The 72,089-nt window shown below is 43.3% G+C and overlaps 1 protein-coding gene across 1 annotated transcript; it reads left to right on the top strand.

Moving 5' to 3' along the window:
- Positions 1-12,762: 12,762 nt before the first annotated feature.
- SPRED1 (sprouty related EVH1 domain containing 1) lies at positions 12,763-56,672 on the top strand. The gene is made up of 6 exons (XM_072115446.1): positions 12,763-13,031; positions 36,358-36,532; positions 44,156-44,324; positions 45,800-45,852; positions 53,709-53,858; positions 54,985-56,672. Exons 1-6 carry the CDS (start codon positions 13,009-13,011, stop codon positions 55,627-55,629), a joined length of 1,215 nt encoding a protein of 404 aa, XP_071971547.1. The 5' UTR covers positions 12,763-13,008; the 3' UTR covers positions 55,630-56,672.
- Positions 56,673-72,089: the final 15,417 nt, after the last annotated feature.

Raw genomic sequence — 72,089 nt, forward strand, 5'->3', positions numbered from 1 at the left:
TTGTGAGGAATTAGCAGGGGGACTTGCTACCGTTGTGTTTAGCTCTTAGTGGCACACATATCCATAGCAAAGACCGAAGTGGGAAAATTCAGTAGGGGTTGGATTTCTATTAGGCAATAACTCAGTGTCATCTCATCTGGCATAGTAGTGTGCTTCCTTTGATACTTGGCTAGAAAATAGCCATAGGAGAATACAAACAGCTTCTTGAAGCCTACAGTAGCGTTCTATATATTTGATTTCTGGTTGATCTGCTGGTGGCTGTAGTTTCTGCAGTGCATGTACTTGCCAATTCTGAGCAATTTGTAGTGAGACTTGCGACCGCTGTGTTCTGCGCTTAGTGGCGCACATATCCATAGCAAAGGCCGAAGTGGCAAAATTCAGTAGGGGTTGGATTTCTATTAGGCAATAACTCAGTGTCATCTCATCTGGCATAGTAGTGTGCTTCCTTTGATACTTGGCTAGAAAATAGCCATAGGAGAATACAAACAGCTTCTTGAAGCCTACAGTAGCGTTCTATATATTTGATTTCTGGTTGATCTGCTGGTGGCTGTAGTTTCTGCAGTGCATGTACTTGCCAATTCTGAGCAATTTGTAGTGAGACTTGCGACCGCTGTGTTCTGCGCTTAGTGGCGCACATATCCATAGCAAAGGCCGAAGTGGCAAAATTCAGTAGGGGTTGGATTTCTATTAGGCAATAACTCAGTGTCATCTCATCTGGCATAGTAGTGTGCTTCCTTTGATACTTGGCTAGAAAATAGCCATAGCAATAGGATAGGATTGTTTGGTTTTAAAAACTCAAAAAAAAACAAAAAACACAAAAAAAAAAAAAAAACACAAAAAAACACCAAAAAAACAAAAAGAAGTAAAAAAAAAAAAAAAGTTATAACTCTCATTTTAAAAATGTTTAACCCGAGGGCTAGGGGTAGAGGACGAGGGCGGGGACGTGGGCGTCCAACTACTGCAGGGGTCAGAGGCCGTGGTCCTGGGCGGGGTGAGACACCACCTGCTGATGAGGGAGCAGGGGAACGCCGCAGAGCTACACTCCCTAGGTTCATGTCTGAAGTTACTGGGACTCGTGGTAGAGCACTGTTGAGGCCAGAACAGTGCGAACAGGTGATGTCGTGGATTGCTGACAATGCTTCGAGCAATTTGTCCACCACCAGTCAGTCTTCCACGCAGTCCACCCATGTCACCGAAATCCCCACTCCTCCAGCTCCTGCACCTCAGCCTCCTCCCCCCCAGTCTGCCCCCTCCCAGGAAAATTTGGCATTTGAACCGGCATACTCTGAGGAACTGTTTTCTGGACCCTTCCCACAGTCACAAACCACTTGTCCGGTTGCTGCTGAGCAATTTTCCGATGCCCAGGTTTTCCACCAGTCACAGTCTGTGGGTGATGATGACCTTCTTGACGTAGTGGAAGTGTGTAAAGAGGTGTCCGACGATGAGGAGACACGGTTGTCAGACAGTGGGGAAGTTGTTGTCAGGGCAGGAAGTCCGAGGGGGGAGCAGACTGAGGGATCGGAGGATGATGAGGTGACAGACCCAAGCTGGGTTGAGAGGCCGGGTGAACACAGTGCTTCTGAGACGGAGGAGAGTCCTCGACCTGAACAGGTTGGAAGAGGCAGTGGTGGGGCCAGACGGAGAGGCAGGGCCAGAGCTGGTGCATCAGCGCCACTGTCAACTAGTGAAGCTCCCGTGGTGAGGGCTCTTGCGGCGAGGGCTAGATCTTCAGAAGTGTGGAGGTTCTTTAAGGAAACACCGGATGACCGACGGACTGTGGTGTGCAACATTTGCCAAACCAGGCTCAGCAGGGGTTCCACCACTACTAGCTTAACTACCACCAGTATGCGCAGGCATATGAATGCTAAGCACCCCACTCAGTGGCAACAAGCCCGTTCACCTCCGGCCGTGCACACCACTGCTCCTTCCCCTGTGTCAGCTGCTAGTCAGCCCCCTGCCCAGGACCCTGGCACAAAAACCCCATCGTCGCCTCCACGATCCTCCACAGCATCCACCAGCGTTCAGCTCTCCATACCCCAGACGCTGGAGCGGAAACGCAAATATAGTGCAACCCACCCGCACGCCCAAGCCCTTAATGTGCACATCTCCAGATTGCTTAGCCTGGAGATGCTGCCCTATAGGCTAGTAGAGACCGAGGCCTTTCGCAACCTCATGGCGGCGGCCGCCCCTCGGTATTCGGTCCCCAGCCGCCACTACTTTTCCCGATGTGCCGTCCCAGCCCTGCACCAGCACGTGTCAGACAACATCATCCGTGCCCTGACCAACGCCGTTTCTGACAAGGTCCACCTGACCACGGACACGTGGACGAGTGCTGCCGGGCAGGGCCACTATATATCGCTGACGGCACATTGGGTTAACTTGGTGGAGGCTGGGACCGAGTCTGACCCTGGGGCTGCTCATATACTGCCGACGCCGAGGATTGCGGGGCCTACCTCGGTCCAGGTGTTTCAGGCCTACTATGCCTCCTCCTCCTCCCACCCCTCCTCCACCTCCTCCTCCGAACTACCATCCGTGGGCACGGCGCCATCAGTCGGTAGCTCTAGGCACAGCAGCAGTGCCGTCGCTAAGCGACAGCAGGCGGTGCTCAAACTGCTGAGCCTAGGCGACAAAAGGCACACCGCCCAAGAGCTATTACAGGGCATCACGGCGCAGACTGATCTGTGGCTGGCACCGCTGAACCTCAAGCCGGGAATGGTTGTGTGTGACAACGGCCGTAACCTGGTGGCGGCTCTGCAACTCGGCAGACTGACACATGTGCCATGCCTGGCCCATGTGTTAAATCTGATAGTGCAGCGTTTCCTCAAGACATACCCCAATCTGTCTGATTTGCTCACGAAGGTGCGCCGCATCTGTGCGCATTTCAGGAAGTCCAGCCCAGATGCTGCCACTCTCAGGGCAGCGCAGCGCCGCCTCCAACTGCCCGCTCACCGACTGTTGTGCGACGTGCCCACGAGGTGGAATTCAACACTGACCATGTTATCCAGAGTTTACCAGCAGCGCAGAGCGATTGTAGACTGCCAGATGTCAACTTCCACCAGAACTGGTAGTCAGGTCAGTCAGCTTCCTCAAGTCTACAATGAGGAGTGGACGTGGATGTCTGATATCTGTCAGGTGCTGAGTAACTTTGAGGAGTCAACACAGATGGTCAGTGGCGATGCCGCCATCATCAGCCTCACCATCCCGCTGCTTGGCCTGTTGAAAAACTCTCTGGTCAGCATGAAGTCGGAAGCTTTGCGCTCGTCACAAGAGACGGGGGAAGAATATTCCCTTGTTGATAGCCAAAGCACCCTGAGGTCTGTTTCTCAGCGCATATCGGAGGAGGTGGAGGTGGAGGAGGATGAGGAGGAAGAGGAGGAGAATGTTGGCGAGACACAAGAGGGGACCATTGTTGAGTCCTTCACTGTTCAGCGTGTATGGGCAGAAGAAGAGGAGTTGGAGGAGTTGGAGGAGGAGGAAATGGACAGTCAGGCCAGTGAGGGGAGTGAATTCTTACGCGTTGGTACTCTGGCGCATATGGCAGATTTCATGCTAGGCTGCCTATCCCGTGACCCTCGCGTTCAAAGAATTTATTCCAGCACCGATTACTGGGTGTTCACTCTCCTGGACCCACGGTACAAGCAAAATCTTTCCACTCTCATCCCTGGAGAGGAAAGGAGTGTGAGAATGCATGAATACCAGCAGGCCCTGGTGCACAAGCTGAAACAGTATTTCCCTTCTGACAGCGCTAGCGGCAGAGTGCGTAGTTCTGCGGGACAAGTAGCGAGGGAGAGTAGGCGAGCAGGCAGCTTGTCCAGCACTGGCAAGGGTACGCTTTACAAGGCTTTTGCCAGCTTTATGTCACCCCAGCAAGACACTGTCACCTGTCCCCAGTCTCGGCAGAGTAGGGCTGATCTTTACAGAAAGATGGTGAGGGAGTACGTAGCTGACCATACCATCGTCCTAAATGATCACACAGCTCCCTACAACTACTGGGTTTCAAAGCTGGACATGTGGCACGAACTGGCGCTGTACGCCTTGGAGGTTCTTGCCTGCCCTGCCGCTAGCGTCTTGTCCGAGCGGGTTTTCAGTGCAGCTGGTGGCATCATCACCGATAAGCGTACACGCCTGTCGACTGACAGCGCTGACAGGCTGACGCTTATTAAAATGAATAAAGGCTGGATTTCTCAGAATTTCCAATCTCCACCAGGTGAAGGAAGCTCAACCTGAATAATTGATCCACTCCTCCTCCTCCTCCTCATTTTCCTCCTTCTCCTCCTCTTTGTACAGTAAAGCAGAGGAAAATGGCTATTTTTTGACAGGGCCCACTGGCTCTTGCTATAGTACTTCATGCATTTAATTTTTCTGGAGGGCCACCTACCCGGTCCTCTGTTTGAAACAATTTTTGTGAGTGCCACATACAGGCACTCAATCTATTCCATTTTTCTGGAGGGCCACCTACCCGGTCCTCTGTTTTAAAAAATTTTTGGGACTGCCACATACAGGCACTCAATCTATTCCATTTTACTGGAGGGCCACCTACCTGCTCCTCTGGTTTGAACAATTTTTGGGACTGCCACATACAGGCACTCAATCTATTCCATTTTACTGCAGGGCCACCTACCTGCTCCTCTGGTTTGAACAATTTTTGGGACTGCCACATACAGGCACTCAATCTATTCCATTTTACTGGAGGGCCACCTACCTGCTCCTCTGGTTTGAAACATTTTTGGGACTGCCACATACAGGCACTCAATCTATTCCATTTTACTGCAGGGCCACCTACCTGCTCCTCTGGTTTGAACAATTTTTGGGACTGCCACATACAGGCACTCAATCTATTCCATTTTACTGCAGGGCCACCTACCTGCTCCTCTGGTTTGAACAATTTTTGGGACTGCCACATACAGGCACTCAATCTATCCCATTTTACTGGAGGGCCACCTACCTGCTCCTCTGGTTTGAAAAATGTTTGGGACTGCCACATACAGGCACTATCCAAATTAAATTGTCTCCATAGCAGCCTCCACACGTTGTCTCCATTGCTACCTCCAAAAGTCGTCCATATAGCTGCCTCCATACATCGTCCCTTTATCAAACGAGGTGTGTCAGGCAGAAATTTGGGTTGTTTTCATGGATTCCACATCAAAGTTGTTAACTTTGTCGCCACCCTGCTGTGTTATCCACAAAATATACTGGCAAACTTTTACCATTTAGGGATATTATTTCAGCGCTTCTTGCGCATCTGTTTACATTCCCCTCACCCGGCATATCCTAAACTTATAAGAACGCTACTACACTTGATCTTATACAAAAGGTTCTTAGAAGTGCTGTTTGGGGAGTAGCCTATAGACAGGGGCTTGGATTGGCGAAAGCTCGCCTGGCAGCGGAGCGCCAGCTCCATGCCAAGATCCAACTAACATAGTTTTAACTGCAGCACCTTTAATCTACTACTAGTTCACTGCCTCCATACATGGTCCCCTTATCAAACGAGCTGTGTCAGGCAGAATTTTGGGTTGTTTTCATGGCTTCCATGTTAACTTTGTCGCCACCCTGCTGTGTAATCCACAAAATATACTGGCAAACTTTTATCATGTACCGATATTATTTGAGCGCTTCTTGCTCACCTCCTTTGGTTCCTCTCTGCCACCCATTGGTTTGAAGCCTGAGTCCATTTAGGGTATGTCGCCATGACACTCTCTAGCCTGCTGCCGCTGCCTCTGCATGCCGTCCCCTATAGTGTCAGGGTCAATTATTGGATGTTTTAGATGCTATCTAGCTTCATTCTGTCACTCTGTCATGGCCATGCTGTTGCCCATAATTTTGGCATAATGGTGCGATTATGCAGCCTCAGAGGCATCCATGCATGCTGCCCCTGCTGTTTCCTGTCCATTTCCGTGGTGTTTCCATCCTTTTCTGAGGTTCCCAGGTGTTTGGCCAAGCTTCCCTGTGCAGAGCCTTGGTCCCCTTGAAAAATGCTCGAGTCTCCCATTGACTTCAATGGGGTTCGTTATTCGAGACGAGCACTCGAGCATCGGGAAAAGTTCGTCTCGAATAACGAGTACCCGAGCATTTTAGTGTTCGCTCATCTCTATTAAGCAGTAATTTATGACTCTGCTCTGTCACAGGTTTAAATTGTATTGGCACCTGAGGACACCAATACAGTAGAAAGAAGGAGAAGAAGTTTCCGATTATCATTGTAGCTTTCTTCCAGGGTCCTGGGACTGCAAGAGGCCTTGAGTCCTGTCTGGCAAACTCTGTGCTTGGGGGATGGCGCAGGTGCCCATAGAGATGGCTCTGAGTGCCACCTCTGGCACCCGTGCCATAGGTTCGCCACCACTGCTCTATTAGAAGACTAGTACTATAAACACATTTTGCACTGGGGCCCGGCAGCTTCAAGTTACGCTACTGGTAGGAGGTTCAACAGCCGAGACCTGTTGCAATCAGACATTGACATAACCCCTTTAAGACATGATAATACTGACATATCATATATAATGTGCTAAATACACTCCAAATATAGTGGGAAAATCAGAAAAATAGCCTAATGCAGGACATATAAAGGCCAGAGTTGTACAGCCACAATACATGTTTCCTGTTGTGGTGCTCTGATGGACCTGAGATAACTTTTTAAAATGGTATTATTAAAATCCACAGCAAAAGGGGTTCTCCTAAAATGAGTTGGAGAACAATTTTAAAGGCACAATATCCATTCTGACCAACTAAAACTATAAATAGGCAGCAACAATCCAAAAATCTTGAACAAGTGATATTATTCCTAAATATTTCTATGTTGTGATCTCTGACAAGTCACTGCACCTGAATTCTCCAAAGCTACCTGCTATTCCTGTGACATGTGACACAACCAAGTTATCTACCTATATGTCATAGGAGAGGAAGGTCAGCAGGTCAGATGGGCATTGTTGTATTCACGTTACCATAGGATTCAGGATGTTATGGAGATGATAAGGCCTTTTTATTGATGTAATACTGATAAGGGTGTCAGAACCGGCTTTGCATTTCACCTGAAGAGACCAAGCCTTATGGCACGAGGTTAAAAAAAAGTCCTCATCATCCTCCTTTCTATGATATGACAATATGGTTTCAGAGTAACACCTCTCTAAACTGCTGACGCACTTCTCACATTACTTTTTATGACTTTGCACTCTTATCTGGATCGCACTGTGAAGATCCTGAGGACTAATGTGTAGTATATTTTACTACAGTGAAAACATTGTATCTGTAATTGGTTTTAAAGGACATCTACCTCCAGGATCAAGGATTGTAAACCCAGCACACTGACATACTGGTGTGTGCCCCCTCTGGCAGGATCTGCTCTTCTTTTGGCTTCTTATGTCCTTATTTTTTAACAAAAGAAGCTTTAAAAATTATCCAAATGAGCCTAAGGGGCTTCAGGCCCCATTAACACCTACCTTCAGGCTCATATGCATAATTCTAAAGGCCTTTATTTTGTAAAAACCAGGGCATAAGAAGCTAAAAGAAGAGCAGATCCTACCAGAGGGGACACACACCAGTATGTCAGTGTGCTTGGTTTACAATCCTTCATCCTGGTGGTAGATTTCCTTTTAGCTAAAGGAAGGGCCAATATAACTAGAAATTATTGTAAAGTAAGAGTTGTATCTGTGATCTATGAAGATGTCTTTCCATTGAGACCCGACATAACACTAGAATTGGCTGTACTATACTTTACACTGATCTACTATAGAGACAATTGGGGAGATTTATCAGGAGTGTCTGAGGTAAAACTGTTGCCCATGGAAACCAATCAGAACTCAGCTTTGATTTTATAAACAGATATGGAAAAATGAAAGTTGAGCTTTGATTGGTTGCCATGGGCAAGTAGAACAGTTCTGTATTCTGGCCTGCGTCCACACGTGGGCAATGCTGGACCTGATCGCATATGGAGAAGGAGTTGGATATCAATACTGTTCTGCATTGATGTGATGCATCAGTAATTAATATAAGCTCGCCTTTGTGCCTTTGTGCAGGAACGCCCTACTCCGCAACTGGCAACAATCCCCTTTACATCCCTCCATGCCCATTTGACCTAGAAGTGGCGTAAAAAGGAAAAATAATTGCAATTGCTGGTGGTTTACAATGACTTTTACTCCAGGAAACTAGTGCACACGTCCTGCTAAAAGAGAATGTACATGTGTCTGGCAACTCCATTCAATACTATGGGAAAGTCGGAAATTGCTGAGCACAGTGTTCAGCTATCTCCAGAAATCCCATTCACTGTCTACAAGAGTCGAACTCTGTGCTTGCCGAGATCAGGCGCTGCTGTAGTATTGAATGGAACAACAGATTGCATAATCCATTGGTCGCTCCATCAATAAATCAGACCCCATTTTCTTGTGATCAGTGGGGATAGAAGCAGTCGGACCACCACCATTCAGATTCTTATTCTTGTGGTTAGTGAATGAAAATCAAAATGTGTACAACTTCTTTAAAGAGAACCTGTCCTCAGAAATTGGCCTAATAAACCACCACTTTGAAGTGAGATGTTAGTTGGTTTTATGAAGTCCAGGAGGCAGGGAGTTTGACACTGAAGTAAAGCTTTCCCTGGCTTAGAACGTCCCCTTCACCGTAATTGATGGTCCTGCATTCAGGGACATCATTGATAGTGATGGGAATTCCAGCTCTTCTTAGTGAGTTGGCTCATTAGACTCCGCTCACTAAGAAGAGTCGTCTCCTCTGGCTCTTGAACGGCTCCCTATTAAATATATAATAGGGAGCCGCAGGCCAGTAAGTCACCCCACACCACTCCACTTTTCACTCGATTATATCGGGTTAAAGGGGTGTGGTGAGCCGTTAATGGGCGGGGTATAATGAGCCATCGGCTCTTTGTGCCAATCGTTCACAAACGACCCATAACTAATCATTGATTAGATCTCCTGAAGTCCGACGCGTGAAGTCAATCACAGGAGAGAAGATGTTCAGAGGCAGAGAGAGATTTACTTCCGTGTTAAACTCTCCATCTCCCTGACTTTTTACATCTCACTTACGTCTCACTTCAAAGTTGATTTTCTGGATGATGCCACCAAGTTGGGCCATGAAAGAAACATGATCTGGAAGGTGAACTGCTTGACATCATACTGGTAGAGGTTTATTAGGCCATTTTCTGATGGCAGGTTCCCTTTAAAGAGAATGAGTATTAATGGTTCCCAGTAGTCATACCCCAACCAATCAGCATTTTATGATAATACGCAGCCCTATTAGGAACAAAGAGTGGACGGCTCAGGACCTCCCCATTGAATGTTGATGTGTGGTGAATGTATTTTGAAGAATAACTTATTTAACATGCTAAATAATGTTACAATGTGGAATTTCCATTCTTATATTTTGCCCTTATATGTATCAGCACACACACACACACAGATATATAGTGCAATAAAATCAAATCAATTACATTGAATGTTTAGGCTACAGCATGTGGGGCCAATTAAAGAGGAAAGGAGAAAAAAGTTCAAGGCCAAGTAATATGATCTCAGGGAGTAGGAAATGGTTGGTTAAATATTTCCAGAACATAAAAAAGAAAGACTATAAAAGTATAAAACAATCCTGTTTGCTTAGATTGATACCAATGGACATTGCATTGTTACTACATTTACAATGTGTGTATACAGTATATTAGGTTGTGGATATATATAGGGATCGAAAATTGGCAGATTACCTAATGCATGTCAATTTGCACTGAAGGGCAATACAGTATGTGACTTATTGCAGGTAAAATGTGGAGTAGGTCTCCCTCGTAACCAGTGAAATAACTTCTAGAATGGAATAACCTGCTACGAGGATGTGAAACAAGAAACTTGCAGATCTACTGCACTGCATTTTTTTATATTGTATCCACCATCTGTTGTTGGCTCACAACTCACTATGAAATGGCGCCACTTGTCAGACTTGGGAAACCTAGGTAGCTATTAACACCTTCAGGATGATGCACAACTTCATTGAGACTTATTTTTAAACTTTTGTTTACATTTCTGGTTGTTTTTGGCTTGTTTTTTTCAGTAAGAGTTGTATTTTCCAATGGCTTTGTCCGTGCAATCACTGTGGGAAACCCGGCAGTATGTGAAAGCCGGTTTCCCGCAGCAACAGCCAGGATCGCGACTATTGCCAGTCCGGCTGTTTATCCCTATAGACACCCTATAAGGCATTACCGGGACAATCAGCACCCTCCGTGCAGGCCAAGTTGCTATGGCAGCCCTGAGGTCTGATGAAGGACCCTAGGGCTGTCGACAGTAAATGCCTGTTAGATTGTGCTGAATGCAAAACATTAAATGAATTAAAAACGGACTAGTTAAAGAGGACCTAACCCCTTAAAAATGGCACTAAGAGCTGTTTAATAAAGTAAGCATCTCATAGTGCTACAACAGTCCCAGCAGTGTTACACTCCGATAACGCTAGCAGACACTGCCGCGATGTACAGTAGAAACATCGGACCGCTCTCAAAGCTCTCAGCCAATTCATGTGGGGGCGGTCCGAGGTGCTCCATAGGCCAGCGTTGAATCCCACCCCCTAGCATTTCTAGTGTACATCGCGGCAGTGTCTCCTAGTGTTATCGGAAGTTTCCAATAACGCTAGCAGTGTAACACTGCTGGCACTGTTGTAGTACTAGGAGCTGCTTACTCTAATAAGCAGCTCCTAGTGCCGTTTTTAAGGGTGACAGGTCCTCTTTAAATGTATCAAGAATTTTTAATCAACCAAATTAATACCGCTCCATAATACGCAAGTGTTCGAAACCATCAAATTGGCTTTTCTCAGGTCTAATAGATCAGCCTGTTCGATACTCACAAAAAGTTAGGGATATGAGGATGAACCTAAAATACACTTATCATGGAACCTGAAAGCAGAAATTGACCAAATAAACCACTACCAGTATGTTGTCAAGCAGCCGAACAACTTACAGATCATGTTTCTTTTTATGACCCAAAATCTACTTTGAAGTAAGTAATTGGTTGTATAAAGTCAAGGAGGCGGAGAGTTTAACACTGAAGTAGAGCTCTCTCTCTTCCTCAGAAAATCCCCTTCATTTTAATTAATGGTTTGCATCAAGAGACATCAATAACCGGATCTCCAGATCTTCAATCACAGCGGAGGAGGCGTTGACTTCAGTGTTAAACTTTCCTCCTCCTTGACTTTACGCGACTTTACACTTCAAAGTTGATTTTCTGGATAATGTCACTACATTGGATCATAAAAGAAGCAATAAGTAAAAGTTGTGCTGCTTGACAATATTCTGGTAGTGGTTTTTTTTAGGTCAATTGCTGATGACAGGTTCTTTTTAACCTTTACAAGTCAACTTAATGTGAACTACTTTAACTTTTGAATGCAAATATCCAACTGTTTCATTACTTTTTGGACAGCTTGGTGGAGCTTAACAGCAAATAAATTCATAAAGACTATTTGACCTATGAATTGCCCAATAAATTTCCTGGATCAATTAGAATTGGTATTCAAACAGTCCTCCTGATCATGCTGTTCACATTTTGACATCACAGAACACATATCTCCCAGGCAACAATGATCAATTCAAGTTAAATAACTGTTAGGTCGATTTGGGGCCCTAAACCTACTACAGGTCTTTATCGACCTTTTTGAAGTCTTTACATGTGAAAAAAAGGAAAATAAACTTTTATACTTACCTAGATGTGAGTCTTATGAGGCACATCGGACTCACATCAGAAGATCCTGCGGCGGCCCTCATCTCGCTGTGCAGGAAGTAAATCCGGGCCAATATCCCCACAGGTGTCAGGAGAATAAGGGACAAGGTGAGTATAACATTTTTTTCCCTAATATCTAAAAATCAAAAAGGACAATTTGGAACACTAAACCCCAGGACCATTAGGACCTGTGGATGGTTTGGTGTCCCAAATTGCCCCGGAAGGTTATTCTGTAATTTAATAATCCTGGAACCTTACTTGTAAAAAACTTTATTTTAGTGATATGTAAATTATATGCAAAGGTTACTGGGGCGTGTACTAGTCTGGCCGGGCTAGTACACGCCCCAGTAGCCTCTAAGGGTAATTTACATATAACTAAAATAAAGTTTTTAACAAGTTAGATTAGGTTCCCGGATTATTAAATTACAGATTAGGGCAGAGGCAGGGGGAGGAATCTACCATCACATCTACTTCTAATGGTAGATTCCTCATGGTTGGTTTCCTGTAAGTAACTCGGGGTACTGCCTGTATCTGTATGTGAAATCATCATCCCCATAGACTTTGCATGGAGGGGATGTGGTTTTCGGATTGTCAGTACATGCAGAGTAGTCATGTGTGGAGCATAGAGCAGGAGCTGCCTCCCCTAGGAGAAGCCGGAACATTTTGGAGAGGGAGTGGCCAAGCCAGAGCAGGAGGAGTGTTGTGGAGAGGGGGAGTGGCCGGCCACAGCGCGGGGAGTATTGCAGAGGGGGAGTGGCCAACCAAAGCAGGAGGAGTGTTGTGGAGAGGGGGAGTGGCCGGCCACAGCGCGGGGAGTATTGTGGAGAGGGAGTGGCCAACCAGAGCAGGAGGAGTGTTGTGGAGAGGGGGAGTGGCCGGTCTCAACGCGAGGAGTGTTGTGGAGGGGGAGTGGCCATCCAGAGCGGGAGGAGGGGGGAGTGACCGCTCCCGAGCAGAGAAGTGGAGGGGGAGTGGCCCGTGCGGTAGGAAGAATGTAGTGGAGACCGGAGCAGGAGGAGTATTGTAGAGGGGGCGTGGCCGCACGGCTCAGGAGGCGTATCGTGGTGGGGGCGTGGCCGGCCGGAGCAGGAGGAGGGGGCGCTCTGGATGCGCACTCACACGGATGCTTGCTGCAGGATTGGCCCGGCGGCTGTGGATCGCTTCCCCGCTGTGTGCTCGGGTGGACGTGCGTTTTCTTTCTCGGATAATTCTTGCATCTGGATCTGAAATCCTAGGCGGGTCAGCATGCGGCTCTCCCGGGAGACTCCCCGCTCCGCGGCCGTGTCCAGGCAGCTTGTGATCGGTTCCCGGTGAGAGGAGGACAATGAGCAGCGAGCAGGAGCCAGAGTGAGTGCCACCTGTGTAGTGCTATGTACACCCCACTATGTATCATGGCTGCTGTGCCTGCATTTCCCAGCATCCCAGCCCATGGTGTGTGCAGAGTTACCTGCAGAACATGTCACCTATAGCACAAATCCCTATAGAATCCTTATAGAATCTATATGGCCATAAATGACCATTTTCCCACCTGTCATGAAATCACATGACGAAACAATTCCGATATCAGATCATAACCAGAAATGCATGAGAACACGCATATTCCCATTTCCCTAAAATATTATTATTTTTTTTTACGAAATAGTTTTATTGTTTGGGCTTGCGTGTCATTTCGCATATGAGATTGGCGTTGGCGAATTATCCGACGTATTTATCCATTACCTGGATCTTACCGTGTTTGCAAAAAAAATAAAAATAAAGCGCATTTTCCAAAACTTGCAGGTGACAATCTGTGGTTAAAATCTGTGGCCATTTCACAAAATTTTTGAGAGTGTGGTGAACGATTTCCTTATGTGGTGTGACCGTGACATTGATTTTGGATGTGGCTCAAATCTCTTGTCTATGGGATGTCACTTGTGTCACATCTTTGACCCCACATTATGCATGATAAAAAAAAAGACACTTTAATGTGGCTACTGCTATAAATATCATTTTATATGCATTGTTTTTATTATGGGAGATTTTTCTTCAAAGTTGTAAGAGTGCACCAGTTGATTATGGCATATGACCCCCTCGAATTCCTTTCTCCATGTATATGTATATTTTTGTGAAATCGTTAAAGGCGCCGAAAGGGCGACCTGATATCGGAAGGCAATTTTTCAAGTGCACAAGTGCATGGCCTGGATGATGTGTGTAGTCTATGCACATAGAAGTCGTCATATTGTGTGTGTGTGTATGTAAAGTATATTTGTGTGCGAGTTTATATTGATATAATGTATGTGAGTTATATAATTACACTTTAAATATAAGTATATCACAAGTTAAAATGTAGGTATATACTAAACGGAATAAACTGTGTGTGGTTGGATATATTGTATATCTATATAATTAGTTTTACACTTGTGAATATTTTTTGATTTGCCTTTCCTAATGCATATATAGTATGTTATATACATGATATGTGTGGTATTGATGTGTGTATATTTGTGTACATACTAATTTTATATATACATTTTGTACCATATCAATATTCATGCAATATATGTGTGTGTCTATATGTATATATATATATATATATATATGTGTGTGTGTGATAGATATATTTCAGTGTTAGTCTCCGAACTTCAGCCTATTACTTGAAACAATAGAATTTCGTCTGTCACAATCTTCCCCCCATCCCTCATCTTCATTCATGTACACGGCTTCATACATGTTCTCTGTGGCGTGTTGCTGGGTGACTCATCCAGTCGTCCTCCATTGCTTTTCTCAGCCAGTTACATTGCAGAGTAGTGATTGGTCCCGGCTAATGCCAGGGGCCCCATCTGCTTCATGTCTTGTTTCTGTGGATATTCTGTTGCCACTGAAGTGTACAGTTATTTTCTACTAAATATGGTATCCTGTCCCATGACCGCCCCTGACAGCCCTGTGTACATGTGCTGCTGGTTATATAATGGTAATGTGTGTTACAATGTGTAGAGCTTTCCTGTTACTATGTAGCCATATAGTTGGATTCCGTGTTCTATACTGGAGACAGCTTTATCGTGTACGGAGCGTCAGTCGTGACTTTCCTATTTTACCTCAGATTTCCACCGTACTAGTGTGCCCTGTACTATAGCAGCCCCCACTATGTATTTCCCCCTCCCTGTAATGATTACTGTGCCCTCTCTTCGGTGCTCTGTCTATTCAGTTGTTTCGTCCGCCATGTTGTGCTACTGTTTTGTGAATTGCCCTCATTTGCATAGCAGGATCCCATTCATAAAATACTGGGTGGCAGAGCTACCTTTTTACACGCTCTGCCAGGGTGAAGGGGGGCGTGAGGAAGGGGGGCGACAATTCTAAGTAAAACCAGGCCTATATATATAAATGAAACAAAAAAAAAAAAGTAAAAAAAAAACAGGGAAGCGTGCAAAGGAGGGGGGCCAGGGGGAAGTGTTAGCTCCGAATAGATGTGGGAAGGACTGACTGACACAACACGTCTACTTTCCCTGCTGCCTTCTGGCTTGTAGTCAATGGTAACTCCCTAGGGGGTGACTCTCCATTGCTGTAAAGACTTGAGGACAGTAGCTTTTTTTTATTACATTTTTTAATTTTTTGATCAATCACTCCTTCCCTCTCCTTGTTTCTTTCTTTTTTTTTTTTTTACTTTTCTCCCCCCTCCTCCTTCTTGCTCTTGTCTCCCCCTTCCTCCTCCGTGTCTTCTCCTCCCTCCATGGCCTCTCCCTCCGCACTTCCCTCCCTTTCTTGTTGACACAGCTATGTGGGAAATATCAGAACAGGGAGGCTCTGGCGTCACGTGATGTCCCCCTCCTCCTCTGCCTCCATTCATAAAATACCTGTGTCCATTCACACTGCAGTAACAGTGTCACATAGGTTGCGCCATAATGAGACACCTGCAGAGGGCTTGTCGTTCATGCGGGCTATACTGGGTGTGTAGGGCTCCTTGGAGATCCTGTAGTGTATTTTTATTCACAAACACATTGGTTGTTCTACAATTTCTCCATGAAAACAATATCCTTCCACTCAGGCTGAGCTCACGGCCTCCATTCTGTAATGATAGGGCTTTTTGTTCTAATTGTAAAATATTTGGTGAATATTTGTGCTGGAATACATATAAAGTTTATTCCGGTCTCCTTCCGCTTGCAGGATCTTCCAGACTGAACCTACAATCACATGTCCTTTCAGTTCACAAGGGTCAAGCTTGTGGGCAACAGGACTAAATCCAATTGAATGGTCGTGGCCGCTCTCGCACAGAAATAATTAAATGCTGTCAGTTGCAAAGCATAAAAGCAAATTATTTTACATGAAATTGTCACTTGGTGTAATCACATTGATTAACGATAACCTCTCCGGTCGATTTAGGGGACCGTTAACTGTATGGACCTTTGGTTTAGGGTCCTAAATCGAACTGTACGAGAGCTGTCCGTGGCCTTTAATTAAAACTAACATTTATACTTTCCTGGATGCGGACCCAATGAGGCCCTTTAAACTCGCTCCGAAAGATCCTGTTTCTCCTCTTGCGTTGCGGTATCTACCGGTGGGTACTACGCTGACTTCACCCGCCAAAACAAGTTCGATTTGGGACACTAAACCACCAGTCCATAAGGAGCTTTGGGTGGTTTAGAGTCCCAAATCACCCTGAGGGTGCATCCACACTTTCAGTCTTTCAGATGCAGGTTTTGATGCCCAAACCAGGTATGAGGTAAAAGTAGGAGGAGAAGGAGGAACACCTTTCAATTATGTGTCTCATCCCATTATCATCCATACCTGGCTTAAAAAACTGCATCTGAAAAACTGAACATGTGAATGCTCCCTGAAAGACACTCTTTAAGCCTCCACCCCCATCTGAAAAAAAAGTCCTCATTTGTTCTTGTCTATTTAGGGGCCATGTATTAGATTAGATTGCAATTATTTCATATTTTTAACCACGTTCTATATTGTTCAATATAAAGTATGTTTTACCAAGTCCTGGAATCTCCATACTCATTGCAGGTTCACTTTTGCACCCAAAATCTGCAACTGTAGAGTGCGAGTGTATGAGCTGATGCCAACCAGCATTCCCCTTCGGGTGTAGAATTTTATGAATGCCTATTTTTCCGTGGATTTAGCAATCCATAGGATGAAATACAGAAGGAGAAGTGAAACACAAAAAATAATTCTTATGTATGCGGCTGGTTTAAAGGGGCTGTTGCCTATCCCCCGCGTCGCCACCAAGCGGGAACGGTGCTGTATTGCAGGCCTATGTGTCATGTCTTTCTGTCACATGGTCTGTATGCAGTTTGGTCTCATTGCAAAGAAAGGGGGCTAAGGTACAGGTACAGGACCAAGCAAAACCGAAATAATGGATGGTAGTGTGCTTTGTAGGAATGCGATACACATGTGCGTGCTGCAGTCTCTTCATTGTACAATTCCACTTTAAGACCATATTCACTATATTACGAACGTTACCATAGTGTTCCACTTATCAGACCTATGCTGAAAAAGTAGAAATTCCATATATAAATATATATGCACCCTAATACAAAGTAGGGTAATTTTATTAGTTAGAAGACCTTTTATTCACTCCGGTTGCAGCTGATGGGAGTTGTAGTTATGCCACAGCTGGAGAGAAGTCTTAGGTTACAGAAGGCCGCTCTACACCTTTGTCACTTTATAACTTATCGTTTTGTATATTAAGGAACACAATGAAATTGCCCGATAAATAATTGACCAACGTTTAAGTGATAATTTAACCTTGTTGTCTGTCACTGTCAAGGGAATTTAAAGAAAAAGGGGGAAAAAGTTGTCGCCTTCCCTTACGTGAACCATACTCGGTAAAAGGCTTAAAATAAATGAAAATACTGATGTGGAAATGTATACTTCTTCGCATTGTATCCAAATTTGGTACAGAAACTGCAGCGTTGTCGTTCCCGCCATCTTTGGTCAATCAAATTGGAACTGTATTTAGGCTGAATTTCAAGGCTCAGCGTGTGCAGCCCATGGAAACTGGCCTGTATGTTGGCCCGATTCTGTAGACTGCACGCATTGCACAGGATGAGAGTCCATGCATCATACTGAAATATGATGTAAGGAATCTCTGTCTGTTGGTCTAATAGCAGAGCTGGTACTATAACTGTACTTAAACATGGAGTCCTTACATCATATTTCTGTATGATACAAGGACTCGCCTGAAGGAATGTGTGCAGTCCATGGGGTCGGACTAAAATAAAGGTCCGTTTTGACGGACCCCAATAGTTTGTCTGAAGCCTGCCGGACGAAGTGCGGGGAGGATACATCTACGATGCTACGACTTCCCATAGGATTACAATGCTCTACTGATAACATGGTTACATTACAAGACATGGTCCCATTGGGAGGTACAGACTCTTGATATTGGTGTTTAGATTTTGGGTCCATGAACAGTTTTAGGACCTGGAAATATGGCCACCATACCAGTTTTCCCATCCAGTTAAGCCGTCTATGCTGTAATGTGTAGTCTTTGTGTGTGTGTGTGGCCCCTTTTTTGTTTGGTTTACATGTTTTTGGGTGCTCGGAACGGTAGAAATCCTAGATGATATGTCTTCAGGTCCTCTACGTTGAAGCTCGTCGCCTTCTCCTGCCTGTAACTTTGGACACGCAAAAAGCTGGAGTCTGTGGCTTTCGGATGCCTGGGCATTTTACGCCAATTGGCAATCCACATGCGTTTCCTGGGCCAAATGTAAAATACTTTTGTTTGACTTGTTTTAAGCCACACAAATGCATAATTACAACTTTTATGAGGAAGAGTGGCTTAGCTTTTAAGAGCAATGAACTTGTAGCCATGTGAGAGTTACTGGCTGGAGGCAGTGCTTGCGTCTCCAGGACCGGATAGTACTAACTGGTTACTGAATCTCCTGGTCCCACAGTTATAGAGAAAAATAAAGTGGTCTTGAAGACCTGGGAAATGAAGCTTGAAGAATTCCAGGAATGGGAGGGAGAGGGCCTGTCTACATCCCTAACCTTTCAAATTACAAAGTGGCTTTTGATTTAGTGTGACTGACTCCTAAACGTGAACATAATTGTTTCCACCCTGTTGTAAAAATGGCGGGTCTCTAATCACCGCTGACCCCATAATGAGTAGAGGTGAGGCAGCGAGATCTGGAGGCTAAGCTAAATATTTGGTCATTTGCTTAAAGATGTCCCCCACATCTAAGAAATCAGAACTCGTGTATCAGAATTGGGCTACATGAAAAGTAATGTTGATTTTATCCCCTTTTTTATCTCTTTATTCTTTCCTTGTCACATTGAGACAATAATTTCAGTGGTCGCATGAACTGATCTGTGTGGAAAACTTCTGCCGGTCTATGCCTTCCCATAGAAGTCTATGGGAAAGTGAAAAATATGGATAATGCACAGGTCTCATCCACATACCGTCCGTATCCGCAGATGAGTAGGTTTTTAAGCGAACATACGTCTCGGACTTATAACACACTCGCACACCGGAACTGTAAAAATGGATCACAGATCCATTGTTTGAGGTACACATCCGTGTGGAGGTAGCCTTGGGCATCGCTCTCGCCCAAAAAGCAATTGTTGGGATGCTGTATTTTTGTAGTTAACTAATCAGGTCCTTTGTTCTTCTTCTTTGTGGTGTTACCTTTTATGACTACTATAAAATGATACCTTCATTCACACTGGGTGTTTTTTTTTTTTTTTTGACTCTCAGTTGCCAGATGTGCAGTGTTCCTGTCCATAGATGGCTGTCTCTCTCTTTCTTTCTTATGGAAACTCTGGTTAATAAGTTCTTTAATTGGTCGGATATTGACATTTTCTTCTGAAGAAGAGAAATTTTGTAAAACTTTGCCCTTTTGCGTATGAAATCATCTATTCTACTGGTGTCTCCACAAGGTATAACCGTACCCCACTTTAGTGTTTATGTAAGACTTACACCCCTTATTTTCTTCGTTGGGTCATCCATGTGAGGGTAAATCTCCATAAATGTGGACTCTCATCCCAATTCCATAAAAATACCCCATACATCTGTACCTGGTTCCGGTTCGGTTTCGACGCAATGAGCCACTGCAATTTCCTGTGGTGGTGGTTCATCTGAGGTATTGGTCATGGTATTGGGAGTCCAGCATGTCCAATCCTGAAAATGTTAGATATGATTGATATTTCAGTATATATAAAGACAAAGTCTGATGAGTCAAATAGTTAGAAGTGGATACATACAGACTAGAAAGTGTAGGCTATATGGTTACCCAAAACCTAGCGGTCACTAATAAATTCTAATGTAACAGATGGTGATTTCAGAATTTTTTTTTTTTTTTTTTTGGAATCACTGGAACCAACGTTTTGTAGAGACCATACCGGATGAATCTATATATGGAAGCATACAACATCTTATTATTAACCTTGGCCCACTGCTTAATGTTCTTTATCATCTACATTCTTTAATAATATGTTAACTTTCCTTCTCTCTGGCTCTTGTTTGTGACCAGACTGGTGTTCCAAGGCCCTAGGGAAATGGGGTATGCTTGTTAGCATTGTTTTGCAGGAAATACTTTTTTTTTTTTCTCCATATTTGGTAATTATTTCGGCTTTGAGTGTCTTTTATAGAAGGCATTGACATGATCAGGAAATGATCCTAAGTGACGCTCCGTTCAAAGTTCCTACACCCACGCTTTTTCCATATATATATCTTAGTATATATGATAGAACTTGTGATGGAGTCTTTGAGTAAAGTCCCTGAATCAGTAACAAGGAAATATCCTTAATAAATCGGTGGAATTTGTTGGGCACCATCCGTTACGTGATGGAACCGGAAATCTTCATTATTTGGTTTCCACTTTGATGGAGTGAAAAACTGTTAATAACAATGTAAATGTGAACTTGACTTTGTCTGTTTTAACGAGTCAGTTGTCACCTATGGGTGATATCACATGGTGCTTTCTTGGTCTGTTCATGTTGTGTTTTTAAGGGTGCAACCACATGTTCAGTTTTTTAAAATGCCCAAACCTAGAATGGAGTAGAAGTTAGGGTGATGCCACACATGGCATTTTGAACCCGTTTTTGGTCCGTTTTTAAGCAGTCTGTTAAAAAACGCATCCGTTTTTGACAGGTTTTACCAATTATCTTAATTAAAACTGGTCAAAAACAGATGCGTTTTCAAAAAGTGCGTGCGTTTTTGGACAGACTGCTTAAAAATGGACCAAAAATGGGTTCAAAATGCCATGTGTGGCATCCCCCTTAGGCCGGCGCCACACAGGGCGCTTTGTCTGCGCTTGCAAACGCAGACAAAGTCGCGCCCACCGGGGCGGGCCTCGGCCCGATCGCATCAGCGTTTCTATGGAAACGCCTGCGATCGGGAACGAGCCGCCGGTGTTTTGCGTTAATTTAAACGCCGATGCGATCGGGCCGAGGCCCGCCCCGGTGGGCGCGACTTTGTCTGCGTTTGCAAGCGTAGACAAAGCGCCCTGTGTGGCGCCGGCCTTAACGCATGTGTTTTTATATGATACCATGCTTTCGGCTGGTTTGAATCCGATTTGCTTCATTTGCGGAAATGTAATCAGCTGGGAAAATGTTATTACAGCTGTTTACACTTCTAAAAACGAAGAAAAACCCATTCAAACGCACAGTAAACATGCAAAAACACGTGTTTTCAGTGTGTTTAAATACGGACCACGAACGCACTGTGTGACTGCACCCTATGCCAGAGATGGACATCTCCTTGACTTAAATATAGACCATGGGAGCAAGTGACTGTCTCTTTTGGAAAACGAACAGGGCTGAATATTTACGTGTGTGTTTTGGTTTTGTAAAAATTGTGGTAAGTTGTCGAGGTGTTATTGTCTATAACATCATTGTCCTTGTTAAGCAGGAGACTTGTTGCTCTTAGTCCACTAAGATCCCTATCCCAAATTATACCACACAATACGGAGTTGTATAGTGGTAGACTACTCAACGCCTCGTATTCACTGGTTATAGCTCTGTAGAAAAGCCCTCGAAGTGCGCAAGGTAAAACCATTGTAAGAATGTAGGCCTGAGCTGGAGTCTGAGGAGATTTTCATTTCCTGTTTTCTTTCCCGTGGGTTTGCTGGTTGCATGACTTCCAGCGTTGGGAAGTGCTGAGGGCTTGGCGGTATGATGGAGACGTGATGATGGTAGATAGAGGAGGCTGTGAGTCAGTATATAGCAGCTGCTGTGAGCGCTGAGCGCGGCCTGGCTGCACGTGTGGGTGGATGTTCTCCCCATCTCATTACTGCTTCATATGTTTCTGCTTGTGGGTCAGTCTTGATTCATCTGGATTTGCTCAGTTAACACTCTCGTGTCTGGATTGCGTTCTCATTACAAAATGTTTTTGCTCGCTAGGCAGAGTTTTATATGGTAAAAAAAAACCTAAATCCATTTGTTCCCTAATAGAAAAGGTAATTTTCCCCTACAGATGCATTTCTGGTGCCAACACCCCATCCCCAGTAGTAGATCATTATATCTGCCGCACCGGGTCAATGATCTGATCCCATTTCTTCTTAGGGTGGTGACATACGTGGCGTTTTTAGGCAGCTTCTGGGCCTTTTTTAGTAGTGCGTTTTCAGATTTTAAAAAACGCATGCGTTTTTGACAGGTTTGACCAATTATCTTAATTCAAACTGGTCTAAAACGCATGCGTTTTTTTCCCGATCTGAAAACGCACTACTAAAAACGGCCCAAAAACGGTCTAAAAACGCCACGTATGTCACCACCCTAAGGATCCCATCAGGGGCTCTACCATATTGAATAGTTTAGTCAACTATTATTCTGGATATAGTGGCAGAACCAGACAGACCACATTACACATCATCAAGGTCTATCATCATCACGACTATCCATAATTTTACTTTTGGTGCTATTTGAAAAAGAAAAACAGAAGACTGAAAATGAGATGGAAGTGTGAATACAGCCTCAAAAAAAAACAGGCACATTAGCATTTTTGTTAATAAGGCTCTTGCCAAATCTGCATCGGATATGTAGGATAAGGGTGATGCCACACATGGCGTTTTTAAACCGTTTTTGGTTCGTTTTTTAAGCAGTCCGTTAAAAAACGCATCCGTTTTTGAGGGTGCTGTCACACGTCGCGTTTACTGCATGCGTTTCAGCTACAGCTGAAGGGATATTTCCCTAATTAAACAGCTGTTAACGCTTGCGTTTACAAAACGCAGGTGTTAACATCGCGGTTAACACATGCGTTAACAACCGCATGCGTTAACCGCGATGTTACCGCATGCGTTAACGCTTGCGTTTTGTAAACGCAAGTGTTAACAGCTGTTTAATTAGGGAAATATCCCTTCAGCTGTAGCAATGCGTTTTTAAACGCATGCAGTAAACGCGACGTGTGACAGCACCCTGACAGGTTTTGCCAATTGACTTAATTAAAACTGATCAAAAACAGATGCGTTTATGGACGGACTGCTTAAAAACGGACCAAAAACGGGTTCAAAACGCCATGTGTGGCATCACCCTAAGTCATCAATATCTGATTGGTGGGGAACGGGGTGTCTCTGATAACGGCAGCGTCCTGCATCGATTTAACAAAGGAGCCCAAAGGCAAACTACATTGTTTTTTCAAGTGACATACTAGCAGATGGGGATGTACGGTATCTTTTTATATGAATGTTCTACATTTTTGTTAAAGAGAACCTGTAACTGTTTTACCCCACTAAACTAGCAACCCCCTCCAGTAGGGTATGGAATGTCCTTTCTAGAATTTTTTTTTTTTGTAAAGTTTCACCCATTTACCTATAATTGAATAAAAAAAGGTTCCCCCAAATTCAGGCAAATATGACTCTTCTCTTCTCAGTTTCATGAGATGAATCAAGTTTTGTGGTTATAGGAGTAGTGTCGTTTCAGAAGCCTCTATCTTCTGTTCTATAGTACCTAGACACATGCAGATTGTGTAATATTAAAGATGATAATCTCCTCTTTCAGATCACAGGCTTATGGCTTTGTGAGCTACAGAACCAGGTGTACATTAAGTTAAAGATATTCTTGGAAATACAAACTGCAAATAAAGATCCATCTCCTGGATTATATTTTAACTGTCTGTATGTCCAGTTCTGTAGCTCTTAGGTGCGATGTGAAAGATGAGATTCTTATCTTTAATATGATACCATAAACATATGTCTAGATACTATAAAACCGAAGATGTGGACTTCTGAAGTGACACTACCCCTTCAACCACTAAACTTGACTCGTCTTATGTGAAAAGCGGATGTGAAGATTCATATTTTCCGGCCTTTGTGGGACATTTTTTTTTATAGTTAAACGAGAGAGATTTCACATAAAAGACCAATTCAGAAAGGACATTTCATACCCTACCTGAGGAGATTTGTAGTTTAGTGGGGTAAAACCTAGCGACCAGTTCCCTTTTAAGAGTCTAGCTTTTTTTGTTGTACTGTAAGGATGAAGCAGGACAATTGAGAGGTTTTTGTTTTTTGTACAGTATGATTTTTTTTTAAATTTTTCTAGTCAGTGCAAAAAAGACTATACAGGCGGTCCCCTACTTAAGAACACTCGACTTACATACGACCCCTAGTTACAAACGGACCTCTGGATGTTGGTAATTTATTGTACTTTAGTCCTGGGCTACAATAATCAGCTATAACAGTTATCACAGGTGTCTGTAATGAAGCTTTATTATTAATCCTGGTTCTTATGACAATCCAACATTTTTAAAATCCAATTGTCACAGAGACCAAAAAAGTTCTGGCTGGGATTACAATGATAAAATATACAGTTCCGACTTACATACAAATTCAACTTAAGAACAAACCTTCAGACCCTATCTTGTATGTAACCCGGGGACTGCCTGTATAGCCTACTCATCAAATTATTACACACTTTGGCCTGCAGAAATTGGGGGTCCTATTGCTCAGTATTTACATTGTAGGACGACCCCAGGAGTTACATAGTTTATCTATTACTTTACATTTGTTGATTATTGTATATAATAATATTATTATTATTATTATATTATAATATTATTGTATGTATGTATGTATGGATACATTCACCGTAGTACGGTGGGCACGCGCCGGGAAGAGGAGGAGGGGATGAGGGCCACTCGCCCCCGCTCCTCTCCATAGAGAAACATGGGGCACGGCGCCGTATTCTGGGGAAAGATCGGACGTGTCCTATCTTTCTCCTGGGTACGGAATGGTATGGTGCCGAACGTGTGCTGCACCGTACCACTCCTGTACACCCCGTGCGCCCATTGCCGTCTATGGGGGAACATATATAGATATACAGGCGGTCCCCTACTTAAGAACACCTGACTTACATACGACCCCTAGTTACAAACGGACCTCTGGATTTTGGTAATTTACTATACTTTAGTCCTAGGCTACAATAAACAGCTTTAACATATATCAATGGTGCCTGTAATTAAGATTTATTGTTAATCCTGGTTCTTATGACAATCCAACATTTTTTAAATCCAATTGTCACAGAGACCAAAAAAATTTTGACTGCGGTTACAATTATAAAATATACAGTTCCGACTTGCATACAAACTCAACTTAAGAACAAACCTACAGAACCTATCTTGTATGTAACCTGGGGACTGCCTTGTATATGAAATTTATCAGAATTGTTTTTGAGGTTTTTGACATAAGTTGTCTCCTGTTATGCTGTTAACGCTTCTTGCGATGTTGTGCTTTGGTGCATAGACTGGCGTTTTCTCAACGCCACATTTGTCTCCGGAGAATGAGCCCTAATTGTGTTTTGAGATCTGCCCATGGGAAATTCCATGGAATACATCCGGAGCAACTGCCTCGGAGGCTCTTTGGATTGGCTTTCCATCCAGGCAGCATACAATGGGTCATTTATAGTGCGGCATACAGTCTTGTTGCAGTGCCATCTCAGATGGCGGTACGTAAAACATTTGTAAAATGTTGCAGGTGGCACAATCTATAATTGGCGAGATATTTTGCATCCTTCATTATCCGGATTTTTCTGATGGTGAATATTCAGAAGTTTGGTGGTGGAGATTATATTCTTGCGCTGTCTTTAGCAGGGATTTCCAGTTTAATGTTTTGACCACATTTGATAAGAGTGGAAAAGATTTGCTGACATGGGTCTACAGGATTTCATGATCTGGTTAGTCCCTCCGTCCAGCCGCCCCCACACAGTCCAGCTCACAGTCTGCTTCCTAACTTGGCAGGGCGTTTGCAAATGTTATCTGCTTGATAAATTTCTGCAAGAAAGGATGAATGATTAACCATTGGATGGAGGGAGCGGCCTGGACAGGAAATGACTGATAAGCGCTTCATTGAGCACTGCTGCACATTAACTCTCTCAGTGCCGGCAATGACCGCACAGTCATTCTTCTTTTTTTTTCCTAACCCACATATTTGATTTAAATGCATAAAAATACATTTTTGCAAAGCTACATCCTCTGCCTCCCTCTAAAATACAGGAGGTATGGAGAAGTACCTGCCTATCCCTAGTGATCCGTTCTGATCAACAGACTTGGTAAATTTGCTGGTATGGTACGTTGTCTGTGGATGTGGTACTTTCCCTAAATACCACGAAACCGTACACAAATTATCATACCATATAGTGTCCATATACCTGAGCTCTATATTGGTTTATAGACATACTGTTCTGTCCCTGGGTGACATGTTATAGAGCAGACTGAAGCTGTCTAAATTGATTTATAAGTGAATCAACTTTAAAGGACACCTACTATCAGGATGAAAAAATGGTATGCAAATAAGCCGGAGGTGCTTCAGGCTTCATTTACACCTATGGAAGCTGCATAAAGTCCTTCATCCTGGTGGTAGATGCCCTTTAAGTGGGCAGTGCTACTCCACGATTGTGAGCTATCTGTATGGAAACCCAGAAACCTATGCACAATCTGTTCAGCTCCTCCTGCTCTATAACATGTTCCATGCAGATAGGACACTATGTCCAATCTCCTCACCTCCTCCTGCTCTATACCATTCTGCCTGCAGGTAGGGCACGATGTACAATCTGCTCAGCTCCTCCTGCTCTATAACATGCTGCCTGCAGATAGGACACTATGTCCAATCTTCTCACCTCCTCCTGCTCTATACCATTCTGCCTGCAGCTAGGGCACGATGTACAATCTGCTCAGCTCCTCCTGCTCTATAACATGCTTGCAGAAAGGTAGAAATCACAGAGATCTAGATCTGACACATGATGTAGATTGCCTCCTAATGATCACAATTCTCTTTTCCTTTTTTTTTATTTTTTTTAAACCTAATAATGTTCTGTCTTTCGTGGACCCGTTAGGGTTTTATTCAGGTGTCTCCAGGTGTTATTCAGAGCAGCTCCTCCTGCTCTATAACATGCTTGCAGAAAACCATAAATCACAGAGGTCTCGATCTGGCACATGATGTAGATTGCCTCCTAATGATCACAATTCTCTTTTTTCCTTTTTTTTTTTTTTTAAACCTAATAATGTTCTGTCTTTCTTGAAAATAGTCCAAAATCCGAGACTGATGCTTCTTAGAGAGCCTATGATGCAAATGTGAATACGGTCTTATCCTATGTAGATGACATGGGAGTTGCAAGTTTCAGCTTTGGGTTTCTGTAAGCTCATTATACATCTATATTGGTAGCTTTAGGTGGTCCATACATGTTACAAATTTTTTTTTTTTCACTTGGAAGTGTGCAGTTCTTATTAATATGTCTCCACCAATAGCCTTGTCTTCATCAATAGCCTTGGTCATTGATGAATGTGGAATCATGATGGGTCTAATATGTGGTGACTGTGGAGTATCCAGATGTAAGGAGAAGTCTTACTCCCTGAGTATCTAGATGGACATATAACTTCAGTAGTCTTTGAACATGACTGACGGCTATTCCTCCTGACCCCCTGGTAGACATGCACTCCTGGTTCATATAAGACAATGCTAGACCCCTCTTACAGTGGCATATTCTCCACTAGAACGTGTATTAAGTGATTACTGTCGCTCGTGGCGTGTACCCCATTGATGGTTGGTTGCCTTCTTTATAACACACTTGTATTGTAGACCATTTTTTACATTTGCTGTTTACACTCCCTGACTGCACATGGTGCAGTACTATTGTTTATCCCGAAACATAATTGTCTGAATTGGATGTTCTCCAGCTCTTTGACGAGGGAAGGCAGCCAAAACCATGTTTGGTGTGTCAGGGGCTTCTCGGGCTGATAGAGGTCATCAAGAATCCCACCACATTCACCACTGTTGCTCAGTAAATCTATGGTTATTATTTGGTATGAAGGCTGTTTTAAAGTGAACCTGACATTTAATTAACCCACCCAAAATAAATACTTCCTAAGAAAAATTATGATTAAAAAGCATTGCCCCTATATCTAAATGGTTTCCATGGGTGCAATGTAAAAAAGTCAGTAAACTCACCTGATATGAGCCCAATGATATTCATGGGGCCCTGCATATTACATTTTACTTGTATTGCCCTGTCTCCTTGTTCCTGATTGACGACAGGTCTCACTGCTGGGATATGCTGCTGTATGGAACTAGTACTTGGGGAGCGTCTGTCAATATTCAACTTTAGACATGTACAGCTCTGTTTTGTTATTGTTGGGGAAAGAAAATGCTGTTAAATGTTTTACCCGGTGCCTTGTTGGCATATTGAGAACGATTTCTCTTGCATTATTGGACATTTCATGTCTTGTGACCAGGGTGATGTCATCTATGGTCCTTTACCATGCAACTTTAAAAATGTACCCATGTTTGTATTTGATCACATGAAATCACAGTATGCCTCCATTGAGGTATGGGAAGGAGTAGGAGGCATGCTGTGATTTCATGTGATCCGATACATACATGGGGTAGAGTTTGAAAACGTTAGTGGGTAAAGGACTATCGATGACATAACCTTGGTCACATGACATGAAGTGCTGAATGGTGAGGAGGTATAGGATATTGGGAGGAGTAGATGGGAGCAGCTGGACAATCAGGACATGCCCTCTCTGATGCCAAGTAAAATAACATAAAGTTGATTTTATAGGGATGGGAGGAAAAACATTTAGTTCATATGGCTTTATGGGAACTTGTCACTAGCTGAATGTGATGACAGATTCCCTTTGAATCCATATTTGCCTTGTATCTGCATATAACATTTATAACAACTAGACTCATTCCATAGATCGCAAGACTGGCCAACCATCTCAAACTGATGGACTCTAGACCATTATCTGTAGAAGCTAATGTTTGGGAGAATAGGTGGGATTTTACCTGCCTGATACAGTCATTCTTGTGTAGATTAGGCATTGTCAGAGAGGAGGTTCGGTGAGATAACTATTAGCGGAATGAACATCGGGCTACATGATGAGGACTTTCAGATGAGGAACCTTTGTGTACAAAAACATAGATTTAAGTAAGAGTGGAAACATGGGTTGAAATATTTTAGGGTAGTACTTAGGATGTTTTCAATTTTTGGAAATGCTGTCAATCGTAAGACAACTGTGGTTAAGAAATCCAGAGTCTATGTTGGTGTGCCATCTTTATTCAATGAGGAATCAAGCATGATAAATTGTAAGGAGCACATTATGAGGGATCAAAAAGGGCAAAAAGTAAAGCATGTTGTAAAGATGTCTTCATATAGGTGAGTGGGTCATAGTCTGCCACCAGTTTTTAGAATAGTGGTGGTTATAGAGCACCATACCTCTTTTGATAGGAAACTGTGGACCATTTTGTTTTGGCTTTCTATGGAGAATAGTATTAATGACACAATTCCTTCATTTTTACTGGTCGGTGGGGTTTTTTGGACCACCACTGATCAAAACTTCTATAAAGGTCCAATAGTTTTTTCCATTTTCACAGTTGAGTTCCATTTTAGGGATGAATGGTGGCATAGAACAACAACTTCATAGTTTATACGGTTGAAAACTTTGCACACTTCCTAGAGGATCTAGCACACTCGAAGGAAACCTAGATAGTAAGATGTTAGAGGTGGTAGTTTTTGACCTCGCCTTACTGTAGTCTGATTTCTGTCTATATTGTAAAGATTCCTTAGAACATGGACATAGTATTGTAGAGTAGATGTTGCTAGATTCTGGTAACTGTTGGATCAACTGTGATTTCCTGATTGTAATATCTGTTCCTGACACTGATTTTCCTTCTTCGCCCTGGATTTCCTATTGTGATGGATTGTTGGCTTCATCCCCTGGTTGTGTCTCTGGGTTGTGTTCTCTGGTACCCTGGATGTTCTTGATTTAAAACCAATTTTCTGCACAAAACACACACCTATGGTGGAGCAGTAGACGTGGCTTTGGAGCTGCCATGATTTGTAGCAGCTAGAGCCCATAAATGATCGCTTCGCCAACAACTATGAGGGTCATCACAGTTAAAGGGTAATCCACCTCACAATAAATAATTCCATTTCTTAGAAAATAACATTTTTAGATCAGCTTTTTTTTATAACCTAGTTTTGTGCAGTTCCATTATTATTCCATGTATTAATAAGTAGACCGCTAGGTGTAACCGCGGTGTGATCGGTTCTGATTGAACAGTATGAGCTTGTACGGAGACAGACCCTAACTGCTAACACTCGGTAGTCAACTTTTCGCATGGGTTTTGTGGAGAAAAGGAGTAACTGCACAAACTTTGCAATTATTTATTATTATTTATTTACCACGAGAGGTCCTCTTTAAAGGAAACCTTCCGTGAGGAATCTACCATCAATAGTAGATCTGATGGTAGATTCCTCCAGCCTCTGCACTAATCTGTAATTTAATAATCCTGGAACGTAATTTGTTAAAGTTTAGTTTATAAATACCGGTATGTAAATTAACTGCAGAGGCTACTGGGGCGTGGAGTAGCCTTAGCTCCCAGTGCCTGGCCAGGCTAGTCCACGCCCCCAGTAGCCTCTGCAGTTAATTTACATATTCATAAACTAAACTTTTAGTTTACATATTCCTAAAATAAAGTTTTTAACTAGTTAGGTTAGGTTCCAGGATTATTAAATTACAGAACCAGAGGGCAGAGGCAGTAGGAATCTACCATCACATCTCCTTCTGATTGGTAGATTCCTCATGGTAGGTTCCCTTTAAGTAAATTTTTGGCTATGGTTGATGCTAAAATACAGAATGGAAAAACTGTCGTCTGAATCACATCTGCCGCTGAATTACAGAACTAGTGTGTAATATAAAGCGATTACAGGAACATTTTGGAAGCAGAAAGTTGGTGTTTGTTCTTCCCGGATGTGTCTCCCGCATGTTACACATTGCTTAGTGTTCATAGTTGGCATATTTTTGACGTGTTATGGCTTCCCAGTGGATTTGCTTGATGGTTGCTCTGTGTTCTCCCTCCCCTTTCTTCTTGCACTGCTCTCGCCCGCTTTTCTCCACCATCCGGTTTGCACCCCCCCTCCCACCCTTGCTTTTACGCTCCTTTGCCATGAAAGAAATCCCTGGTGTTGATAGAAAGCTGGTGGTAGGCGGGAGCTGGTTATGAAGAAATAGGTTAACCATTTGCCTGAGGGGTTTGAAAACAGACTGAAGAAAGTCAATGGGAGAAAAAAAACTTCCTGTTGTTTGTTTTATGTAATGGAGGAGAGACATGCAACTTTGCTCCAGGAGAAAAGACTAGTTTAACCCCTCTGCCTCTGGATATCCTGACAATAAATATTGAGCACTTTCAAGGAGACCAAAACCTTTCTGTCTACTTGTTTTTTTCGTCTTTTATAACCTTCCTGATGAACTGGTCATTTTTGCAACATATGGTTAATCACTAAAATGTCATGGTCCTAGACTCCAAAAATTGTATGAACATGGCCTTAAAGATGTCCTCAGGTCTCCGATGTTACTGACCTATTTACTGGAGAATGTGGGTCCCCTGACTGTTCGTTGCACGTGGTCCACATCTTTATTCAAGTCTAAGGGAATGCCTGAGTAGATGAGGCTGACTAAACCGGGGTCATGGGACCTGTAGATATGTCATAAATATCTGAGTTGGGAGTACCCTTTTCAGCTTGCCATAGACAATACATAGTTGAACTTTTAGCTCATTGTTATTCCTCAAGGACCCAGATACACTTGCACACTGGGCTTGGGCAAGCATGCATGTTTTTTTTCAATAAGGATAAGGAATTACGGCAGCGGTAGACACTTCTTTCAGCAGATAAGAACACAAGGATCAAACACTTCTGCATCTGGAAGCTGAAGGAACCATGAGTAGTTCTCGCTCTAAATGGTGGTTTTGGCCAACGGTTATGCAATGTTTATGGCCACCGTTTATACATTATCGTAAGTCCATGCATTTTTTGGCTGGCTATCTGTAAATGTCTCTGCCTAGTTGAAGAAGATGAAGCAGGCTGATGACCATATATTCAACGTTGGGTAGATGCAACCACCAGAGAATGTAGAAGCAGAACTGAATTTCTAGTCACGATAAGAATATTAGAACATGTTTTCGACACTGCCTTGTCTCTTATTTTACAAGATTGTTGGTTCTTTGAGCATTTTGGACCACCTTGTGCAAACTTCTTAAATAAGTGAGGCCAAACGTCTCCTGTAGAAGCCTAGTGTGGTTCCTGCTTTGTGCAATGGTCAATCTATATAGGGGAGAGGCATTATGTGGATGGTTCCGCTTTCTGCAGTTTCTAAAATGTCATATCATGAAGCGTGCCTCGTGAGCGTCTCATGAGCAGTCACAGCCATACAAACAGACCTCCGCAAATCATTTTATAGTGTGGTTGGAAATCATTTCTTCTATTTTAATGATCTGATGTGGACAAGTATCTTACTCCGTATAACGAAGAAAGATATTTGGTTGTCTTGGGACTAAAACTGTACTTTAGGACTTTTTTAGGCTCTTGCACTACTAGGGTAATAGGTGACCTATTGATGTAGGGTGTACATATGATCCTTGGTGAAACGGATATGTCTTCTGACGCTCAGAGTGTTCTGAATAATTGAATAAAGTAAACCTCTGGATGATCTTTTGGTGGAGGGCATCACTGTCCAATCCTTTCTCCCTGCAGTCAGGAGAATTGGGATGCCCCCTTAGATGGTTGGCTGTTTTCTGTGACATTTACCAACGTATGTGGCCCATATGAAAGCCCTTTAGAGGGTTTGCTGTCCTCTGTGACATGTACCGACGTTTGTTATGGTACCTATCATAGGACACGTTACAAACGTTGGTAGATGTCACAGAGGGCAGCCAACCACCTAAAGGGGCTTCACATAGGACACGTTACAAACGTCGGTAATGTCACAGAGGACCCCCATCCATCTGAAGGGCTTCCTATATGAAACCCCTTCAGATGGTTGGCTGTCCTCTGTGACATCTACCGACGTTTGTGACGTGTCCTATGTGTGATCGGCTTTATTGCCTTTTTATTAAATTATTTTTTACTCTTTCGTCGTTTTGTCACCAGAAATGGGACCGGATCTTCTCATTTAGAATTCTTTCCCTGTATTTCCTCTTCTAGAATCAATTCCTGTTTTTGTTGAAGAGAAATATGGAAGGGAGAATTATTATGCGGTAACTAAATGAATAGTTTGGTTCCTAAATCTTTCTTGTGAAAAGTGCCCAATCTGTAGGTGGTAACATGCACCGTCTACCGGAGTAATGGCCATATCCAGCTGTCTTAGTGTCCACTTTTGCTCCTAAAAGCGCATCATGTAGAGGGATGGGTGGCCCTTTAAGCGTGTATCTGACACGGTTATGTAACCATTTCCTAGCTCCGGGCTGTAAGTGAATGAGACGAGGATGCACAGAGCTTACCATTCAGTCATCCGGCGAGAAAAGTGCACACAGCATAATTGAAGGAAATAGACTGACAAACGCTGGCACCTCTCAAAATATTGATGTAAAGTATGGGCATAAACAAGAGCTAGGATATGAGACATCCCTGCTGCCGTATGCCAAGAGACGGCCGCCACAGTATCTCATAACACAACATGGAGGGTCTCGTCCTAACATACATATTCCGTGCATCCAGTCCATTCAGAAAACGGAATTGAAGTATTTTTCTGCCTTTTCTCGTAAACTCATGGGGGGGGGGGGGTTTAGGTTTTCATTATTTGTGTTACAAGGTCCGTTTATTTTAGGACGAATTGTGTGGTTTATTAGAACGGGATTTTAGATTGTGGTGCAAGGGCTCAATAGGTGTCTGAAATGATTGTAGTTGGTTGGTCTCAAGAAATGTGTCTGGAATCTAGAAGCGTAGGAAAAGTGCTGAGATTCAAAGCAGCAACGGAAAAAAAAATTCCACCAAAAAAATGGCGGAAAGCCAATAATAAATGCCCCCTTTATATCCTGAATGAAGCTTGGGAATGGATGGAGAAAATGTCTTCTCTGGACAGAGGTCAGGCGTTGGGACCACCACTGATGTCTGGAAGCACTGATTCATGGTCCCGATGTTCTCACCAACTTAAATACTTATTATTTTTCTCATGGATCATTGCATGTATGACTCAGTACACCAGCTGGACCTTCTTAGTGAGAACCATAAAGTCCCCAGAGCTGTGTCAAAGGCATCTGGCCAACTGGGACCTGCTCTATATGCGTGAGGGACAAGAAACTCAAAAATGTTGTCTACAGATTAGTAACTGGTTCTGTTTTTTATAGGTCGGCAATGAGTTACCTGATGATTACTTACAATAGGCAGACGGTTGTCTTCCATCTGCTATAGAGCCCACTCGAGACTGTTCTCGAGATGTGTGCCTCAGCACCCGGTCATATCCTGTGGACACGTCATTAAGCTCATCAATCGTTCATCATTGGAAAGTATGACGCCACAGCGATGCCTAAGTATGTATCTAGAAATGTGACTTGTAGTCGCCCCCTCTCTGGATTCTTGGACTGATCACGTCTGAAAGTTGCACAAGTCCTGAGTGGTGTCATGGGGTGCTCCATATTAGAGCTTTCTCGCTCACATTCATGCTATTCTTGGTAGCCGTGTATCTGTTTTATTGGAGGTGGCTCATTTCATTTGGATGAGTTCATGTATTTCCGGGAAATATTATCAGTGACTAGAAGTGAGAATTGATTTGTTTCGAAGGAAGTTTGGAAGAATCAAATATTGTCTATTTTGTCTGATGTTGCATCATAAGACCGGGACAACTTTCCAGAGTTTTATTGTGACCAAGCTTTTCCATTATTCTTAACAATGATTACTATACCTTAAATGGTTTTATAGACTGTGCTACTTCTAGGAAAGCTATAGGGCAGTGGTGGCGAACCTATGGCACGGGTGCCAGAGGCGGCACTCAGAGCCCTCTTTATGGGCACCCTTGCCATCACCCCAGGGTAGAGTTTGCCAGACAGTCCCAGGCAGCCCAGGACACCAGAAGGAAGCTACAATGATAATCCAAACTTCTTCTCCTTCTTTCTACTGTATTGGTGTCCTTGGGTGCCTATACAATTTAAACCTTTGAAAAAGCAAGTACTAATAAGTTACTGCTTAAATTGTTGCATTGGCACTTTGCAAAAAAATACGTGGGTTTTGGTTGTAGTTTGGGCACTGTGTCTAAAAGGTTCGCCATCACTGCTATAGGGTATAGATGGCTGTATAAGTGAGTGATGTAATTTTTGTCACCATCCCACCATATAGTGAGAAGTTTTTCCTAGTCATTCCTACATGAAATTCAAGTATACGTTTATATATCATACACATTATATTAGGGTAGACAGAGCCCATTGACCATCTTATGTGTATCTGATGCTCACCTACAGTTGGGATAGTGAGTATGATGACTTTCATTATGCTCCGAAGGCATAAAAGCATCTAGCATAAGCTGTCCACCTCTATAATTTGGATAAAACACAGCGTTGGAGTCAAAAATACCAGGATCACATGGAAGTATCAAGGTTGAATAAAGACTCAGGGAGTTTCAAATTCAGAATATGTGTCTACTCGGCCAACCAAGCATGCGTGTTTAAAGGGTATTCCACGACAAGATTCTTAAATATACTCTATATTCTCTAATGCACCGTTTACAGCTTTTCACAGATAACTCCATCCTGTCTGTATCAGTTCTGGTGTTTACAATTTTGGTTGTCCTTGGATACGTCTGTAAATCTTCTGACTATGATTCTTCTCATGAATAGCTTCTCTTGTTTGCACACTGCAGTGCTCTGTGCCTCCTGCCCCTCCCGCCTGCACTATAAGACCAGCTCAGACACAGGCACTTCCTGCCAGCCTGTGTGTGTGTGTGTGTTAGTTATAGGTGAGTTAGAAGAGCTGAGAGTGTCATTGTGTTTCATAACCATCTCATGGATCTCATCATCTCTCATTTCTGATCTGTCTCCTCTCTTTTTCCATGTGTCAGATACTAGTAGAATGGTCAGCAGCTAAATAAAAGTGTAGATAAACCTGTACCATGATGATCTAAGCACTTTGTCAGCACACAGCATCTCACAGCGTAATTATGAAGTGCTTAGAGAGTCTGGATTCTTACAGTGACCTGTCTAGGCAGTGATAGGACCAAAACAGCAATAAAACTGGATAAAATTGTAAAGTAAAAGGTTAATAATGATATTTATTGTGTAAATATCACTAGGGAATTAAAATTTGATAACTTTCTATCAAGGGCGAACCCCTTTAAGTGGTTATCAGGAGTTATAGGGCTCATCAGACATCTGATCTATGGCCAAAATAAACCATGGCTGTGTATTATCCTCTATAATGTGATGGGTCTGGTGCTTTATATATTCATTTGATCTTTGATACTGTTCTATAATCTTCTATTTTGTGTCTCTTGCAGTGACAGTTATGCACGCGTGCGAGCTGTGGTGATGACACGGGATGACTCGAGTGGCGGGTGGTTGCCGCTTGCAGGAGGAGGACTCAGCTGTGTCACCGTGTATAAAACTTCTCACCCTGAGGAGAACGGTAATGTGGACTTTCTGGTCCATGGAGAGAGACTCCGAGATAAAACGGTGAGCAAGGAAGTGCCAGGTGCCACCATGGGATTTAACACTCTCACCCTTTACTATGAAATACTTATTACCTTATTTTTCGGACTATAAGGCGCACCATCAATAAATGCCTGCTAAAATGTCTAGGTTCATATATAAGGCGCACCAGATTATAAGGATGAATGACCAGCAGGTGGCAGACCTGTGCACAGTTCAAGGCAGCTGTCGACTGTAAGTACGGTTCATATATAAGGCGCACCTTTTGATTTCTGAGAGAATCAAAGGATTTTTTGTGCGCATTTATAGTCTGAAAAATACGGAACTTGTCTCTAATGCTTTGACTTGGAGCCTTATTAACATTATAAATTACATACAACAAATATAAATTACATAAATTGCTATTTTCTGGTATAATATTATCTGAAACTCATGTTTTTGCACTGGAAGTGACCCAATATGTGTGTGTCTTGACCTCTGTGGCGGAGGCTTCACCGAATCCCTAAGTTTCGGTAGAACCCTGGTTAAGAACCACTGTTCTAGCATCATTCATTCCCGGGAATTCATTAATTTCGCCACCAAGTATGCCTCTACCGTCAGGTGGGTTGTGGCAAGCTGTCTACTATAGCCCAGGACCTCCTATCTGACAGTATAGAGCCTTATTAGCATATTGGTTGCCTAAAATAAGGTCAATGATTTCTTGAGAATGATGAAGGCTACAGATTCTTACAGTTCTTACTGTGTCTTAATCAGTAGATCGCCAACTATTGAAGGATGCTCAGAATTGGGGGTGTTTGAAATTTTTGCTTTAAAGGAATTGGCCACTTATATCAAACTATAACAGGGTAAGTACTGTATAAGACTCTTAAAAGGGCCACACATATACTTACCCCGTTAAAGTTTGCTTGGATCCACGGGTCGTGTGACCTACTGGCAGCAGGACTCAGGACTTCCTGTGATTTCCTGACAGCTTCTGACGAACTATGACATGTGTTTGTTTCTTCCGAACAATAATTTGTACATTTTCATTAATGGCCCCATATCATAGATGGAGTGAGAATGACCACCTTTGAAGGGAAACTCTCCAATCAATGGGTAAGGGTTGGCCAATATTTTGTATAGGGTTTGGCCATCAATGGGTAAGGGTTGGCCAATATTTTATAGCTATCCCTTATCCTTGGGCTAACAATGGGAGGTTTCCTTGGTAGATTCCAGGCCTCTGCCATGTGGATAGGTGATGGCTTTTCAACATTTACTAACCCCTTTAGGGCATTGTGGTCTAGTTGTGACCTCTCGGAGCAGCTAATAGATCCAGATTATGGATGGAATTGTCTCACTTGATGTCCACAACTTGTGGGTGAACATTCTTCTACAGATTGATTGCAATAGCTGTGGCTAAAGGTCCAACCAATCCAAATGACCAGTGACATTAAAGGGGCAATTACGCGTTCACATGGATGAAAGAGGTTGTGGGTAACGTTACTTCCTTGCATGTAGAGGTAGTTCACTTGAATGTTTCAGTACATGGCTTCCGTTGTCACGTATCTCCCTTCACCTCCGAGCGCACATGTGCTTTTTGGTCCTTGGTCACCAGGCCTGTTGCTGAGGGCTTGTCTCCATGGTGACGGTGCACGGCCTCCGATAGAGGATAATGAGACGGACTGGTAGTAGATGAAAGCTACGAGATCCTGCATCAGCCCACTCCAGGCATGTCTGATCAAGTTGTGGTCACGTTTAGGATAGTGGGTTAGGTTTGGTGGACCAAAAACCCTTGAACGTGCGCTGCATGTCCCCTGCTGAGGGTATTTAGCATTTTGCATGTAGACATTTAACAGATGCAAAAGGGTTACAAAGTTTGCACTAAGATTTTGGATTTGTGAGGGATTCCCTGACACCATTTCATCTTGAAGCCAGAACACGTGAGGAGTTTGAATCCAAAATCATCTCATCACATCTTTGTCATAACTCTTCCCACCATTATGAATATTTAGTCACTCTGTTGCCTTTAGTATCAGCTTCTTATAAACTCCTCTGTAACAGTACATATCTTCAGTTCTGTGGCACCTGGAAGCACAAACCCCCGCTTTTAAATTACACCAGAATTGTTTCTGGGTGCCGCGGTTCAGAATATGCATCTGTTTGTAATTAGGAGTTTATTTTTAGCGGGTTTTTTTTTTAGGGTTGGTTTTTGGTTTCTGAGAGACATAAAAAAACCCCCTCTTTTCATTATTTGCCCCTCCAGTTCTCAGTCAAAATCTTGGAGATATTTAGGAATGATGACTTTTTCAATTGCCATTCCCACCAAAAGGGACTTTTTCTGCTACTACTAGGTTTTGGGTTTGGGTCTAGATCCCAAGTGCTACTACTTTCGTGTCCTGAACCATTGATATATTTCCTTATGTGAAGAACAGCACCACCTCCTTCTGTTTATAACAATGTAAAATAAGCAAATTGACAGTACTAGAATGTGTTTGGAAAAACACCTTTTTTTTGTTTTTGTTTAAAGGGGATGTCATATTAAAACAATACTTTTTATCCGTTGATTTTCCTAGGACAACGTTTGTAACCAAAACCTCCCTTTTTTGTTGACCCTATGCCACAAAATCTTCTTTATTCACAGGATTAATAGTGGTACCCTGAGACAACAGATCCATCAATTTTTTTTATTTTTATTTTTTTGGATCTGCAGCCTTTTTTCCATAGTTGAAGATACTTTACCAGTCATTCTCTCCAAAAAAAAAAGTTGCATCACTTTTACTGTGTAAGGTTTTGGGCTGAAGGCATGGAGATCTGCAGGCGATGGGCCATTTTATGGCATATTTGGGTTACAGGAATACCCGGAGACGTTGAGCACAGTTCTGCTCTCTGCAGATTTACACTGGACATATTGATTATCAGCACAGTCTGCGGGAGAGCAGGAGTTTACGAGCCTGGCTGGAGAGGCGGCTTTTACCAGCTGTGTCCCGCTGTGGATTTCCCATCAGTAAATGCACTGGTTAATCCAAGAAGCAGGTTTCACTTACTGTGGCCTCTTCCAGAAGTCTCTTTCTAACCCCCCACACTCCCCAGACGCCCCTCAGAGTACAAATGAGCCGGATATATATCCCTGAAATCTTTGCCCGTCTTCTTGTCATCTGTCCCGTCAGATGAAGTAATGCTCTTGTAGTAATTATTGATTGTGATGTGACAGATGATTAGAAGTTGATAAATGAGCTCAGTAATGTTAAGGTTGGGATGTCCTGTTCTGAGATGAATCTTTAAGTATATAGTGATGGCCGCGATTGTGTAGCTGAAATTGAGAGAGGGGGGGTGATGATGATCAGGCGTAAGGCTTGTATCCAGGCAGTATGTTAGGGGATTTGTGGTGCTTAAAGTACAACTGTAGAGTATAAAAACTTTTGCCTAACTTTGCACTAAGCAAAAATCATCTCTAATTTACTCTAATTATCTATCTAATTAACAGGTGTTATCTGCCGAAATTTCTGCCGCCCAGGCTACTCTCTATTTGCCTTGCTTTCTTGTTATCATGGGAAACCATATAGTACAGCTAGAGACGACAGGAGGCTTGTTGAGAGGGGCTGTAGGACCTGTAGGTATGATCTGGTACTCCCCACAAGATCACAAAAGTGCAGCCAACATCTCTCTTAGGGCAAATTCACCAGAACGTATACCCTTCTGTCCGGCCCCCTGGAAAGGAAGTGGGGTGACCCCCTCCCCTCTCCATTGAGATGCAAGCTGTACAGCTATGCCCACGGGGAAAGATGGGGGGGGGGTGGTGGGAAGCAAACATGCGGCCATGCATACGTTCCTCTTGCGTTCATGTAAGTGCAGCCTAACAAAGTGATTTTAATTTATTTCGCCGAAATGCTGAAAATGGTGCAAATTTTTGCATACTTCTAGACCGTATTTTCTGGAACAGCCCAAAAAAAAAAATGGACCAAAGTTTTAGACTTGTTTATAAAAGTCCATTCTGAATCAATCTGCCCCACTGTTTTAGAATGATTTGAAGAGATAGTTGCTAGAAGGTGATGGCTATGGAGGATCTGAGAGGTAATGGTGAGAGACAAGAGTCCTGATTGTATTCTCTTCTCCGGCAATACAGAAGCCTTACGGCGAGGAATGTGACCTCGGAGGCAGCAGGGGTATCGTTTTTTTTTTTTTTTTTTTTTGAGAGCAGCAGAGAGGCCTCCTCCTGGGACCAGCTGCAGCCTCATGTATGCAGGAGGCCAGTGAGAGTCAGGTCAGGCCTCATGTTGCTTCCACACATCCTGCATTATTACTGTCACCTTCCTGCTCTGGGCTCCAGCCAGTCTACAGGAAGCCATCGCTGGGCCTCATCTGATCTCCGGATCACCCAGGAATAAATCCACATGGCATCCTGCTGATGCAGCTCCCAGCCTACAAATATCCTCTGACTACCTATTAGTGTGAATTATATGTCTGTCTGGTGAAATCATTGTGTTGCGGTATGTTACTGTCTGATTCTCTATTTAGATCTCTTGTTTCGCATACATCCTGCACTAAATGACCCCCCCCCCCTCTTTTTTTTCTTTTTTCTTTTTTTTCTAGAAGTCTTATTTTTTCCAAACATGGATATAGTTCTAGGAACAAAAATAAAACATGTGGACTTTATCAATAGATGGACATAAATATAGTTTATGGATATTTTTATAGTTTAGTACACTTCTACCATACTCATCGTTGGATGAAGTCAAAGGAGAAGAACAAGTATGCAAAAGCAAAGGAAGTGACTGATGGACAGTGATATGCCCACAGGGTTTTACTGCCTAAACAGAGGCCAAAAAAGTTCAGGGGCTTTCTGTGGAGTCACATCATTTACATCACTATTGACAATAGATGTCACAGCTTATCTCCTCCCCTCCCTGTACAATGACCTCTATATAGATAACACTGACCCATCATTACATCACTACTGACAATAGATGATGTCACAGCTTATCTCCTCCCCCTCCCTGTACAATGACCTCTATATAGATAACACTGACCCATCATTACATCACTACTGACAATAGATGATGTCACAGCTTATCTCCTCCCCCTCCCTGTACAATGACCTCTATATAGATAACACTGACCCATCATTACATCACTACTGACAATAGATGATGTCACAGCTTATCTCCTCCCCCTCCCTGTACAATGACCTCTATATAGATAACACTGACCCATCATTACATCACTACTGACAATAGATGATGTCACAGCTTATCTCCTCCCCCTCCCTGTACAATGACCTCTATATATATATAGATAACACTGACCCATCATTACATCACTACTGACAATAGATGATGTCACAGCTTATCTCCTCCCCCTCCCTGTACAATGACCTCTATATAGATAACACTGACCCATCATTAAATGACTACTGACAATAGATGATGTCACAGCTTATCTCCTCCCCCTCCCTGTACAATGACCTCTATATAGATAACACTGACCCATCATTACATCACTACTGACAATAGATGATGTCACAGCTTATCTCCTCCCCCTCCCTGTACAATGACCTCTATATAGATAACACTGACCCATCATTACATCACTACTGACAATAGATGATGTCACAGCTTATCTCCTCCCCCTCCCTGTACAATGACCTCTATATAGATAACACTGACCCATCATTACATCACTACTGACAATAGATGATGTCACAGCTTATCTCCTCCCCCTCCCTGTACAATGACCTCTATATAGATAACACTGACCCATCATTACATCACTACTGACAATAGATGGTGTCACATCTTATCTCCTCCCCCCTCCCTGTACAATGACCTCTATATAGATAACACTGACCCATCATTACATCACTACTGACAATAGATGATGTCACAGATTATCCCCTCCCCTTTTTAAACAGAGCAGGTCCACATCACTTCCCCATAGACCTCAGTTAGCGGTGTTCAGACCATTGCTGTCTGCGGTCATAAATCTGCAGTAAGTAAGTGTATCACTAAATGCTGGTAAGAGAGTTCTTTCAAGATGGCAGCCCATAGAATAGTTAACAGGAAATTATAGGAAAAACCAACTACGATTGGGAAAGATCATTTCTCCAAGCTCTATTCTGAAGCAAACAATTGGTCCAATACAGGCAGTGATAAATGTATGTAATTCATAGGACCATGTGTACAGACTGGCTGCACATCTAAGTAACCCCCCCCCCCCTCCTTCCTTTCTCTTTGTAATTGAAGCATCAGAGGTCAACTCTGGGAGAGTGAATTTTACCAGTGTGCAAATTAGGATATGTGGCGTGTTATATGATCCTTATGTATACCAAGTGGTAAAAATTTGAAGAGTCTGGCCGGAGGTTTGAGGGTTTCTCTCCTTGCTCATACACATTAGATCATCCCATCATTTTACATAATTCTAATCTGTAGCGAATACTAATGCAAATCCAATGTAATCCTTTCCGTAGATATTTGCATAGAAATGTTGCATTAATGGAATGGTTTTATTACTTTTTAAAAAATCATTTTGCCTCCGGAGTCCTTTAACATGATTGTTGCGTTGCGTTGAGTTGTGTTTTTTTTTTTTTTACAGAGCAGAGACTTATATGCTGCATCTGCTTATAATGCTATTGGCGTAATGAAAGGTCCAGCAATGACATTGATAGAGAGACCCCATTTCTGGGCTGTCTAAGGACCCTGTGTACTAGGGAGGCTCTTAAAGGGAACCTGTCACCAGGGACTTTATTTTTACTAAAGACAGAAGCCCATTACAGCTGCATTGCAAAGATGTGTCTCTGCCTTTTATAAGCATTTGCATTACAATATAATTGTGTGTTTCAACTTACTTTGCACCCTGACAAAATCCACTGTAAAGTCCCAGGGGTTGGGCTTTGCTTTGGATGTATTAAAAAAAAAAAAAAAACAGCATGTGACTTGTCTGTGCAGCTCACTCCTCAGCTCTCAGCCCCCACCTTTGTGCTCCTGTACAGCAGGAGGGATGAGCTGTACAGGAGCACAAAGGTGGGGGCTGAGGAGTTTGCAGCACAGACAAGTCACGTGTTGTTTTTTGAAATACATCCAAACCAAAGCCCAACCCCTTGGACTTAACAGAGTGCAAAGCAAGTTGAAACATGCAATTATATTGTAATGCAAACGCTTAGAGAAAGCAGAACGGCAGATTTGCAATGCAGCTGTAATGGGCTTCTACCTGTTTTTAGTGAAAATGAAGTCCCCGGTGACTGGTTCCCTTTAATGACATTGAATGGATCACCAGTGAAAAAGCTTGGATCTCCGTTCTTGAATCCCCATTCTAGTGATCAATGGGGCCCTCAATAATCATGTGTTTCCCACGATCATTGTGCCTATATTTTACATTCTATCGGATATGTTAAAGTTTGACCTCCTTTGTACCATCACCAGAAAACTCTCACAGATAACGCTAGGTGAACCAGGACTCTCGACATCGTAAATAAAAGATTACGCTAATAGACTTTAAGGAGATCTCTCACTACCTAACTTTTAGAAGAATTTGTCATAAATGCTAATGGTGGGGAAAAAAACCCCTCTTGCAATGCTCATCCATGTAAATCCTGATCATTTGTCTTAATTCTGGGCAACCCATGAGTGAAATGTGGAATTATGGAGCTGATGGTTACTTATCTGCTTTCCATAGGTGGTCCTGGAGTGTGTTCTGAAGAGGGAACTGGTCTATAATAAAGTCACCCCTACTTTCCACCACTGGAGGATTGGAGATAAGAAGTTTGGCCTCACATTCCAGAGTCCAGCAGATGCAAGAGCATTTGACAGGGGTATACGCCGTGCCATCGAAGACCTTACTCAAGGTATCCCACGTTATGGAAAATCTTACTGGTTAAGCTACATTTTGTACATTCCTATCATCATTTTGTGTGTCAAGAGTGATCTCTGCAATTTTTCAGTAGAAAATGTCGGTTACATTTGCCAAATTGCAGGCTGGCCAACCATCCAATGGGATAGTGATCAGATTTTCCCCGGATGACACCTTTTTGAGACACAACCATTTGTATCCAGCTTCTGAAACCTTTGGTGATGGCTTCTGTCTCCAGACAAGACTTTAGTCAGCTAATATATTTGACCTATAGCAGCCACAGATAAAGAACTATAGCCATGCAAGTGAAGGACCCTCTATGCCACCAGTGGGTTGATGAGGTCTAAGGGGGCATAAACCAATGATGTTGGCTTCTTTCTGTGAATTACTGAGTGGAAGACCCTCCCCTTTTAATGCCCACCAAAGGTCCTAATAGGTCATATAAAAAGGGGATTATATAGTCGAGACAACCCCTTAAAGCGTAGAGTATTTTCCAAGACGATAGTAGATTTTTTAACATGTTCACTCCTCAGATAATTATATAAATTCTGGAATTCAAGGATTGTAGAAGGGAATCCATGTAGAGGTTAAAGGAAACCCAAATGTCCTACCTTCCCGTTGTAGGAGTGGAAGTGCAGAGGGAGCAGGGAGAAGGAAAGACAGGGTAACATCCAGTGAAACTGCAGCACAGAGGGGATCTGTTAACGCCCCCAGAGACGGTTTGGCTCATTAGCATAATTGTGAAAGTTGATTTTGGATGGAAGGAGGCCATGGATAACAAATCTATTATCACAGTCAGAGTGCCTGAAACTGTGAGTAAGCGCCCCTGGTTTATCAGGCTTGATTTTGATGGTAGATTTGATATAATTCATTTTTAAGTTCCTATAAACCACATCTGAAGATTGGCTGCGCGTCTGTGTTTTTAAGTCTTCTTTTAGTCTGTGTAATTTAATGGACAGCACACAGACACATTCATTTCTATTGGCTTGCGCAAATGGACATATTTTCTACGGATCTGGGTGCAAGTCTTGGGTCCAAGCCACAAAACTTAGAGCAGGTCCTCTTTAAAAACGACAGATGGCACACAGATGTCCTCTGTGAGTGGTCCGTATTTAGGGATATTTTGCTAGGTAAGACAATCATGTGACCCCCCCCTAAAGGCGTTGGGACAAGCTAGTGATATTATTTGTCAACATTCCATTTACTTTTTGCGGATCTACTAAGACGGATTACATTTTTCGGATGCAGAAGCCTCACAAGCCGCAGATCCGTATGCAGGGATCCTCAAATCTTCAGATTAGATCCAATGCTAAATTACTACTTTTTCCGTTCTGTTCCATTAATATGAAATGTGTTGTCCACGAGCAGTGGTGCGATCACACGTTACATTGCATTCCTTAGTCTATACTTCTAGATTCTATCTTTCCGTGTGCTTTAATATGTACATCTTTTATTGTCTGGCCTGTGCAGGTTTTCCCACATCTCATGGAGAATCAGATGTTGGATCAGAGGAAGGATCTCAGGTATGTCATGTATCTAATTGTCACTGCCAGGAATAAATGCAGGGGGTTCTGGCTCTAATCTCCGAAAGATAAATGGGCAATTACCATCAGTGTTTGAAGTTTAGGCTTTGCCTCTTTCTGGAGTCTGTATGAGTGATTGGACTTCATTTATTGCAATTATCTAATTGCTTAGAGAACTTTTGAAAATCCCAACTTTTACTTGCCGATGTTTAGGGGCAAATGGACACTTGACATATGTCTTGCATAAAAGAAAAGCCAAGGAGCCATCTGAACCATAAGGCAGCACGAGCGACAGACGCGACTAGTCGTTTCAAAGGGATTCCAGGCTAATATTTGGTGCCTGGGATGTAATTTGTGTCTCGTGATGGAGTCGTTAATGTTTCATGCATGACAAATACCCATTGAGTGTTGTAGAAAGTAAGTGACACCAGTGGATATCGTCTCCGTAATCCCTTCCCTTACGTTTTGCAAACAAAATAAGTCTCTGTTTTGGAACGTAATCTAAAAACTGCTATTGTTGATTGAAACCTTGTATTGTATTTGTTGTTCCTTCCTTCCTTGAGTATCAGTTTTTCGTTCCCCGGTTGTTCTCTCGTTCCCTTCCTTTTCCTCCCTTCCCCGTTCATGGATTGTCGTGCCCCTGGCTCGGTATTATGTGAGCAGAGATTACGTTTTAAGGTCTCGGCAATACACTATAATCTCCCAATCTCCCACTTCCTGCTGGCCCAGGCACAGTCATAGTATATTTAGCTTCCTGGCTGGCTGTAGGATGCTCGAGGATGACAGGAGAAAAGTTCTGTGTGCTGTGAGTGGGTGGAGGGGGGAGGGAAGGCTGCTATATCCTTCCCTCCCCCCACTCCCAGCTTTCTTGCTCATCTGGCTGCCATTTCTGCAGCTGGAGACACTTTTATAGCTTCTCCACAGACTCGCCTGCCCCTGCACAGAACTGCGGCTTCAGAAGGGGGCTGGGGAGAAATCAAACAAATCTCATAGCAACCACAGTACCGTAATTGTTCTACCAGCAGCTGGGAGAAGGCAGATTTCCGAAGTGCATTAAAAGCTGGCAGTAAGCAAGGTGCAGACTCTTCCCCCCGACTAGTGTTCTGAACTTTGTTTACAGTTCTTATGGCATGTGAGCGGGGTACTAATGGCTGAACGCATGACTATGCACTTTACTATGGATGATTATAATCATCAAAAGCATCAGGGACAGAACTGAGGAACACATACAATTCATGTCTCGATGGATGGTCTCTACCGAGTGTGCAATTACAGGCTCTAAAGTCTATAGAGAGGGGAGGTAGGAGTTGCCTAGGCCCACTCAAAAAGGGGCCAATGCTGATAAAAGTAAGTTTTGTATCTTGCTAGAGTGCTTAGAGCTACCTTTACAGATATATATATATTTTTTTTTTTATATGTTCAACGTATACGCCAAGAAAACTCTGGAGAGAGGCATCTGGTTTGCCTCTGTCTGCTCCATCCTGCAGAAAACGCAACTTTTCCATCCTGCTGAAGAGCAAAATACACTCTCAGCAGAGGCCAAAATAGCCTATGAAAGTGGTGGTGAACCTTTTTACAGTGCCCAAACGACAGCAAAAATCCAAATATTTTTTGCGAAGAGCCAACGTGGTAATTTAAGCAGAAATTGCTCCCTGCTTTGTTACAGCTTTCAATTGTATGGGCGCCCTGAGAAAACAAAGGAGGAGAAATTCAGATTATTATTGTAGCTTCCCTCAAGGGTCCCCTGAACAGGAAGAATTATGGGGCCCAGACCGGGAGCTCTAATGGTCCAGCCCTGTCTACACCTTGCTCTTTCTATAGTCTCAGGCAGCTATAGGTGTGTCACTTTAAACTGGCCCTGATCATGGCACATCCTGGCCAGCCTGAGACAGCAGGAGAGGACTTAAAGGGGTATTCTCACCTGGGCATTCACAGTCAGTTTCACTAATCTTCCATTTATAAACATTTCTTCAATTGGATGTTATTAAAAAAAATGTTCCTGTATGAAGATAATTTCTCATAAATGTAGTCATTCTGTCCCTTAGAAACGAGATGGCTTCCTCGGTTACGACCACGTCACACTCTGGCAGCGGTGGCCAGACATGCGCTATTCAGTCCTGTCTGACCTTCTGGATACAGCAATCATTGCCACAGGACGGCTGTGGGTCATGTAATAAATCCCGGACATTTCATATACAAAAACAATTTGTTTCTTTGTGCAGTCCCTCCAGCAGACGTGGCCGTATCCGAGGAAGCCATCTCGTTTCTAAGAGACAAAATGACTACATTTATGAGAAATTATCTTCACACAGGAACATTTTTTTTAATAACATCTAATTGAAGAAATGTTTATATATGGCAGATTTATCAAACTGAATATGAATGCCCAGATGAGAATACCCCTTTAAGCGGTATCTACAACCAGGATGAAGGACTGAATGCAAATGAGCCTGAGGGGCTCCAGGCTCCATAGCCCCTCAGGCTCATTTGCATACAGTCTTTCACCCTGGTGGTAGATGTCGTTTAAGTGTTGTCTGGTGTTGGCTTGGCGGCCCAGGTGCAAACGGAGGGCTCAGAGTGCCTCCTCGGGACACCCATGCCATAGGTTTGACCCCACTGGCCTATGGTGAACTGATGAACTGTATGGCATTCAACCCCGGCCTCCACTGAATGTTTCCTCATTAAATAGTCTCCTATACGTTGATACGTATGGTTGTGAGTGTTTGGAAATGGACTAGTCCTTTCCCACTAGATTGGGGACGACAGAAATTGACATTGACACCATGTAAAGGGTAAAATTGCTTAAAAGTCCTACAGTTTCTATAAATGGTGACATTCCTAATGTTCACGCGCATGAAAGCCTGTCCTGGAGAGTTACTTGAAAAGGGACGGAATAGTCAAAGGATACGTAACCTAAGACGCACCTGGATTTATTTACATGAGGCGCGTCCATCAAAGAGTCTGTATGTTGAACCCTATCTACGCCCTTTGTGGTGTCAATATTAACCTGTCGCCTGTTATCAACTGCATTTGATCACTTCCTTAAGAAGAGGAGCACATGACGGGACAAAATGAAGTACGATTCATTCCATTCTATGATCTCTTTGAAAGTGGTCGCAGAGATCTACGGTAACTGGATTCTTACAGGCCCAAGTTCTGTGGCGGAAAAAAGTATGCAGATCGAATCTCCTCCTGCTAATAACCTCTATAGTGCCCCCTAAGGAAAACTACATTGACTTATGGATTGTTACCTATAGCTGCCACTGTAGAGGCTCTTTTCTCCCCACAGGTATAGAGCTAATATTCATATAAATGGGCCTAAAATTTACCTCACGGAACAATGGCTGGATAAGACTTCAGCACTTCATTCCGTGGGTCATTGTGGCCATAGATACTAGGATGGTTTCGGAAAGATTTTCGGACCAGATGTAACTCTGAGATGGCGCTATGTTGTCGCTTTCTCTCTCAAGATGGATGAGTTTTTTTTTTTTTTGTTTTTTTTTATAGAGCGAGCAAATTGGCAACGCTGACAAAGATGAGTCAGAAACGCATCTGTGTAGATGTAAGAAAATACCAGGATTAGGTTTCTGAGTTATTTGTGAAATGTGAGAGGTTTTCATAAGTCGTGATACCTTTCATTTTGTACGTCTTTGTAACACTATCTGGTCACTCCAAGCAAAACCCTAAGTGACTGTAGAAGATAGAAGTGCTGATTATTGAAGGGATATGTCAGCCCTCTTCTCTGTGATTTCCGGATACCATAATGGCGGCTGTCATAGGCTACACGTCCACGATTGTGGCTGCAAACATCAGGCTCGTGGTGTGTTCTCTGTGGTAGACCAGACTGTCCGGTACACAATATCAGGAATAGGCACTGCTCCGAGTTGTGCGGGTTAGGGTGTCATGGAAATTGCTGCCATGTGTATAAGCCCATAGAAATACATGGGAAAATACTGTATGCAACCCTTGAAACAGTGGACAGCACCTGACACATCAACCACTGTCATGGGCATGAACACAAAGTGCTGATAAGACTGGATTCCCTGAAAGGGCCACATTTTAAAGACCCGTAGGGGAAACATCTATGCAATGAAAGCAGTGACATTTATTAGACATAAAGAGGGTAATTTAGTTTCCCTTACTTTTATTATCTGTAAATTTACACTGGCCATTTGCTTTTCTGGCACACGGACAGCCAAAGATGTGCCAAGTTTTTTTTTATCAGGGGATCTTGCTCCAGTATTTTTTGAGTTTAATGGAAGAAACTCTAGTCTTATGTGTCCTCCACAGTCTTTATTGAGCTGCAGTAACTTCTCAAGATAACAGAAGACATTAAGTTCCTGATGTATCCGGTGTCTGGTTGCACTGGTGTACAATTCTACGTCAGGCCCCGCACTACTGCGCTATTACCTGCTGCCGTCAGGCCTGAAGGATCGAAGGCTATAGTGATTGCAGGCGTGGGGCAGGAACATCCACTCCCCCGATGGGCACCGCCTGCACACCCCTTAACGCCCACCAGCCATGCAGGTGGCATAAGGGAGGGAAATAATCACAATTCCTGGAAGTTTGCAAGGGCTGATAAGTGTTCCCCCCAAACTGTAATATTTCCTATCTTGGCAAAGTGCTTCTTTCTTCACCTACTTTGCTTCTTCTCATCTTGCTCCTTCTTTCCTGATCCGCTTTTCACATTGAAAACTCTGCTGAATTCTATCTTACTAGCAAGAGGACAGACGCTCACTGAGGGATCCTATTACATAGAAGCTCTATGCTGTGAACGGCAGCTGTGTGTCTGCCCACTGGGGGAGATTTATCAGGACATGTACCAGGCGGATGTGGAAGGGAGTGAAACGGGGGCAATTGCCAGCGCATAATAAATTTCCAAAAAAATGACTCAAAGTGGGCAGAAAGTTTACAGACCAAGAGAGAAACTTTTAGAGAATGAATATTGCAGGTCACATAATGACCGGAAACGGTGTTATTCCTTGTGTCAACCCTAGTTCAGTAGAGGTGATAGAAGAAAGATGGTGGACCTGATGAAGGGCTCCTTCTAAGCATCCTCAAGGGGAAATGATGCAAAAGACAAGTTGTTTGTGTATCCTCCAGACATGGAATATCAGCAGACCTCACGATTTGCGTCTATCAGACCATTGTATGCCTAGAAATCCTACCAGAGAACCCTTTTGTAAAAGCAAGGTTGAGTAATGGTCATCTCCGCATTCTTTTTTTTCTCTTATGATTTTGAAATCTTCTCTGTGGCCTTAGCTTTATGGAAAGCATTGAGCACTTTTCTGTCTCATTCTTTCTTCTGTGTTTTTCTCATTTTTCTCGTCTTTTGCTGTGTCGCCATGGAGTGTTTCCATGGTGACGTCGCCTTGTTTATAAAGTGGGTCTTCATTGGCATGCTGCTGCCCACTCACTCGCAGCTCCATACTCTGCCTGTGACTACATAGAACCGGATCAGCTCATAGATGGGATTAAAGGCCGGCATCTGTCCTTGAATTCTGCAGCGTTTGATCGCTTTTCCATCATAAACCTGTAGTCCTGGAAGTGTTGCCCCCGAGCGGACAGAACTCACAATCTACAATCTAAGGATATGGGAATCTGGGAAATGTAAAAATAATTCACTTAGATGACAGTGTTGAGATGATATTAGGTAGGAGACTCAAGCAGCCAGTAACGTGTCTTACCCACCTACTGACCAGGATCGTATATACCCAGGTCAAAGGGAAACTCTGACTTTGACATGATGTCTGAATTGCAGGAATTGGACCCAGCGAAGGAGGTTAACGGTTATTCTATATAGATGTTTTTTACTATTTTATTTGTCTGCTTATTTTCTGAGTCCACTAGACTCTTAAAACCAGTATGGACAGAAATTGAGAGATGCTGCAGATAGGACACTATGTACAATCTGCTCAGCTTCTCCTGCTCTATAACTTGCTACATGCTTATAGGACACCATGTACAATCTGTTCAGCTCCTTCTGCTCTATAACAAGCTGCCTGCAGATTGTACATGGTGTCCTATCTGCTCAACTCCCCCCTGCTCTAAAATATGCTACTTGCAAATAAGACAGTGGGGCACATTTGCTTACCCGTCCCGTTGACGCCGCCGATCCGGAATGTCCGACGAGGATTCAGAGCTACCGCGATTTCCTGCATGTGTCGCTTACCCGCTCGGGTCCACCGGAGTTCACCATCTTTTTCCCGGTGCATGTAAGTGCATGTCTTGCGACACAATTTTGAAAGTTGACTTCCGCTGTTTGTCCTAATCAGTCAGATTGTCCAACAGCCGCACCCCCAATTTGTGATGCATGAAAGCCGGCACCAATGCGCCACAACCCGCTCTCGTGCAACAAAAACCCACAAATCAGAAATATTGTGGAAACCCAACAGAAATGCGTCCGACGGACCCTTAGTAAATGTGCCCTAGTGTGTCAACCTGCTCAGCTCCTCCTGTTCTATAACATGTTGCCTGCAGATAGAACATGAAGTGCTATCTGCTCTGCTTTATCATAATGAATGTAGCTCACTTGCAGTACAGGTGTTGAGCTGTTTTTGAAAAAAGTAACCATCCCTTGGACAACCCCATGAAAAAAAGTAGCAATCCCTTGGACAACCCCTTTAACACCAGGATGTACATCTCTGACTGTTACAGAGAACTATTCTAATTTTTACACTTTGTGAGGAAGATTTATCAGGGCTTGTATGGCCTGTTTTCTGGTGTACATGCCTTCCAATAATCTCATTTTCTACCGTGCCACCAGGAATTTCGATTATTTTTTTTCCCCCCTATACCACCTCCATGCTAAGTGTGTGTGCCCGGGTGGTGGCACTAGCTATAGCCTGTTCAGGTACAGGTTATAGTATAATTCTACTCCAGGAATCATCCATCGACCCTGCTGACCACCAGATATATGTGGATATAACTGGCGGGTCGGGGTTTAAATCATGTGATGTATGTGGTGTGGGGTCCAGCACACAATAAATTCCTCCCCATGACACCGCTTGAGCTAGAAATGGGGAATGTTCTGCAGAATCACAAATTCAGAATGAGGGAACAAGTAGAGACCTTCTACTTCACTATTATTTACAGGACACTTCTGCATCAATAGTGCTGCAGACCTGCTCGCTACACAGAGCAGCATCACATGACCTTCTCCTCCTTCCAGAGTGAGCAGAGAGCAGCAGCTCCTCCCCTCCAGCAGTTGGAATCCGTACAGTTTCTTGTGTAAACGAGCTATGGTGTCACTGGAATAATCAGCAATATCAGCTACTGCAGGGTCAGGCTAAACTGAGGTGGATAGCAAAGAAACTGCTGGACTTTAGTGCTTAAAGTAATAGACAGAGTTGTAGAACATCACGAGAGCTATTGGAAGTGAAACTTAAAGGGATTGTTCAGGATTTTGGCTTATATTGGGAAAGTGGATAAAATAATAAACAAAAATGCTACTCGCCTGTTCAATTCCTGGCAGCTCCAGTGCCGATTCTCCACCGGTCCCTGCCGGTCTCTGTGTACATCCACCCACGTGTCCACAGCAGACATTTACTGTCTTGTGACGTACATGCTAGCATCACAACAAATAGATTCTGTTTAGAGGTAACCAGTCTAAATGAAAAGCTTTGCAGCATTTTGTATAGTGACTACAGGAATCGCTTTATGGCATGCCATTCACCTATTATGGGAATGCTTCAATGTTAGTCTATAGAATGGCATAAAAGTGCATGTAGTATCAGTAATTGCTTATAACGGAGTTCATGGTTTATCATGGTTTTTATCTGGTGAGTTTTATTTGCACCTTTTACCATAGAGCATATATATAGATCTCATGATTTTTTTCCTGTTCTCTCCTCTAGATGAACAAAGAAGATCATTGCAGCACTCAGAACAATGACTCCTTTTTCCATCGTGATTCCATTCCAACAGATGAACTCTATCGCAGCTCAGCCATCAGGCCTTCTCCCTTTGAGAACCTTAATCCCAGAAGAGCCTACATGCACACCCAGGTATATTTCTGGAGCGCACATCTTGGTACATAGAGATTTGAATGTATAAATCTGTTCATCTCCTCCTGCTCTATACCATGTCTGTTCATAGTGTCCTACTTGCAATCTGCTTGGCTACTCTTGCTCTATAATATGCTGCATATAGGGCACCATGTACAATCAGCTTAGCTTCTACTTTTCTATAACATGTTGTCTGCAGCAAGAACACAATGTACAAACTGTTCTGCAGCTCCTGCTCTATAACATGTTCCTCCTCCGTGTCTTGTCTAAAATCTGCTCTTCTGCTCCTTCTCCATAACATGCTGCCTGCAGATAGGACACTATGCGGGTCATTTACTAAGGGTCCGAATCGCGTTTTTACGTCGGGTTGGCCCGAAAATTACCGTATTGCGCCGAATTACCCCGGGTTTTTGACGCAGGCAATGCACGCCACAGAAATCGGGGGCCGTGGCCGTCGGAAAACCCGTTGGATTCATAAAAACCGCAGTATTTTTTTTTTAAAAATGTGTCGCTTGACACGCACTTACCTGCACCCAGGCTAGCTCGGTGAACTCCGGCGGCCATCGGCGGACTTCAGCGCAGCAGCGACACCTGGTGGACATCGGGTGCACTCCCTTAGTGAATCGCCGGAAGACACGGATCCGCGTCTGAGAACCCGACGCTGGATCGCAAATGGATCGGGTAAGTATATCTGCCCCTATGTATTATCTGCTCAGCTCCTTCTGTTCTATAACATGCGGCTTGCAGATAGGACACTATGTATAATCTGCTAAGCTCCTTCTGTTCTATAACATGCGGCCTGCAGATAGGACACTATGTATAATCTGCTAAGCTCCTTCTGTTCTATAACATGCGGCCTGCAGATAGGACACTATGTATAATCTGCTAAGCTCCTTCTGTTCTATAACATGCTGCCTGCAGATAGGACACTATGTATAATCTGCTAAGCTCCTTCTGTTCTATAACATGTGGCCTGCAGACTGGACTGCATTTTTAGCATTATAGGTTATCATTAACAACAGAATTTCCTATGAAAATCAAATTGGAGTAAAAAAAAAAAAATCCTAATAAACCTCTAAACTTCCCATTTCATATGATCACTTACCTTAGCCACCATCTCTTCCAGGTCCCTCTAAAGCCCCTCCGCCACGTCAGCTTCCAGGACGAAGATGAGATTGTGCGTATCAATCCCCGCGACATCATCATCCGGCGCTACGCGGACTATCGCCATCCCGACATCTGGAGGAATGAGGCGGAGCGTGAGGAACATGAGATAAGTGCTCCTTTCACCAAGGCGGACAATAAAAAAAACAATTACCTTTACTCTCCAGCGAACGGCAGAGACTCTCTTAAGGAGCAAAAATCATCTGGCGTTTTTAATACTCAGCCTACGTCCTCTCTAAAAAAGCGAAGGAAAGAGGACGGCGAACGCTCCAGGTGTGTTTACTGCCAGGAGCGCTTCAACCATGAAGAAAACGGAAGGGGAAAGTGCCAGGATGCTCCCGATCCTATCCGGAGGTGCATCTATCAGGTCAGCTGTATGCTGTGCGCCGAGAGTATGCTCTACCACTGCATGTCGGATTCGGAAGGAGACTTCTCCGACCCCTGTTCATGCGATGCCTCTGATGAAAACTTGTGCCTGCGCTGGCTGGCCCTAGTCACTCTATCCTTCATTGCCCCCTGTATGTGCTGCTACCTCCCTCTACAAGCCTGTCACCACTGCGGGGAGATGTGCGGCTGCTGCGGGGGAAAGCACAAAGCCGCTGGATGACACAGTGACTCTACAAACCCCCCAAAGGATGAATTTCTTCATTTGCCAGGTGGCTGCTGGAACCGACGCGGGCAGTTGTAGGTGATAAGTGGATCACACGAGGCGGACTGTACCGGAGCTATCTGACCTCAGATAGGACCAGCAAGAATATGTAACAGTGCCAGTCTTGCATTAGATATATATAAATATATATATATATAAATATATATAAATATTATTTTATTTTATTTTTTTTCCTTTTTTTTTTGTAATTAATATTTTATTTTTTATTTTATTTTTTTTGCCATTTCGGTATGAATGGAAAATTATTCAATCATGTTTTGTAACATATGGACTACATCCCCTAACGAGAGAGAGAGAAGAATGTTTTGTCGAATGGATCGGGGGGGGGGGGGGATTGAATGTTTTATCAAGTAGAGAGGAGAGCTGAGGGAATCCTAGAACAAATATATATAGAAATATATATGTATGTATGTGTATACTTTTACCATGTCCCATCATCACCTTCTTCTACTCGCAGCTTAATAATCATTCTGGTACTTCCAGACAACCGATCTAACATTTGTATAGAAATCGAGCGATTTGGAACGACCTACAAAAAAAATGACACAGTATCCGAAATGAATTTTTAGTGGAACTAAAATAATTTCTAGTTTTTATTCAAGTGATTTTATGTATAAATAACAAATGTCTATATTTAACTAAATGTACGGTACATGAAAAAAATTTTATGACTTTTTTTTTGGAAGGAAGTTTCTTACAGTGCACTCCTTACCCAGCTTCCCTTGTTTTTCCTGTCGAATTTGGGACATTCCGGTCTAGGGCTAAATCTTGCTGCTGTGTAAGGTGACTAAGTGTGTCTCCGGCAGCTGAATGGTTAAAACAAAGCTGTTTTATCAATGTATTGTTTTATTTTTTATTTTTATTTTTCCTGATGGTTTACTGTTTTATTCAGCTTTTATCTGTCTCTCAAATCTACCTGTGTTATGTCACATTATTTATACACTCTCTGGTACATAGAATATAACACAAGTGTCAGATAACGGTTTGTGTCTCTTTATTCTTATGGAATGGACCAATATGATGATGATGTACACCTCAGGCTGCACATGAACGTGTACTTCCGGCGGAAACAGTCCCACTTGCTGGTTCGATCCTACAGACTGAAAACATTGCACAGGATGGGAGTCCTTGCATTACACAGAAATACGATGCCAGGACTCCCTGTCTGATGGCCAAGTTGCCGCTCTGACGCTGAATCAGTTCTTGCAGTACCAGTGACCTCCGGCCTCATGCACACTACCGTATTTTGAGGCACGAGCTAGCCGCAAAAAAATTGTGGTTGACTCACGGCTCCCATTAGACTTCTATCACACTGGGGAAACGTTCAATTTGGTGCTTTAAAAGTTGGAATTGTTTTTAAAGGGGTTTTCCCATGAAGGAAAGTTAAGCCCTATCCACGGTATGGGGCCTAAATTCCTGATCAGAGGGGGTCTCAGTGCTGTCGGACCCCCCGTCACTCCATCAGATTAATGGCGCAGACTGCCGCACATGACCGTTCTGCTCCATTAATCTCTATGGAGCTGACGGAGATCGTGGAGCGCGGCACTCGCCAATTTTTGTCAGCTCCATAGAGATTAATGGAGCAGAACGGTCATGTGCGGCAGTCTGCGCCATTAATCTGATGGAGCGACGGACCCCTTGTTTTCGTGATCTGTAGGGTTCTCCGGTCTCCTTCGAGGGAAAACCCCTCTAAGTATGTTTGGGGCCCTATCAGCTCTACTTCTGGAGATCTGGTAGTAGACGCTTCTCACACTAGGGTTCACTCAATATTGTGCTAAAGAAATTTTGGAAATGAGTGGCCCGACTCTGTGACGTGCCCCGTCTTAGGGAGCCATAGAAGTCAAATCATTCGACAAGATCATGGCCCCCCATAACGGAGGGCGCTCAAAGCTCCCACCACCACCACCACCTCCGGGGCGTGCACCTGGCCGTCTAAAAGCACCCATAGTCTGATTTCCTAGTTGTGTTCAGACATCACATTTTATGGGGAGCAGCTGTAAACTGGTGGTGACATCGGAAAGTAGAAATCTATAATCGGTGTTAACCACAACAAATCCTTCCCATCTTAAAGGAAATCTAGCATTAAAATCAAGCAAGATAAACCAGGGGCACTTCCTCATAGACCCAGACACCATAATTTGTTATCTATGGCCCCCTTCCTTCTACAGTCAACTTTTAAAATAATGCTAATAGGTTGAAAGGGCTCTGGAGGCGTTACCAGAGCCCCTACATACTGCAGCTTCACAAGCTGTTACACTCGCTTCCCTTCCCCACTGATAAGCTGTTCAACCTCCCTCTGCCTGTTGTAATCTCACACAGTGGGAGGGGGAAGTGCTCCTTGTACACTGTAACAGCCTATGAATCTACAGCACAGAGAGGCTCTGGTTATGCCCCCAGAGCCCTTTTGTCTCATTAGCATAATTTTGGAAGGAAGGAGGCCATGGATAATAAATATAAGAAGATACCACAGTCACGGTGCCTGGATCTAGGAGTAATGTCCCTGGTTTATCATGATGGATTTTGATGGTAGATTTCCTTTAACTGATAGAACGCACAGAGGTCGGCAAGTAGTTTAACTACATAAAGCAAGAAGGCATCAAAATCTGACTTGTGCTTGACTTAATTTACTATAGGAGGGACAGCATTTGTTATAGTATATCTGAACTGCTACTGAAGGATAAGGAGGGGTTACAGGTGACGGTTTAATAAAAATGTCCTTCTATGGGGTCACTCACTGGTAGCAATTTCATTCTGGATAAGAAGTATTTTACTAATGACAGATGGAATGGGCAGGTACAACTGCAGTTCCACAGCAATGACTAAAATTGACTGTTTTAGTGTCTGAATTTTTAATGCCACCATGTGAGTTCACTGCAAAGGGGCCACAGAGGCTCTGTCACCCAGGGGCCTACTGAATCCTGGAGCTAACTCTGTACATGGTGCAGGGCCTGAAGGGAGGCACCTTAAGAACCTAGAGTCCTGCTCTCCCCCCCCCCCCCCTACATGCCCCGCACAAGGTACAATTCAATGAATCAGCTTTGACTGATTCAATCTGTATCTCTTGTTCTATAGATCACATAATAACAAGTCTGATGCAGTCTGAAAGATGAGAATCTTTTCTTTAATATGACCCCCAATAGGTACTATAGAACCAAAGATGAGGGCATCTGAAGTGACACTCCCACTCTGGGTTCTAAAAGTGACTCGTCTCGGACAATAAATGCCCCTTCTTGGCTCATTTACATATGGATTTTCACATTAAAGAGGGAATTATAGAAATCATTTTGGATGACCTTAGAAGTCAAAGTTACAGAAGATGTCCATCTAGTTTCTAATTGAGGACAACAGAATAGAAGATCTAGGTGCGTACTGGTGACCTGTTAAGGTCATACGGGAGGTAGCTAAAGCAAAGACAGATGTAAATGCATTTTACACTTTTTTGGGTTTTTTGGAAGTCTAGGGTAAGATGACAAAGTTTTAGAGACGTCTCTAGAAGTGACAGGGAGAAGGATCTGGTGACAATAACTAGATTTTTAATTCAGACTAAACCTAACTATTTTGGACAGATTTCTTCAAAAGGTGGGAATGTGTATGTTCTGTTAAGAGATGAAGCTCTCACGCACTGTCTTTGTATCCAGCGGTGGAGCGGAGGGCGACCTGCCCCAACAAGTATCTATTCTTATCTGGTTCCCTGGAGTACGCCGGTTTGCACGCTCTCGTAATAAAAAGTCCGTCTTGGTGAAATCTTAACAATTCTTTAGGTCTGTGATGATAAAAATAAAGCTTCAAACATCTGGATCAGCACTGTAGAATTGAATAGGTTGGACTTTATGGACTGATGTCTTTTTCTCACCTTATTTTTTATACTATAGTGTCCTATACTGGCTGTTACAACTTCCACTGTGTGTTCTTTAAAGGGATAATACTAGATTGTGTATACTGATCACTAATCCTTAGGAAAGGTCATGAAGATCAGATTGGTGGATCAGGCACCTCCATGAATCGAGACTGCGGTGTTTGGACTCCTTGCCCACAACAGCACTATACATCGCACAGTGGTTATGCTTGGTATTACAGCTCAGCCTGATTCACATCAAAGGGACTGAGCTGCAAATAGACAATGTGGCTTGTAAAAACGTAAGTGAAGGAGTGTTTCCATCCATTCGGAGCGGCCGAACATGCCAACCCCTGATATTAAGCCAACTGATATACAGGCAGTCCCTGGGCTAAGTACAAGATCGGTTCTGGAGGTTTGTTCTTAAGTTGAATTTTTATGCAAGTCAAAACTGTATATTTTATCATTATAACCCGAGCAAAAATTTTATTTGGTCTTTGTGACAAATGGATTTAAAAAATGTTGGGTTATCATAAGAACCAGGATTAACACTAAAGCGTAATTGCAGACGCCTGTGATAACTGTTATAGTTCTTTGTTGTAGCCTAAGGCTAAAGTAAATTACCAACATCCAGAGGTCTGTTTGTAACTAGGGGTTGTCTGTAAGTTGGGTGTTCTTAAGTAGGGGACTGTCTGTACACAGTTTTCTGCAAGCCATATGGCTTGACACAGTGCTGACCGTCATTCACTGATGAGATCACCTAATAGATTCCAAATGTTGGCATGTTCATATTATTTTATACATGCAGGTGACAAAATATATCCAGGTATCAAAGTCTGTATAGATGGCCCCCTACTTAAGGACACCCAACTCACAGATGACCCCTAGTTACAGACGGACCCCTCTGCCCCCTGTGACCTCTGGTGAAGCTCTCTGGATGTTACTATAGTCCCAGGCTACAATGATCAGCTGTAAGGTGTCTGTAATGAAGCTTTACTGATAATCCTTGGTCCCATTACAGCAAAAAAAAAGTTGAAAATCCAATTGTCACTGGGGCAAAAACAATTTTTGTCTGGATCTACAATTATAAAATATACAGTTCCCACTTACATACAAATTCAACATACAAAGTACAAACCCAAGGAACCTATGTTGTACGTGCCTATATTGTAAGAATATAAGGTGTCCATACTCCAACATGATGATAAGCAGACTCCAACCAAAATCCTAGAATGTGATTTCCAGAGGCGAGATGTCACATTTTCCTTGCCCTCGTCCCATCCCTCCTATAAAGGGCCTTCTAAAGTAAGTGGAAACGCTGACCTAACAAGTCCTGATCTATGCTCTTGTTACATCTGCATTTTCTTTGGACCTGGATATTCCATATAAGTGTTTTTTCAAGATTTTTGCAGGATAGAGTTCTAAAAGTTTTTTCTTTTTTAGAATGTTGTTATCGGTTGTAAACTACCTTGTGGGTCCCCATTTCAGCTCCTGTCTATCTCCTATTGTTTCACCATTGTCACCATTGATTTGTTTCGGTTCCTGGAGTGAGAGTGAACAGACAGAAACCAAAAAAATGGAGCCTGAGCAGCATTTAGGCCCATTGCCCACAAGTGAGTTTGTTCTCACACACTCAACATGCTGGATTTCCAGGGAACCTACCACGACTGGACTGAACTCCTAGTATTATAGTTTATACGGGTGAAAAAAGACACATGTCCATCAAGTTCACCCAAGTAAGGGAAGGGAATGGATGAGAAAGGGATTTATGGGAAACATTTCTATATAACATAACCATCAATGTTATTTAGGTGTAAAAAGGCATCTAGACCCTTCTTGAAGCTCTCTGCTGTCCCTGCTGTGACCAGCGCCTGAGGCAGGCTATTCCACAGATTGACAGTTCTCATAGCAAAAAAGCCCTGTCGCCTCTGGTGATTAAACCTTGATTTCTCCAAACGGAGACAGTGCCCCCTCGTCTTTTGATTTGATTTAATCTGAAACAACTTACCACCATATTTTTTTGTATGGATCATTCATATATTAATATAAATTAATCATGTCCCCTCATATTCGTCTCTTTTCCAGACTAAATAAATCTAGTTGTTTTAATCTTTCCTCATAACTAAGACCCTTCATACCCCTTTATCAGTTTTGTGGCTCGGCATATTAGTTCAGTTTAGTAGTTCTAGGTTTGGTATAGGACAGTGGTGGCGAACCTATGGAACGAGTGCCAGAGGTGGCACTCGGAGCTATTTCTGTGGGCACTCAGACCATCACCCCAGGACAGAGTTCATCAAATAGGACCAAATCTTCCTGCAGTCACACGCAACTTAAACAATACTTCTTTGGAACTGCGGGAAAAGTGAGAAGGTGTGGACAGGGCTTCATTATCTTTGAAGCTCATCCTGCTGGACCCACCATTCTTCCTCTACAGAGAGACCCTGGAGAGAAGCTACAACAAGAGTCTGAATTTGCCCTCCTTCTTTCAACTGTATTGGTTGCCTCAGGGGGGCGATACAGTTGAAAGATGTTGAAGAACAGGTAGCAATAAGTTACTGCTTAAAATGCCATGTTGGCACTTCACGGTAAATAAGTGGATTTTAGTTGTAGTTTGGGCACTCTGTCTCCAAAAGGTTCGCCATCACTGGTCTAGGAGATCCTGCACTGGCATGAAACAAACTCGAACCTACGCAATGGGCCGCTGAAGGGATCTCCTTACCCAAACCTACAATTGCTGGAATTGACTCAGCATGTCAGCACAATCCATTGATCAGAGGTTCGGGTCAGGGGATTTCTTTAGCGCATTTTCACTGACTGCACTTGCTCGTGGGCGAGAGACCGTAGAGTACTTTTTTCTTTCTTGGCCTCATGCACACGATCATTGTTTCCTCGGGTGATACGGCTGAGGTTTTTGAGGCTGTGTCACGGCTCCATGTATTTCTATGGCCTCATACACACAACTGAGGATTCCTCTGTACCGTGTCTGAGCCTACTGGGCGCAAGTAAAAAAAACTCACAGCAGGTCCTATTCTTGGTCATGTTTGCGGCTCTGACATCCCTTAGAACTCAATAGAGCTGTGAAAAATACTCCTGAGGCACAGTGGCACAGATTTAACAATAGCAAGGCAGCTTTCTGTGTGCGCCAGATTATTGAATACTGGCATGTGGTCTTCAATTATCTGACACCCCTTGCACTGCTTGGGAGGTGTGCACCATTTTTTTAGGTTCACCTTTAACAAAGAGTGTGCAACACAATTCTGTCGTGTCGCTGCATTATGTGTTGCAAATTCCGACTAAGCACCAACGCATCCCTTTAGGTGCACATTATTTCTGTCTTGTCGGACTCACTGCAGCCGTGACAAAAAAAAGCCTTTTCTTGGGCCTGGAGGCAGCCGGCGCCCAGAATACCGGAGTGGCTGGCTATTGCGGCCTTGGTATGCTGTGGTCATGGTGCTTGGTATGGGGACCGGAGGGCTGTCCTACAGCCTGGCAGGTCTGCAGCAGGTGGTGTGTGCAAGAAATATAAAGGGAGAGGCTCAAGTACTTGTTTCTCCCTGGTGCTGTAAGATGAGTCCCTGGGTAATGGATGGGGAAGCCCGTGGTGGTAACAGCCGAATCCAGGGATTAGATGGAGGCAACGTTGTGCAAATCAACTCACGGTTCTCAATTGAACAACAGGTAGCAGGCAACGGCCAAAACAGTCAAACAGCAAATTCGGATTCTGGTACTGGAGTGTTCGTGGAGAGGGTCTGCAGAAATTGTGCACCAACCTGATGGTATATGCAGGCTGGGATAATTAAGATGGAGCTGTGTCCAAACTGTGGAAGCTGCAGCTCTGGGTTAGAGTCTCCTGACTCAGTTCTTAGGATTGGTTTCTGTGACAGTCTCTCTCTTCACTCTGTAGTCTCCTGAGACAGACTCTGAAGACTGGACTCTGAAGTACCATGTGCTCCCACTGCACAGGGGTTTTATACTCCCCCTGGTCAGGTGGTAGCACCTCTCTAATCACACTCCAGTTTACAATTCAGCCACATAATTGGATAACAACTTACACCCATTTAACTATTGCCTTTCCAGGCAGAATCTACAGCTGCTATTACACAATGACCAGATTCTAGAACCTTCATAGAGGCTTCGCGACTCCCCCTAACAGCTCCTGACCTGGAGAGGGCGCTATTTGCAACTACCAGACTGCCTTTTTATTGGCAGGATTGTTGCACTTTATAAATACATGTGCAAGATCCAAAGACTTTCTAGTGCAAAGTTAGGCAAAAAACTGGCGCAACCAGAATAATAGATCTGGCCCAGTGTGTAATCTGTGTCTGGTCTGTATTTGCAATGGGTTGCTGGGTAATAACCTCCATCCACAAAAACGGATGACACAAGGAATACACAGGGGCCTACTTTGCGGAGATACAGGGGGAAGTACTGTTGACACATGGTCCTAAAAAACAGCCAATACATGTGCTGTAGGGACCCATAAAACTGAAAATCTAAAAACTTTAAGGTGGCTTCACGTGGAGAAATTCAGTCTGTGAAATATGGATCATATGTTGACCTTATTTCCTGGTCTGAAAACTACCCAGCACCCCAATAATTCACAGCATCATAATTTATGATACTATGACTTGTTTCCTACTGTCCTGTACTGAAAATATTTTTGAGACATCCACAGAAAATGTATTGTAAAACTCATTTACTGTAAAAGGGCTAGGTCACACGAACAAATATCTTGTACTATTCATTTCTTTAAATGGACAGTACATGAACCCATACAAATCAATAGGGCTATTCACACATCAGCCTTTGTTCAATGGACTGTGTGTCTTTTCCGAGAAACTCACTGCATGTCCTGTTCTGGTGAGTTTTCCCAGACCAGACATTGAAGTCTGTGGGTGTGATGATATCCATGTGCTATCCTTCTCTCACTGACCCGTTGCTAAGCAAAAGTGGAAAAACAAAGTGAAACCAGGAAGTGCGGAGAAAGACAAAGAAATAAGGATGTTAACAGCAAAAACATGAATCACAAATTTATGTATCACAAACATTATAATGGTAGGTCTGTTTTCTATTTAACCTGTGGGAGGCTAAAGGCCATGTATAAAGTTACTTTGTGCATTTACGGGGGTTCATTGCCGCGCGCACACACAGTTAGGGAGTGTGTTTTTAAAACGCATCCGGTTTTGCCCGTTTTCAATGCGTTTGGCTGCTTTGAACTTGTTTATTTTAATAGATAAATAGGATCAAAGCAGCCAAACGCATGGTAAACAGAAAAAAACAAAAACAGGACGTGTGGCATCACGCTGATTGATAGTGATTATTCCTGATTACTCCTCCCACACATTGGGGGTCATTTACTAAGGGCCCGATTCGCGTTTTCCCGACGTATTACCCGAATATTTCCGATTAGCGGCGATTTTTCCTGAATTCCCCCGGGATTTTGGCGCACGCGATCGGATTGTGGCGCATCGGCGCCGGCATGCACACGACGGAAATTGTGGGGCATAGCCGTAAAAAAAAACGACGGATTCAGAAAAACCGCCGCATTTAAAAAAAAAAGTGTCGCTCAACACGCGCTTACCTTACCTTACCTACCCAGGGTAGGACGGTGAACTCCGATTTAACCCGATGGTCTTCAGCGCAGCAGCAACACCTGGTGGACGTCGGAGGAACTGCCTTAGTGAATCCCGGCTGGACCCGAATCCACCGCAGAGAACGGGCCGCTGGATCGCGAATGGACCAGGCAAGTAAATCTGCCCCATAGTGTTTGGCAGTGGGAGTCCTGATTACTCCTCCCATACAGTGATTGGCAGTGAGAATCCTGATTACACCGCCCACAAACAGTGATTGGCAGTGAGTGTCCTGATTACTCCTCCCACATACAGTGATTTTCAGTGATTGTCCTGATTACTCCTCCCACATATAGTGAGTGACAGTGAGAGTTCTGATTACCCCACCCACACACAGTGATTGACAGTGAGAGTTCTGATTACCCCACCCACACACAGTGATTGACAGTGAGAGTTCTGATTACCCCACCCACACACAGTGATTGACAGTGAGAGTCCTGATTACCCCACCCACACACAGTGATTGACAGCCTTACTTGGATAATCAGGACTCTCTGTCTCTTAAGGTGTTCCACAGGTAATTACTATACTTTTTACTCCTGTTGTAAAACTATATAAAACTACTCACAAAATGTAAGAGATATTTGGCTTTAAAGTGAAATGTATGGAAAATAACAAAAAAGGTCACACTGCGGTGATACTATAATATATAAATATGAAAGTATAGATTTTAAGTAGATGTAATTGTGATTTCAATGAGAATTAGGTCCAGGTAGGGGAAGGTATAGGCCATTCAATTTGAGGTATCTTAGTCTCTGGGACCCGTACGACCCCCACGTATCAGTGTGAAATTAGGCCTGTGTCGTTCATGAGTCGGCCCCATGACTGAATTAATGACTTTACTCAAGTAGTATGTGCTCGTCACAAAGTGTAGGGGTGTTAGGTATTGACTACGCACACCTGGCCACAATGTAACACACAGTGGCTGACCGTGGCCAACATTGTTGGCAGCCATCACTTCTCCTCAGTGTGAATTGGCACAATCATCAGTGAACAGCACTGAGGCCCACTGGCCCCTCATCCTGACCCACTGGTCCTCATCCTGGCCCACTGGTCCCTCATCCTGGCCTACTAGTCCCTCATCCTGGCCCACTGGTCCCTCATCCTGGCCCACTGGCCCCACATCCTGGCCCACTGGTCCGTCATCCTGGCCCCCTGGCCCCTCATCCTGGGCCCACTGGCCCCTCATCCTGGCCCACTGGCCCCTCATCCTGGCGCACTGGTCCCTTATCCTGGCCCACTGGCCCTTCATCCTGGCCCACTGGTCCCTCATCCTGGCCTACTAGTCCCTCATCCTGGCCCACTGGTCCCTCATCCTGGCCCACTGGCCCCACATCCTGGCCCACTGGTCCGTCATCCTGGCCCACTGGCCCCTCATCCTGGGCCCACTGGCCCCTCATCCTGGCCCACTGGCCCCTCATCCTGGCGCACTGGTCCCTTATCCTGGCCCACTGGCCCTTCATCCTGGCCCACTGGCCCCTCATCCTGGTCCACTGGCCCCTTATCCTAGTCCACTGCTCCCTCATCCTGCCCCACGAAGCCTGTGCCTGGTGATTTGGTTAGGTAACTTTAATGATGTAAATGGTTTTGAATGGTCTGATGTGACACTTGGAAACCTCTCACTTCCCTTAAATGTTGTGTAGGCATTCATCATCCATTTCCACAGTGCATTGTTCTCAATGAAACGGTCATCAGTGTGGGATATTTCTAAGGGATGTCCATTTCTATACCTTTCTGTGACTCTTCCAGTCTCTGCTGACAACACTCTGTGATGACCACTTCCATCCATCTGAGACCCCACAATGGTGCAGATCTGTTCATGGTCTCATGATGTCAAAATGTGAACAGCATGATGAGGAGGACTGTTTATGTGCCAATTCTAATGGATCCAGGAAATGTTTTGGATCAAACAGCTGTTGTGAATTTTGTCATTAAGCTCTTTGCGAGGAAACAAGCTGCGCAAAAAGTAATAAAAAACTGAACAAAAGAAGATGTGCATTTAGAAGTTTATTGAAGGTCACAATAAGTGCACTCGTAAGGTTAAGAGGGCATTTTAGCAAAATACCCTAACTTTTTTTTGAGTAGTGTGTATTTCACAGAGCTTAGCTTCTTTTCCTCTCTATATACTGAAGGGCAGCGAAAATCATGCAATAGGTGACATTTTTACAATATTGCTACATTTATTATATGGTTTAAGCTAAGTAATTGTAAAAGCAATAGTGTTACATTTTATATTGCACGTCTTATGAGTTGATAAGACTAGTTAGGGTAACTACATGACATTACTAATCCTCGCTGTCAGTCACACCTGCTAATGTCACAAAGCAGGTTCTTCTTCTCCAGGGTAGCAGGGTCCAAGTTACACATTTCACAGGAGAACAATGAATCTACTGACCCCCTCCAGCAGCCAAGAATGGAGGCGGCAGAGCCAGTTGGCTCACATTCAGCATTGTTAACCATTAGTTTTGTGGATGGAATCAGGCAGAAGGATATTTTTATGACGATACAGTAATAATTCCTATAAAAAGAGATTGCTCTCACTAAGGCTGCATATACAGTATATATATATATATATATATACATGTTCTCTGATGTACATCCCACTAAACTACTAGTCCTTTCTAGAATTCCCTCTTTTATGTGAGATCTCACTTGTTTAATGATTTAAAAAAAAACCTCCCCAAAGGCAAATATGACTCTTTTCATCCAATTTTTACATGAGATGAGTCAAGTTTAGTGGTTGCAGGGATAGTGTCACTTTAGAAGCCCCTATCTTTGGTTATATAGTACCTAAAAATATGCTTTGTATTTCATATTAAAGACAAGGATCTAATAGTTCAGATCACATCAAGATTACAGTAATGTGAGCTGCGAAAATGGAAATAAAGGCAGTTTATAAAATAGGTGGGAACTGGATGTTTATCTGCACCTTGCATCCCCTGCACCTATGCTGTATGTTTCTCTGGGTTAGTTGCTCACAGAACCATGAGTTTGATTATGATAGAAAGATTATATCAAGCATGTTTCTAGGCACTATGTTTCTAGGGTTTATAAAGTAACACTACCCTTGCAACTACAAACATGACTCATCTCATGTGAAAATGAGGGGAGACGAGTCATATTTGCCTGACTTTGGGAGAGGTTTTTTTTAAATAGATAAATGGGTGAGATTTCATATAAAAGAGGGAATACTAAAACTCTACTTTTGAGGGGGGCTGGTAGATTAGTGGGGTAAAATCTGGTGACAGGTTCCCTTTAAACATGAAGAGAAACTCTGCCACATCCTCTATTCCTATACCAGACTTCATGCTACAAATCATATATATACAGGCAGTCCCCAGGTTACGTACAAGATAGGTTCTTTAGGTTTGTTGTTTTGTCCCAGTGACAATTAGATTTTTTAAATTTTGTGCTGTCATTGGAACAGGGATTATCAATAAAGCTTCATTACAGACACCTTACAGCTGATCATTGCAGTCTGGGACTATAGTAACATCCAGAGAGCTTCACCAGAGGTCACAGGGGGCAGAGAGGTCCTTGTGTAAGGGTAAATACCCATGGCCATCTGCGGGGACGTATATGTGTCCTCAGAGACGGCAATAGCGGCACACCGATCCGGGCCGCACACCGCAAAAAGATAGAGCTTGCTCTGCTGTTTTCTATGGAGGGAGGAATGAGCCCTAACTAGGGGTCGTCTGTAAGTTGAGTGTTCCTTAAGTCGGGTACTGCCCTTATATACTTGAGACTAAATTTTGTGTAGTAAAACCTAGTAGAAGTATAGTTGAAGACTGAGATGCATCTTCTGTCAAGCCTAGAAGGGCAAAAAAAAATGTAAGATGTAAAACACACATTTAGCAGAAGACGATTTTCTGTGCGTTTAGAATCCTACTATTCCTGTGGATTCAAGGTGCAGAATTCATCCAAACATAAAGGTTGAGCTCCACCCCCCATCGCACCAAAATTGGGTCTTAAAAGTCTTGTATAATATTTACAGGATAATGGATAACAATTGGATTTGGGATCCCCACCAATCACAAGAACAGGGGTCCCGCTCTCAATAACTGAGGCAGAGGTAAGTTGAGCATGTCCCACCACTCCGTTCAATACTGTAGGAACGTCGGAAATTGGTGAGCACAGCATTTGGTCCTCCTATAGGCAGTGAATAGCTCCGGTCATCAGTTCTGAGCCCTTTTGGGATTTTGTTTTCAAGGGGTTGTCGTTTCTTTCATTATTATCTTCCATGCATAGTACAGGGATAGTTAAGGTACATTCTCCCCCTACATGATTGAGCATCATGTTTAGTATAAGTCCACTCCATTGATGTCTAGCTATTTCTGGCAGCTCCATGGAACGTGTTTGACCTGCCTCCCCGTCAATTAGGAGGAACGTGACCCCCAGTTCTCAATTAGTCAGGCGATCAAATGCCCAAATGTCACTCCTATACAAATCTACAGACCCCCATAATAAATAAACCCATAGCAAATATTTGTAATTTGTAGTGAAATCCAACAGGCATACACTCAACTCTTATGGACATTAAAGTTTTGAGGTCCTTCAAAAAGAAAGATGATATTTTTGTAGTTCCTATATAGTTCCTATATAGCTATAGACCCCTATGGACCCCTTTAAAAGCCAGTCATACAGACGCACTGCAAAAGCATATAAAACCTTAATTGCTGCAAATAGATGATTGTGTGATGAGTGTATTCTGGAGAATTGTTAGTAATGTTACATGTGTGATATGAATGGGATTGCTGGACACCTCATAGTCTGTTTAGACTGCCATGCCATGAACTTCTGCGGAAGATCTAACATCCTTATTATTAGTCTCTTTTGTTCTGATAAACTCCTCAAACATTCGGGGTTTGTTCACTTTCATGCAATCAGACTTTTTTTTTCCCCACCCACATGAAATTCTGCACAGCTTACACACAGTGACTGGACCCAGTTCCCACATAGGGAATGGTGACAACAGATGGATTCATCTAAACAGTGCTCTACACAGCTATAAGGATGAGTAGTACATATGAATGTACAGATTTCTGTGAAAGTGAGGGAGGAAGAACACAAAAATGTTAACTTGAGGCAACTGCTTGTTCCAAATTGGCACAAAATATCAGTATGGTGATCGTGACAAAGGTAATACTTGGCAGTGCAGGGTGACCAGGACTTATCTCTTTTACCAGTTATTTTCCCAGATTAGCTTTTTGTGGAGACCAGAGCCTAGCTGGCTCCTTAAAAACATAAAGCCTATTTCTCCTTAGCCAATTTCTGAGGACCCCTTTTGCTCCTGTCGCTGTGACATAGCATGACCCCCATCGCATGTGGCCCTATTTATATTAAACTCTTCCCCAAAATGTAAAACCCCAAAAAGCGGGTTGGGTGATGGCTGTGACACTTGTTGCAGTCAAGGAATGGCAGTTACCGATTTCTCTGGCCTATTCTTTTTCTAACCCCCCCCCCCCCCACTTACCAGTTATATTCAGTCCCTCCAAACCCCATTATGTGGGCCTACCCTTAAATAAAATAAATAATTCCTTATATATATATATATATAGTGTCCTTTTATAGTGCACACAGATTACGCAGCGCTGCACAGAACTTGCCAAATCAGTCCCTGTTCCCAATGGGGCTTGCTATCTAATCAACCTACCAGTATGTTTGGGAGTGTGGGAGGAAACCAGAGGACCCGGTGGAAGCCCACGCAAACACAGAGAGAACATACAACTCTTTGCATTGCAGTTGTTGACTGCTACACCCCATGTCATAGTATAAGTTTGCTGATAACTCAAAGGGTTAGACCATGAGGTCAGGTGGTGCCACACATGACCAAAACCTACCAGCTTTGGCAAATGAGTGCAGAATTCTAAAGATAGTTATGTACAAAATGATGCAGCCATTGGCCACCACTGATCCCTCCAGATACATTATGGAGTGGAGAGAAATACAAGACTGAGCACGTGCGACCATCTTAACCTCTTTAACGAGGTGGACAAGGGCTATTAATAAAAACAGCAGAGGGGACAACGGTATGACTTTATTCCAGGAAATTTGGAGATGTAAACTATGAAATTTACAGTCCTGCATAGGATTCATGTTAGAGTGTGATGCTGCATTATAAATCTGCCGTAATTTAGAGGGGTATTCCCACAAAGACAAGTTTATTAAAAGTTTTTTTAGTGCAAATTACAACAGAATCCTGTCTTTAATAAATCTTCCCCGATATTCTTCATGAGAAAACCCCTGGCATATATGAATAATTGCTTGCTTTGAAGACTTCTCGTGCCGTAGAGAGATATTCCCATCTTGGTTATTTATGACATTATCATGTGGATGCCATAAATATCTGAAGGTTGTGGTTTACACCTCTCACAAGAGATGTCCTGAGGCCAGGCTGAATGAACAAATGAAAGCACATGGGTGTCAATCTCCATTCCAGTCTATAAAAGTGGCAAAAATAGTCTCATCTATTTTCAACGTTCCCATAGACTTGAATAAAGCACAGTGCGCATGCGAGGTCCAGTCTCTATTTGGAAGGCCACGGGTGAGATCCACAACTATCAGGAATTTATGATCGAGGAATGTCCTATGAATATGTTATTAATCCCTGAGATAAGAATAGCCTTTTAAAGATGTTGAGCATATTGATGTGATTTTAACTGCGCAACCTAAGCTGACTCCTAACGTGGCATACATGCGCATGCTCGGCTTGACTGAGTATGCAAGTGTTTTCAATTGAGGTTATTTCTAGGCACTTCTATCAGAGTTCACGATAATGCACTGTGCCGTTCTCTACTAAGATCATGCACCCGTTATCCTGCATGTGTCGCTTCCCTGCTCAGGTCCGCCAGAGTTCACCTTCTTCTTCCTGGTGCATGTAAGTGCATTGGATACAACGACCACCATGTTGCATGTAAGCCAGTGCAGCTGCG

The sequence above is a fragment of the Engystomops pustulosus genome, chromosome 7 (genome assembly GCF_040894005.1).
Source record: "Engystomops pustulosus chromosome 7, aEngPut4.maternal, whole genome shotgun sequence".
Classification (NCBI taxonomy): Eukaryota; Metazoa; Chordata; class Amphibia; order Anura; family Leptodactylidae; genus Engystomops; species Engystomops pustulosus.

Excerpts from the sequence above, each read along its gene's own strand:
- SPRED1 (XM_072115446.1), top strand. The coding sequence starts at position 13,009 with ATGAGCAGCGAGCAGGAGCCAGA. Across the intron at positions 36,533-44,155 it reads AGAGACTCCGAGATAAAACG|GTGGTCCTGGAGTGTGTTCT; the intron begins GTGAGCAAGGAA and ends TGCTTTCCATAG. Across the intron at positions 53,859-54,984 it reads GAGCCTACATGCACACCCAG|GTCCCTCTAAAGCCCCTCCG; the intron begins GTATATTTCTGG and ends CATCTCTTCCAG.